General features: G+C 32.7%; 5 protein-coding genes and 1 non-coding gene across 6 annotated transcripts; 3 read left to right on the top strand and 3 right to left on the bottom strand.

Moving 5' to 3' along the window:
* Positions 1–5720: 5720 nt before the first annotated feature.
* Positions 5721–8917, bottom strand: LOC133285468 (uncharacterized). The gene is made up of 8 exons (XM_061482701.1): positions 8777–8917; positions 7604–7672; positions 7282–7397; positions 7131–7185; positions 6770–6890; positions 6243–6290; positions 5985–6079; positions 5721–5822 (listed from the first exon to the last, which is right to left on the bottom strand). The coding sequence occupies exons 1-8, from the start codon at positions 8915–8917 to the stop codon at positions 5721–5723; spliced, it is 747 nt and encodes a 248-aa protein (XP_061338685.1).
* Positions 8918–16699: 7782 nt separating this feature from the next.
* On the bottom strand, positions 16700–19753 carry LOC133285524 (probable arabinosyltransferase ARAD1). Its single transcript, XM_061482768.1, has 4 exons — positions 19256–19753; positions 17905–18201; positions 17718–17813; positions 16700–17170 (listed from the first exon to the last, which is right to left on the bottom strand). Exons 1-4 carry the CDS (start codon positions 19751–19753, stop codon positions 16748–16750), a joined length of 1314 nt encoding a protein of 437 aa, XP_061338752.1. The 3' UTR covers positions 16700–16747.
* Positions 19754–21483: 1730 nt separating this feature from the next.
* On the top strand, positions 21484–23462 carry LOC133285493 (large ribosomal subunit protein uL22y-like). The gene is made up of 7 exons (XM_061482733.1): positions 21484–21594; positions 21680–21716; positions 21883–21923; positions 22576–22806; positions 22894–22996; positions 23081–23148; positions 23242–23462. Exons 1-7 carry the CDS (start codon positions 21592–21594, stop codon positions 23305–23307), a joined length of 549 nt encoding a protein of 182 aa, XP_061338717.1. The 5' UTR covers positions 21484–21591; the 3' UTR covers positions 23308–23462.
* On the top strand, positions 22152–22281 carry LOC133285525 (small nucleolar RNA snoR74). The gene has a single exon (XR_009748015.1). It is a non-coding gene; the product is annotated as a small nucleolar RNA snoR74 (small nucleolar RNA).
* A 2641-nt stretch (positions 23463–26103) lies between the features above and the next one.
* Positions 26104–27816, top strand: LOC133285509 (signal peptidase complex subunit 1-like). The gene is made up of 2 exons (XM_061482751.1): positions 26104–26206; positions 27073–27816. The coding sequence occupies exon 2, from the start codon at positions 27073–27075 to the stop codon at positions 27352–27354; it is 282 nt and encodes a 93-aa protein (XP_061338735.1). The 5' UTR covers positions 26104–26206; the 3' UTR covers positions 27355–27816.
* A 1874-nt stretch (positions 27817–29690) lies between these two features.
* Positions 29691–33193, bottom strand: LOC133285486 (small ribosomal subunit biogenesis GTPase RsgA 1, mitochondrial). Its single transcript, XM_061482724.1, has 5 exons — positions 32382–33193; positions 31531–31752; positions 31228–31422; positions 30939–31132; positions 29691–30087 (listed from the first exon to the last, which is right to left on the bottom strand). Exons 1-5 carry the CDS (start codon positions 33012–33014, stop codon positions 29907–29909), a joined length of 1425 nt encoding a protein of 474 aa, XP_061338708.1. The 5' UTR covers positions 33015–33193; the 3' UTR covers positions 29691–29906.
* Between the last annotated feature and the right edge of the window lie 24155 nt (positions 33194–57348).

Below are 57348 nucleotides of genomic sequence, written 5' to 3'. Positions count from 1 at the left end.
AACAAGCTTTGTCCAATATAGCTGTTCTATTTAAGAGGACTTGTTTCCTACGTTATCTTTCTCAGATATATGATGCTGATCTTGATTGGGATAGATAAGTACGAAATAATTATTTTTTTGCTTTCTGTAATGAATGTTAAAGTTGATTATTTTTCTTGCAAGTTTCCAGAACTGAGAACAAATTTAGTAGGCCATCATTATCACGTGTATTGCTAGTTTTTATTTTTTATTTTTAAAGTTGTTTATTTAGGTGCAAAGACACAATATGAATTTAATTTTGAAGTTCCTATAGAAACTATTGAATAAAACGTTGCACCTTATTCCAGCAACGGAGTAAAGCTGAGCCGTGTCTTGTCAAGGACGAAAGAATATATATTGAGAATATTGCATACATGAATTTTACATTGCACCCCCAAAGAATCACCAAAATTTCAGTTATTTAGCTTTCTTTTTGTGCCAAAGCAATATGGAAGTATTATTCCACTAATATGCGAGGATGATGCACTATAATTATTATTTGTTTTCCCAAAGTTATTATTGTAAAGCCACTGGGTATGGATCCTTTTACGTGAAAAAATGATCATGTTATTTTATCATAATCATTCAATTAAAAGTTATATTTTTTTTCTCTCTTATCTCATCATCAATGAGTAGTTGTAATCAAATATCATGATTATTTTTTTACATGAGAAAATCCTTTCTCGAAAGGACAGAGATCAATTATCTCTTCTCTCAAAAATAAGGTTTAAGTAAGACTGAGTTTGCTATAACACATTGACGAGCCAATAAAAAAACCATTTTGTGTACAAATCATGATTTCATTTCTTTGCAGACATACCAATAGAAGAAAGCAACAATTCTAGAAAATTCTTGCATGCGACGGCTGTACATATAAAAATGGCCTTGATTTGTGTCACACATGTATAGAGTATAAATCTGGACAATTCTTTGCATGTACTCTGCGGTGCAAATATTTGTCGTAGAGTTTTTTATTTGGGATTTTTTTTTTTAATTCCCGGTCATAAGTAAATATGATTAGCTAAATTAAATTTCTAATTGTAATTTATTTATTTTGGGGTACTAGACAAGGATAAAACTTAAGACAGAACTCACTACCAAAGTAGCATCTAAAGGATACTCACTGTAAGTCTAAGGAGGAAAAAGAGATGAAAGAAAATAAAAAGGTGATGTTTCATAATTAAGAGATTTTAAACTTCTTACTGCAAACTTTACAAATGTCTCAAAAATAAACTAAGCTCGCGGGACCAATTGTTAAGTTAGTATATCCAACTTGCTAATCCAATTAGTAAAACAATTTTGTGAAGACCAGATTTTACGCTAGTTATGTTTGTATACTTGTACGAGTACATGCCAATTTTATACAGTACCTAATTTAGAATTAGACAAATAAAAAGGAAATGGTTCAGCGTCACAACTCACGGCATCCAAAAAGCATCGACATCTATAACCTTTTTTTTTTTTTGTTTTTTAAAGTAATAATTAAAAGATAGTTATTAATTGTGTGATTGATGTAACATCATGAGCGCTGATGAGGGCGGAGAGTGATCGTCGATGCAAAAGGACATAGATAAGGAGCGACTCCTGACAAGCTTCTAGCAGGAGTTACATGAATGAATCGAATCGACAACCGAAAGAAAGAAATTTCAAAGACTGTGCGCAGGTATGAGACTGCATAGTTGAGAATAACTTATAAGAATTAATTAGTATTATCTATACTAACGAGATGCATCTACTTTTCGGTAGCCTAGAACGGAAGAACTCCATAGAAAAATTTTTCTGGGATGGGTGACCTCCTAGGAAATTTTTCCAGGAAGTGTGCGAGTGAAAAAAAAAATACACTAAAAAATCTCGTGTTAATATATGGGGATAGTCATTGATTCTTGAAGCGACCCGAAAATGCGTGCTTTTCTAAAGTCTTTACACTTCATGTATAAACAGTACTACTAATGAGTAATGATAACGACTGAAATCTCCCATTAACTGATAGCAAAGCTAGTTTTTAGCTAACACTTTGGTACCACATTCCTCAAGTATTGGAACACAGCAATTATTAATGCCTTATTCCCTTTCTTACTGCTGATGCAAAGGTGGGAAGGGGTAACAAGCTTGTTTGCTGAGCAACATGTATTGTTTTGCCATTTCGATAGCTTGCTTCATTCTATAGCTTGTTTGCAGGGCAAAATCAATAACCCCATTTTCTAGTAAATTAGTTATCTCCTTTTTCAAATATGACTGAGAATTATCATTCATCACCTTCACTCTTGAGTGTATTTTTGGATGAATTGAGTCCAAAAATTAATACCTTTTGGGTCGTCCAGGTCCACAAATTATGTGATAACTGAACAATCATATGTTGTAGGATTGAAAACTCACTAAAAATATCTTATACCAAGGGTCAAACTTACCTTCCAATAAAGATTAATGAATCGTTACGGACGCAAATTGAGGAAAAGAGATGATGTAGCTTTTGATGAGAATTTATACAGTATGCATAATTAATACTTTTCTAAAAATGTGTATCATTTTAAAGGTTTGTGCCCGTTTGGATGGGCTTTTATTCCTAAAAAAATTATTTTTTTTTTAAAATAAAAGTCCTTTTGAGATATTTTAGATGTTTGGATAACAACTTTTTAAAAAAGCAAAATTTAAAATAAAAGTTAAAATGCTGCTTTTTTTATAGCTACTAGTTGGTTGCTTTTGAAGAAAGTAGAAATTAAAAGATAATATAAATTTATTTTTTTTGGAAATAAGATAATATAATTTTTTAAAATACAATTTTAAGCTCATCTTATCATACCTATTTTATCTCTCCTTATCCCAATATCATGCTATTTTATCTCTCCTTTATTGTAATTTTATATACAAAAAGTGCTTTTTTATTTTAACATCCAAATAACTTTTTTTTATGTAAAAGTGGTTTTCAAATCATACATCCAAACGTAAAATAACTTTATCTATAAAAAAAGTTCTTTTAAAAGAAGCAATGCATAAAAAGTCATTTTTTTAAAAGCTCATCCAAACGGGCCCAAAGTTGTGTCATTCAAAGTGAGAGAAAGAGATAGATAAAGGAGGAGAGAGAGTGGACAGAAAAATATAAAGGTGTGGGTCCCACCTCTTTATGAGAGTGAAAGGATATAAGTTATGTCATTTAAAAAAAAAACATTTTTCCCTTAATTATATATATATATAGGGTAGGAATTTTTTGACTATAATGTATGACTTAGAAATCTTACTCCTCATCTCAACTGTTGATTTCGTTCATCTAACGGTTGTTATTTATTTAAAATTAATAATTAATTAATTGGTATAACTCAATAAACTATAACCGTTAGATGAGTGAAAATCAAATGTTAAGGTGGAGAGTAAATTTTTTAAATCTTATACCAGAAAGAGATAATTTTATTTTTTACACATAAAATTATATGGGCCCATGTAAAAAGAGAGATAAAAAAAATATAGGTCACACATATTTTGTGTGTGTAGGAAATAAAATTAACCTTATATATATATATATATATATATATATATATATATATATATATATGGGGATAGTTATATTTACAATTTTTTTGTTTACAAACTCTTACAAACTACATTATGTACTCTTGGAACTGCACTATGTACTTCAAGAAGTACATAGTATAATTTCCAAAAATTTGTAAATGGATCCTTCATATATATATATGAGAAAAATATTTCTCAAGGAGCTTGAGATAAGTTTATCTCCGGCTACCCAAAACTACGTCGTTTTATTTATTTATTTCTTTATATTAATTGATTCACCTTTGAATAGTTATGATTTAGTAGCCGGAGATAAGATTATCTCAAGCAGCTTGAGAAACGATAAGCCCTATATATATATATATATATATATATATATATATATATATATATATATATAGGGTTAAGATCATTTTACAATGTAAGTTACACTCTCAATCTTGATCGTTGATCCCACTTATATCTAAGGGCTCTAATTTTTTAGTAATGGGAGTCATTGGATACAAGTGGATCAAGATTGAGTGTAAGACCTTTAACTCTTATACCGGTGTAAGAATATCTTGCTCCATATATATATATATATATATATATATATATATAGTAAACTTTGAAATTTCTTAGAAGGTGTTGTTAAAATATAAAATATTATTTATAAAAATAAGTACATTGCATTGATTGTAGCAACTGATATCTCGTATTTGGCTCGTTGAGCCCGTTCCAGGTTGAGACCCAAGAAAATAATACATGAAATTCATCACCTATTTATTTATGAGAAAATTTTGAATGTACACGCAAATGGTATATATTAACATGTTTTTCTTCGGGTGAAATTATAGGCTACATTTTCAAAGCTCCATAACACTGTTTTAAAATCTCATTCCACCTCCGATTGACCCGGGTCAACCCTGATCTCTTCCCTTTGAGGGTTAGAGTCACAAGTTGAACTCTATATGCATATCGACCCTCTGATCTCCAAAACCCGGCCGGGTTTCAGTGACTCCCGGGTCAGAGGGGTCATTGCATGTTTTTTTTAAAAAAAAAATTCACGAAACAACATCGTTTTATTAAAAAATAAAATTAAAAATGCTTGCAAACCTAAATCTAATCGTTCTCTTCACTTTTAGTGTTAGAGAATAATATAAATCGTTAAAAAGGCCCTTACTCAACACCTTAAGGTTTTGGGTTGAAGTGGTTATTTACATGGTATCAGAGCTTGAGTGACCATAAGGTCACGAGTTCGATCCTTACCGCCCCCACTTGTGGAATTAAATAAAAAGCATAAAAGGTAAACAAAAAATTGGGCTTGTGCAATATCCACGCTTCAAGCCTAAAGCCCTCTTGCGTGAGGGGATGTGTTAGAGAATAATATAAATCGTTAAAAACGCCTTCACTCAACACCTTAAGGTTTTGGGTTGAAGTGATTCTTTACACCTAGCGACCTAGACGTCTTCAATCTTTAGTGAATCTTCTAGAAAAGGTAAGAATTTTATCTATTCAATTTGTCAGGGATCTTCTCAAAAGAGGGGTCAGCATAGTGACCCAATTAGAATATGAGTTTTGTACTTTGGTATCTTGATACTTTAATTAGGTTGTGTAATATTGACTTGTGGTCGTAATTTGTGAATTATGTTAAGTATATTTTGAATTTTTGATGATGGTTGATTTGTTTTTTAATATTTTTATATAGAATATATATATTTATATTTTTTTAATATATAAAACCGGGTCAGCATAGTAATCCTGTGACCCCTCAATTAAACCTGTGACCTCATGACCCCTGACCTCGGCCGGGTCAACGCCCGGGCCGGATTTTTAAACGATGCTCCAGAATGACAAAAACGAATTAAAGAGGTACAGGGACTTGGAATACCTCGTGAGAAAGTTAACAGCAATATACAGAACTCTAGAATAGTAGCATTGCTAGACTATAAACTCGTGTAACAATTCATTCAATTAGTTGATCCACATCTTCTAGGCTTCCAATTAGTAATTAGTCAAAATTTCCAAACAAAAATCTCGCAGATGCAATGTAAAAAATACACATCAGCCCGTCAAATTGGAAATTTCTCTAGCACTAGTCAAGGAGTTCGTTTTAATTTAGAGCTATGGATTCAATAAGCAGAAAAGAGGGATCATAAACAAACTAGGCTTGGGTGGAAACTACGGTTTTGGTCATATATCTCAGCTTGAAACCCTTATCAACAAAGAAGACTATATGAAGGCATGTCTTCAATTTGTAGAACATCATCATCCATCAACAATTCTTTTTCTATCTGAACTCGTGTGGATTTCAAGACATCCTGTAAGAAAAAACAGTTACTCATTCCCTCATAAAGAAGCTCTCCAATAATGCAAAATAAAATAAAATAAATAAAATTCCATATATGTAGCAATTAGCATTTCATACGGATATTTGGCATTTTATTCATAAAAAAATTAACAAGTATACAATGGATTCTTACATTAAATTCCATATATGTAGCATTTCTCTCCTGCCACTGTTTGTCCATAACCACAAATGCCACACAATAAAGCAGGTCAAATGCCCACTCATTTTCTGCAAATGTTGGAGAATATTAGAACTTACAAGAATGGTAAAAAAACTATTAAAACATTCTGTGTATAAATTGGGACCAATGGTCAAAGCATATGCCAAAATTGGAATCAGTTCAAGCTGCCTTCCCGAAGCAAAATAAAACAAGATAGTTGCTGGTTCTAACCTGAGAGCATTTGTAGAAAAACTGCTCTTACGGAAGTCCTGGGTTTGGCTGCAAGTGAAGAAAATGCGTGGCATTAGCAATATTGTTTTTAATTAAGATGACAAATTCTATGCCCTTTTAAGATGAGCATGTTCTGTAATTTGAGTTTCCTTGGAGACTTGGGCCACAAGACTTATGTTCAATGTTTAATCAAATGTGAGAATGTGTAAAGCAACCATATCAACTAACAGCTTAAGCTTATAAGTGATGAGTCTTCAATAGTTTTTATATTATATCTTTCTAACACACACCCTCACGCAAGAGCCCTTTGAGTTTAAAGGGTGGATATTGCATATACTAGAAAGTGGGGGACGGTGTGGATCGACCTCATGACCCCGTTATCATCTTGGCTCTAATAGCATGTAAAGAACCACCTAACCTAAATGCTTATCTCTCTATCATAATATATTAACAAAATAAATCAATAACTATCTTAGGTGCAAAATGCATTGTGAGAAAAAAAAAAAAAAAAAAGGTTCATGACGTACTGGCATCGAGGTCCAGCATTTGCATAATCATGAATGTGATATTTATGCCAGCAACAGCAAAAGGATACTCCCAGACAGCTCCCTTTCCTCCTTGCTTCTTCAATAGGTGCTGGAAAGAAGTCTGCAACGACAAATAGAGAAACTTCAAAACAAAAGCAAATAAATTATTTGTAGAGTAAAGATCAGAAGAGTTTGTAGCATTATTTCTTTTGTCTATAGAATGTAACATTATACTCAGAAAAATCAATGGCCTTGTTAGTTTTTATTTAATGTCAACAACATTGGGATCTGGATATTTTTATTTTGGTGTCTAAGATAGAATTGGAACCACCGAAAGATAGTAGTTAGTTCAGAATCTTACAGAGAATGTCTTTGCAAAGAATAGGAGATTCTCCAAGGAAATGAAACCAGCTCCTCTGTTCACGAAATTGGTCCAAAGTAGAAAGAGTAAGTGAGCTATGTCAAAAGCGAAAATAACACAAAAACATAAAGGATGATGAGACAAATATAACCTGAAATCAGTGGATGGATCTCTTCCCTGCCACCCCATTTCTTTCCATTGATCAGAAATCAGGCCTTGGAGCTCCTGACCAGGGAATGAAGCAGACCACAGAGCTCTCAAAGCTTCCTGTCAATGTGAATAAATGTTAAAATATCAATACTGCTAAATTTAGTTTGAACCATCAATTTTCCATGTCAATGTGCTGGTATAAATTTAGCTGAGAATAAGATTGTAGCAAATTCCTCAACAGAAGATGCTTACTCCAATCCAAAGGAAAATAAGAAAACTCAAACATATATATATGCAGGTACCGAAAGTTAAACAACATATACCTGGTGATCAAGTTTGGAAGCATCAAAGTAAACTTCCATTCTGCGCTTTAGTCTTCTCAGTCTTTCCTCCTGCAAAAAATTTACAAAGCTGCTGGTCAACAAATTTTTTCTCGTTTTTTGTTCTTTTTTTTCCTCACTGCTACCGGTTCTCAATGAATTTATGACAAAAAAGAATGTGAAAAAAAAAAACGCAACAATTAAACCAAGTATCAGGGATAACACTGGACAGTTTGGAAACAAATTTCAAATGCATTTTCAACAATTGTTTCTGCAATTATTCTCAGAAAACAAAAAAGATTTCCAATAACATGAAAATTCTAGTTATTTTCACTATTTTCAATTAACTTCTAAGACTATTGACAGTTTGTTTCCAAAAGTTTCCAGTTATTCTCGAAAACTATCTTGAAATATATTTCACAAACTCTGCAAGCTGTCTTTGAGCTAGTTAGTTATGCATTAGTAAAATGGACCCTTTGAAAAGAGTGTGAAGGGACACTGATAAGAACCTTGAGGAGGTGCACAACCCCAAAACCTAGCTCAAAGGGTAGGAGTGCCTAAGGTCTTATAAATTCCACATTAGTTGCCCATACAATCAATGTGGGACTCCAAGTCCCATACCTTGCAAATGGGATCGTGACATCCCACCACGCTCCGCAACTCCGACGCCCACGCGGTCTGGTACCATTTGATAATACCTTTAGATGCACTACTCCGAAAGCTAGCTCGAAGGGTGAGAGTGCTCCAGGCCTTATAAACCCCACATTAGTTGCCCATACAATCAATGTGGGACTCCAAGTCCCATACCTTGTAAATGGGATCGTAACAGACAGCAATACACGAACTAGTTCAACTTCTTAAACTGATGGACAGGCATCAAATCGGTAAAAAACCAGCTTTTAACTTCAATTGTAACTTTGAATGAACGGTTATACAAGCACAACGAAAACAGTATAAACTATAAAGCAGGAAGCTGGCATTCAATTCAAGGAGGTTCAGAGTCCAAATGATTCAAGCAAATAGGAGAGTAATTTTGTACAAGAAATGCAACACATAAACCAAAATGAGCACATCTAGAAATTAAAAAGTTTAAAAACTACACAATAATTATTTAAGTAGGTAACTACAAGTAGTAGACTAAGCAAAACAGCAATGTCTAACTTGCAAATTACTGACCTGTAAAGGAGTCAAACTAATGCAAATTCGTTGAAAGTTTTCCTTACGCTTGAAGCAAACACAGGTGAGTCCTTTACCAATCCACGCAGGGGAGACACATGTTGCATGATCTGCATATAACCAATCAGGAGAGTTCCTCATTCAAGCTTTTTCCTTTTTTATTTTTATTTTTTTTCCTTTTTTCTCTTACTCATACAAAGCCAGTTACTTGGTTCTTCAAGAAAGGATTCAAAAAGATCATTTTTGTTAACTGACACGAACAAATAAAATGGGTAACCCGAACAAAACAATATCTTATCGGAGGGGACATAATCAAAGGAGTTGCGTATGGTGAAGGAGGTGGAGGAGGAAGGTGTGGAAATTTGAACAGTGTGCGTTGTCGTCTTTTGCCCCGACAAACCGAAAAAAAAAACAAAATGACAGAGACAAGCCATGAGCTGTGATGTTGGGGCTAATGGGACCACGCAGTGGCGGAGCAACATTATAGTTGGGTGTGGCCTCGGCCGAATTAAATTTTAATAAATTATATTTATTATGTATAATTATATAATTAATTATAATTTAGCCTAGTCTAAAATTGTAATTTGACCCGGGCTAAAATTTGTAATTTGATCCTATCAAAAAATTAAAATATATTTGGTGAGAGATTTGGCTAAGTTGTATTAAGTTATGTGTTCCATTTTCATTTATATAAAAAAATTAAAATATAGCGAAAACTTCAAAAAAAATCCTATAACTTTCTTCGTAATCATTTACGACCTCTCCAAAATTTTGAATCATTCACCTCCCTTACTTAAAGTTTTTTTATCATTTACCCCCTAGGTTAGGGTGGTAAATGATAAAAAAACTTTAAGTTGGGGGTAAGTGATAAAAAAAATCTAAATAAAGATGTAAATGATTCAAAAATTTGTGAGAGGTAAGTGATAATTAAGAAAACTAATAGGGATTTTTTTAAAGTTTTTCCTAAAATATATTCAACAAAATTTAAAAATATTTAATAAAATTATAATTCTTTTTTGAGTTTTATTAATCTCCTTTTACATAAAATAGGTATCTTATGTTGCAGAGAGAAACTAAGTCGGTCCCACCATTAAAAAAAAAAAAAAAAAAAGGTGTGGAAATCGAAGTGAGAGAAAATGAGATAAGTTACCTTAGATAAAATGAGAGTAATATTTTCTTTCTTTTTTTATGCTTCCTACTTAAGTGTTTTGTATTTAATATAATTTAACTATATTATAATATGAACTAACTAAAATTAAGAAAAATAAATACACATATAATCTTTTGACCGGAGCTCTGGTTGGAGCTGGCTCCGCCACAGGGACCACGTGGACACATCAAGAATCATTATACACATATGTTATCCTCTGCATGTGACATATAAAATAGGGTCTTGTATCTATAATTTAACATGACCACAACAACTTTCCTATACACACAACATTTTGTGGGACCCACAATTTTTGAAACCAAAAAATAAAATAAAATCTGGCACGCAAAACTTATCTCTATAACATAACACAATCACTTTTTCTACAACATAACTCTTATTAAACCTTATAAAATAAGTCCTTTTTTTTCATTTTTATTTTGTCTTTGGTCTTTCTTTCTGTGTTGACCAGTTAGTTTAGTTTAGTTCTTGACTTCTTTCGGTTTGGTAACTCCCCATCCCCACCACTGCCATGTTCTTGTTTGTGCTTGTTCAGTTGTTCCCTGAGACTTCATGCACTGTTACAACAACTCCATCAATAATAACACAGTCATATCCTATCCTATGTAGTAGTTATGTTTGACTAGTTTCAGTGATGCTGTCGTTCTAGTGGGACCCTCGCTCTTCGGCGTGGATTATTGACGCCACTAAACTGACAAACCGTCTGCTTCAAAACACCAAATTCGGCACTGAAATTGATTAGGCTCTGTTTTTTATGATTCTCATCCATCTTTAATTATGTTAATTAATACACCAGAAAATTTATTTCCATTTTCATTGGAATAAAAGCTCTTATATTTAAATTAGGATTTAGTTTTAAGGGTGAAGAGTTGATGATCTATTACTCTTCCCTGTTAATATTTTGCCTTCTTGGTTTGTTTTAAGCTCCAATCATTTGATGGAGCAAATTTGTTTAAACATTCATAATCTGATTGTTTAGTTGTTCTGGGATTGGTCCTTTATTTTTATCAAAAAAAAAAAAGAAAGCTCTTATATTTTGTGTACTAAAAAAAAAAAAACTCGTATATTTTAATTAAATAATCATGCCATGTAAAGGAATTCTAATCACATTTAGGAGAAACGGTAATAATTTTATAATTATATTCCCATATTTGTTTTCCTTTATCATTATTAATCCTTTGATTATAATTCCCTGATATGACTAATAATGTTAATTAACGTATGAAAGGGATTGGGTCTAGTAACATTGGATTCTCCAAATTTGAAAACATTATCTTGTTTTTTTTTTTCCCGAAACCCAGTTTTCTTTTCTTTTTTAATAAAATCCCAAAACTCAAAGTGGTCTTTAACAAATTAATGTCTCGTAAATTATATTGCGAATAACACGGGAGAAAACCCTGAAATTTAGATGAAAGAAACAGCTTTGTAAGTTCGCTAGTAAAAATTTGATCGCAATCTTAACCAGACTCTTCCGTCACGGAAAAAATGATAGCGAAAGTGCCTCGAGTTCAGTAAGCGAGAAAATGATGAATAAGACATCGCATTGATTAAAAAACATTATTTTTTAAAAAAAAAAAAAAATTGATGTTTGTCATTTTAAATGACATAAATTATGTCATTTTAGAAGAGAGATAGACACAGAAAAACGAAAATCATGGGAGAGAGAAAGTGAGTAATTTTTTTTAATTTAAAATTCAAATTTTCTGTGTCTGTATCTCTCTTAGAATGAGATAATTTTCTGTCATTTAAAATTTAAAATTTAAAATGACAAACTTTGAGGAAAAAGATTACAACAATGCAAGCGAGGCAAAGCATTGGATTGGACAAAAACAGAAAAATGAAATCATGTAAACGAAGAAATCAGAGAAGACAAAATATGTTAATATATTAAAACTCAAAATGTGTGTGTTTTTTTTTGTTTGAGAGTGAGAAATGAAGGTTACCTGAAATGGAAGAGGTGGAGGAAGAAGAAGAGGAAGAGCGGAGTGCATGCAAGAAACCATCGATCTTAACCATCTTATTGTCAGCGCTGAATTCCACTCCTTTCTTTTCTGGGATCTGCGAATTACAATAGTATGTTGTAGCACTGTCTTGTACTTAATCTAATAATTAAGAACAAAAGCGATTAGATAAGATGATAGCGAACTTACAAATTTTTACTAGCGAACTTACAAAGCTGCTGTTTCTTTCATACAAAAAAGAGAGAACAAAAGCGTTTTCGTATTTCAGTGTCGTTTCCAAAGTCCATGTTTGTTTGTCTCATCTGCCTTTCCTCACCCAATTGGTACCGAATCAGATATATATATAGACTTTCACGCTATTGACGGCTGCGGGCTGTCTCCAACTCCTTGTGTTTTTTAAACGTAAAAATTGCGATTATTAGGTTAAATTTATCATCTTTTTATAACTAAATTTTAACGGAGAAAAAAAATTAAAATACTATTATTTTAATAAATAATTACCGATACATAGTTATTTTAAAATTATTTACGAATTTATTGCACTCATTCACGCTTAAATTAGGCGTGACTATTCACGCCCAAATTAGGCATAACTCCCAATGCATTCACGCCTAAATTAGGCGTGACTCGTCTGGTATTGACACGTGGCACAAAAAATTAATAGTTTAACCGTAAAACTTTATAAGGTCATAACTTTTGACTCGGGTATCCGAATGAGGTAATTCTTTTTTTGATTCCACATAACTTTTCGAGATCTGCACAATGACATCTCATTTGATATATTTTATCTCTCACAAACACAATTCAAATTTGCAATAATGATACTATAAAGATTGCATCAAAGTGGATTAACTCATCTATAAATAAGATAGCATCAAATTTTCTATTAAATACAAAACGCAATTAGCTCCTATTAAATACAAAACGCAATCAACTCCTATAACATTAAATTCAAAATTCAAATAACCTCCAGCAAATTTATTTGAATTGGCGACAATCTGTAACCAACTCATAAAATTACAACGCAATCAGCTCCTATTAATTACAAAACATAATTAACTCCTATTAAATACAAAATGCAATCAACTTATTCGAGGTTATTTGAATTTTGAATTTTGAATTTAATATTATAATATCATTATTGGACATGAATGAGTGCAATATATTCGTAATTAGGTTCAAAATAGCAACTTATTCGTAATCATTTATTAAAAAAGCAATATTTTAATTTTTTTGCCTCTACCAAGTGTTTGAAAAATAATAGTCTACAAGGTTATTTATTTAATTATTAAAATATATAAAAATTTATATAATATTCTACCAAGTGTTTAGAATATTTATTTATTTATTTTCTTTATTAATACATATTTTTCAAATTGATTTTTGAGTTTAAATCATAAATTAAATTTTTATTTTATTTTTCTTATTAATAATAATTTTTTAATTTTTTTTGGTAATACACTATATAATACCATAATTGCAAATTTGAATTATGTTTGTGAGAGATGAAATATATCAAATGAGATGTCATTACGTAGATCTCAAAAAGTTATGTGGAATCAAAAAAAGAATTACCTCATTCGGATATCCGAGTCAAACGTTATGGCTTTCCAAAGTTTTACGGTTCGTAAGTTGACTTTTTTTGTCACGTGTCAACATCAGATGATTCACGCCTAAATTAGCCGTAAATGCCTTGGGAGTCACGCCTAATTTAGGCGTGAATAGTCACGCCGAATTTGGGCGTGAATAGTCACGCCTAATTTGGACGTGAATGAGTGCAATAGAGCCGTAGATAGTTTCGAAACAGCCATGTATTCGTAATTATTTATTAAAATAGTAATATTTTAATTTTTTGCCAAATTTTTTGCCAAATTTTAATAGTTCACTTTGTCAATTTCATGATTATAATTCATTAAGAATTAATAATTAATTAATAAATGTGATATAATAAATTATAATAGTTAGATTGAAGAAATTCAATGTCCGCCGCTTAGGAGTAGGGTCTTGACCCAGGTTAAATTTCAAAATTAGTCACATTTTTAATATGGCTAAATAACCGTGACCACAATTCTAGATAAAATTTAGTGTTAGACCCCACTTAAATTTTTGTTTGTCCTAGCTTAATGAATGGGTTGGCTCCGTCATTGATTCAATAATTAAGATTTGGTTGGAAGAGATTGTAAGCGAAAAGAGGTTATAAATGAAAAGAAATTGTAAATATAACATCAGAAAAATATTTCTACAGTTACTGCAGATAAGTTATCTGCATTTACTTCCAAACCGATGTCATTTTGGGATTGAAATATTAAAAAATTATAATTATAAAGACTATAATAATCCTGAAATAAATTAAAATTATAAAAACACTATAATTTTCGTTCAAAACGACGTCGTATTAAACTTATTGTAGATAACTTATATGCAGCAACTGCAAAAAAAAAAAAGCGAACCCATATAACATTCCTCATTTTTGAATTCTTATAGATTTTAATGGTTTATATTTAAATTGCTGTAGTTCGTTGGATTATTAATGTTATTAGGAAAGAATTATATTTACAAACTAAACTAAATTATTTACAAATTACTTACCAAAAATACTATTTACAAATTCTTATAATTAAATTTTAATTGTTGATTTCCGTCAATCTAACGGATATAATTTATTGAATCATATTTATTAATTAATTATTAATTTTTTAATAAATTATAATAACTATATTAACGGAAATCAACGATTAAAATTTAGTTGTAAGCATTTATAAATAATTTAGTTTATAAATATAATATTTTATTATTGTTATTACTATTATTATTATTATAAAGAACATTTGAGATGCCCAAATTCACAAACAGTTTTTCAGGATTTTATTGTCACTCGATTTCTTTTTAAGTTCTTAAAAATTGCAACCGAAAGTTTTATTAAAACAACAATTTGGAATTAATGTCAATTGAAGATTGACTTTTAAATCAATTAGCACGTTAAAGGCGCGCCTTTCACTTGATTGGGTCACTTGGCAGTACTACAGATGATGCATTGTCTTAGTGTTGTTACTTATTAGGCAGCATTTTTGTTATCGTATGTTTAACTCAGTATATATAAGTGTTTTAAATTCCTATGAATTTTAGTTAAACATTTTATTATTTTCATGATCATAGTTGAGAATATATAATTTCTATTTTCAATTCTAAATTTTTATGTAACCCAATTTTTATGTGTTTGACGTTATTTGGTCATGTTTTACAAATGAAAAAGTAAAATATATTAGCCAACCTAAAATATCAATTAATTGTGAGTGTGAAAAAATACAACACAAAAGTATAGTATGCAACAATGCAATATTCCACCCGAAATTGATAGTGCGTTATTATAACCAAATGTTATTTAGTTTTTCAAATTCGTTTACCAAAAAAATAATATTCAAATTCAAATACCTCTAATTACTTAGAGTTTAATTAGCAAGAGAGGAGAAAAAACGGCGTCATTAAGATAGAACAGGTAAGAGAAGGATTTGGTGGGATAGTTGTACAATCAATTTTGTTAAGAAATTTGGTATGGTGATCATAGAGTTGAATTTGAATAGGTTGACTGAGCTTTGATAGTAAAAATACACAAGTAATTTTGGATGGAATTAGCATCTTTCCTTAAATTCCTTCTTTAACTTTTGTGTCGTTGTGTTTTTTTTTCACACACACTATTAATTGGCATTTAGGGTCGTTTAATATATTTTAATTTTGAGTCTTTGAATACACCGTTATTAGAGTGCCTCTTACATGATTGGTTCTCCTGCCGTGCATGCGTTTTGATTTATTATTTTCTTAATTAAAAAGATAGACGTTGGGAGCACTTGCACTTCTCACAACAGTAAAAAAAATTCACATACACATCGATATTAATTTTTTTTTTTTAAAAAGTCATTGGTCAATGTACGATTTTTTAACGTGATCTTAAAAAAAAAAAATTAACTATTATCTTTCAATAACATGAAATGAAGTATCTACAAACTAATTGTAGTAATCCTCAGGTAGTGACATAGTCTATAAGTTTTGTAGTAATCCTCGTAAACCTCAAATAATACCATTTTCAATTGGCATATATAGAAGCCTTTGGACTTATCATAAATCCTAAAGAGCAGATCTTCTCACTTGCACAACTAGAAAGTCCATATTTAACCAAATGACCAAAAAGAGAATCAACCAGCGCATAACAACCATAGCATATTAGGAAGTGACAGAAAATCATTGAATCTCCATCAGCACAGAGAATGTAGATGAACATCATGCTCCCAATTGAGGGTGTAAAGAACCTTGGATACACCACCCCAAAAGCTAGCTCAAAGGGTGGGAGTCTACAAGGCCTTATAAACTCCATATTAGTTGCACATACAACCAATGTGGGATTATATATCCCTTTACATGGTGGTATCAGAGCCTCGCCGCCCCCCACTTTCTCTTGTGGCGTTTTTTAGCACAGGTAAGCTGGGCCTGTTGCATTGTCCACTCTTCAAGTCCAATGGGCTCTCGTGTGAGGGGGCGTGTTGAGATATATAGTCCCACATTGATTGTATGTGCAACTAATGTGGAGTTTATAAGGCCTTGGGCACTCCCACCCTTTGAGCTAGCTTTTGGGGTGGTGTATCCCAAAGTTCTTTACCGATGGAAAAATGTTACCCAAATCAGAGACCAAAGACCAAAACAAGTCCCAGACTAAAAATGCCATCAAAATCTCTATTTTAAAATTCTGATATTGAAATTATCGTATCAATGATGTTCTTCCCTTTCAGGGATTGCCACTGTAACTGAAAAATGAATGTACAAGATCAAGGAAGAGAGCTCTGAAGATCATCTTTTCTTCCACCAATCTGGGATTTTAAGCCTCCGGTTTCGATGAACAGAACGTCTGATCCATGGAAGCTTGTGCTTGACCTGTCTCCACAGCATATTAACAGCATCTTCTTTTATTGGAGGGTAGTGGAATTCATAATGATGGGAGATGTTTTTAAGCTGCCTCCACATTTCAGTCCATTTCTGCTTTGGAAACATTCGAAGCTCATTGATCATGTAGCCAAGCTCTAATGCCTCTTTGAAAGAGAAGAACACTGAGAACTGAGAGTAGTCAATCTCATCCTCGAATGGGAGTTCAATGTGATCACTCACAATAACAGGAACACAATGACTCACAATGGCATCAAAAAGGCGACAAGATGAAGGTGTATCTCCTGCTGGATGCAAACAGAATTTTGATGATCGCATCCCCTGAGATGACTGTTATAGCAGAAGCAAAGCATAAAGGAATACTACAGTTAATGTTCTTTTCATTATCAACCAAGAAAAAAGAAAAGAAAAGGACAAGAAAACAATAAACTGACTATGATTCTTCTCCCAATGCAAAGACTATCTATCTGTTTAGAGTACAATGAAAATTTCAAGATATATGCTCCCTCAAAACGGATCATGTTTGATTCAGGGTAACAATGTAACATAATATTTTCAGTAACAGGAAAAATCTATATGCTTGGACATACAAGTACTCTTTTACAAACAAAAGATTTTCTTCACAGGATTGATTGTATTCTACATCTGACCAGTTGAACACATAATACAGAAAGTACTCTATGCTTCAAAAACATTTCATTTAGTACACAGAAGCAAATATCTTTTCCTTTTTTTGGGGTTCTTCTCCTTTAACTGACAACGATGTGGAAGAAAAACACTTTAAAATTGACCATTTAACTTTAAGAGATTGTTAACCACAAACTTCCCAACAACAGATAAGTGAAAAACAGTACAAGTCATAGACTGAAATGCATACCAATTTTATGTTTTCTCCTGTAGCAACACTACGTTCATAGCGAACATCATCATAACCAGCTAATATCTTTGCTAGTTTAACACGGATTTTGCCTTCCTGCAAACATCACAGACCCCACAAAATCAAGTTGCTTGGAATTTCAAGGAAGTTTTTGATATTCTTTCAATTGAATCTCAGCCAGACATACTTTCTTACGTAATGTCTTCCCTTTGAAAAAAAGCAGAGTGGTACGAGACTCATATGGATCTTGAGGCTCATCATCTGTAAGAGAATCCACAACATGTGCATATGGGGACACTACATCTTTGTTCAAATTAGATATTCCTTTGGGGTAACGGCCAAAATCTACAACAACATGAATAGCTTCATTCACTTGATCCCGCAGGAACCTAAAGGCGTTGGGATGTGTCATAGGAAATACATGGTCTCTACCTCCAGACCTTTGCCAGTACTTGGATTGCCTTAAGATCCCCATTAAATCAATCTGAACCAACAATCCATGTTTAATTAACACCAGCAACATAAATTTGAAATATAAAAGTAGGGTAATATTACTGTATCATGAGAGAATGAGAGTAGTTCTCTCATGTTACAGAAAGAATCCAAGTAGGGCCCGTTATTTAAAAGCAAAAAAAAATTATCTCATTTATTTATGAGTAGTATTTCCCATAAAAGTATACAATAAACTTTTGAGGGTTTTGAACAAGGGGACTGAAAAAATTAAATTAAATTTAAATCAGTAGTCCCCATACCATGGCCCTATCCAATTACTGAACTTTTTAAGAGATTAGGAACTTCTCTTTTCATGTACTGAGAGAGAAAAGACACAAACAACTTCTATGCAAGACTGGTGATTCATTGTATTGAAAAAAACTATCCTTCTTTCTTTGTCATTTAGGGCCTGTTACATAAATGAAATAATTTGAAAAAAAGCTCTTACGAGAGTTTTGAAAGAATAAAAATGAAATAATTTATTAATAGGATGAATTATTAGAGTAAAGAGTAAAATTGATAATACAAATTTAAAATAAAGGTGAAATTGAAAAATAAATATGAGAACTCTAAAAAACAAGTATATATATTAAAAAAAGCTCCTTTTGAGAGCTTTTAGTTTTTTGTTTTTTAATTATAACAAAAAATTCTTTTTATAATAAGAGTTAAAAATAAAACTTCACAAACATAAGGATGACTAGTCATGCTTTAATGTTGAATCTATAAGTTTATGCAAATTATCCAAATTCCTAATCACTGGACATGAAATTGTTTAGTACTCATAGTATGAGGACTCAACAAAACATGACTCACCTAACTTGCATTTAATTCGGTCATTTTTTTTATTGTTAATTTCATATTAGATTCATTTATTTTCAAAATTTAGTAAAGGAGTATATACTAAAATAGTATTAAAAATGTACTCAATAATCCATATAGATAATAGATATTTACAAATATGAAGTACTAAACACTAGACAATCACTTAATCAGTGCATGCTAATCACTAAATACTAGATAATAGTATTATTTCATTGATCAAGTACCTGCAACTGTCGATCAACCGCCGTGGCCGAATCCTTCATATGATGGCCGTGCGTATCGAAACTCAGGGAAGAAAAAAAGGGCACAAAGAACACGTCAGCTACCTCCGGATCCCAAACCCTTATTGCTTCGCTGCGGTCACCCCCATCGTAAAGAAGCGACCCCATCATCCAGTACTCCACGCTGTGCTGCTTCATCAAACCGGATTTCTCGGGCCACGGAGGGTAATCCCCGGCGGTGACCGGAGATTCCGGTTCCGCCGTGCTCCGGCTATTGAGCATGCCGACGTTGAACCGGCGGGGGAGGTCGTACATGTAGACCTTGAGAGGAGGATCATCATCGGCGGCGGCGGCGGCGCACGGTGCAAGTGCAACAACCGCCGGCGATGTTAACATGGGTAAGGAGAAATAAGATCGAACGTCGAGTGTTCCTACTAAAATTGAGCATGAAATGAGGAATAGGAGCGGCAAAATGAAAAAAATAACCACTTTTCGAAGCATTTTTTTCCCCTGTCTATAACAATGAATGCCCCTTTGATGATGTTATCAAAAATATCAATTGTGATATTAGCATTTGCTTCCTTCGCTTTGCACTCAGCGGCATTGCCCATTACATGTGCAACCAAATATGCACTCTACCGAACGGTGCCTTTCTTGGTTTCGAGGTTAAGATTTTTCGGTTAAAGGGAAAAAAGAGTATCATTTTAAAGTATACAAATTATCTCTTTTACATGATTTACACGAAGTATGACCGGTAATATTTTATGTAAATTTGAGAAGTTATTTATGTAAATCTGAGAAGCTATTTTTTTTTTCTCGCTCTCCTCAGTCACAATCACATCGATAGGTAACATTGGAAAAAAACTTTTCAGAATTACATAGAGTATGAGTGGTCATACTATGTGTAAATTACTAAAAGGACAGGACACAATTTGTGTCCTTTTGAATGACACACACTAAATCCTTAGTTAAATGTGTCTCTCCTTTGGCTTACATGGGACAAGGGTGTAAATGGGTTAGGTCGGCCTACAGGAGCCTACGGTCCAGTCTATATTAACCTAGTAAGAAAACATGTCATAGACTTTTTAGTATATGTTGGACTTATAGCACATTCTTTATTTTAAATAAAATAAATAAAATTAATTTTAATAATTTTGAATAATAAAGTAATATTATTTTAGTGATTCTTTTAACAGAAAAATATTTCTGCAGTTAATGCAGATAAGTTATCTGCATTTACTTCCAAAACAACGTCGTTTTGAGATTAAAAAATTAGAAAATTATAATTATAAAGATTATAATAACCCTTAAATAAATTAAAATTACAAAAAAAACCATGATTTTCGCCCCAAAACGACGTCATATTGGGCTTACTGCAGATAACTTATCTGCAATAACTGCAAAAAAAACGAACTCTTCGTTTAATTGTTAAATGTTTAATAGGCTTAAACAGGGTAACAGGCCTAGGCCAAGGATTTTTTTTTTTAACATGGGTCAGACTAGATTTATAATTTGGGCCATACACAGCTAGCAGGCCAGGCCAAACTCAATATTTTTTATTATTTTTTTACACAAATCTGGCCTATTTAAGTCAAAATCTAGCCTAACCCAGCCTATTTATACCACTACATGGGACCCACATTTTACGTGTGTAAATATAATTTTCTCGCTATAACAACATAAAAGAGTTTAATGTTTATGCTTTTATTGAAAGAAATTTTTTATTTATTATCTTCACATAAAATTGAGTGAATCTTATTATAAAAAGAAGAGAGAAAAAAAATTAGTAGAATTGACTCAATTTTATTTGAGCGTAGAAGATAAAAAAATTCGACAAAACATTAAACATTTTTTGTTGCAGAAAAATTTTGTCTATTACATTCATATAAAACTAAGTCGGTCTCATTGAAAAAAAAGAAAAGAAAAAAATTAATGGGATTCACTTATTTTTTTTTTTGTGAAGGAATGGGATTCACTTAAATTCATGAGTATGAAAGATAAAATATTTATATTGCAAAGGCATAATCATTAAACCTGCAACTACAAGATACATCATACCCTTATTTTTATCAAAATTATTTTCAATTCTATAAATGTGGGCCGGCCCAATAAATATAGTAAGATTTGTGTTGGCCCAATAAGTTCTTATAGTTAATATGGGCCGAGTCTAATGACATGCCTTGATCGACCCATTTTCTGACATGCATCATATAGTAAATAGGGCATCCATTTATATAAATTGAATCCCGGGTTTTTGTACCCTAATCTGCTTCTTCCTTCAGCCGTTGGTGAGAAGAACCCTATTCTGCTTCACCCGTGCGGAAGAAGAAGAAGCTACCATGGTAACAAATCAGTGATTAGTTTTCTTCTCTCGCTACTTCATTTTTTTAGATTTCATCTAACCGATCTGTGTTTCTCTTTTCTCAGGTGAAGTACTCCAGAGAACCTGACAATCCCACCAAGTGTAGGTCTTCATAACTTGATAAAATCTTAATATGTGCTGTTTCTATTTGATTTTGTTTATTGGTTTTGCACAATCGTTTTTTCTTCACTCAAATGGATGCTAGTTTTTGAAGTGTTGATTTTAGATTAATTTAAATCTAATGCGCGATTGTTCTACGAAATTGCAGCTTGCAAGGCTAGAGGCGCTGACCTCAGAGTACATTTCAAGGTACTAATCTCTTGTAGTGATTCATCATGACATGAGATTCTTAGATTTTAGAATTGAATGTAATTTTCATGTGCATCTGTATAACGATGCCATCATTGTGTGTCTTATTTCTTGTTTTCCGTTTTTTTATTGTCTTTGGATTTTGTGTGTAAGCAACACTTGATGATGGTGCATTTTTTTTTCGGAAACTGTTTATTATTTATAGTTAAGAAATCAAGAAACCTGATGAAAAAAGCAGGGGTCAGTTGCCTATGTGAACTGGCCTCTCGTAAACTTCAGGGATATAAATCTTCATTGTTTTTGGGTGAACCTCTTTTCTTTCTTAGTGACTGAAGGTTCAGTAAATGATGGAACAAACTTTTCTCCGTTGTATTCTTGTATTCATCACGGTTAACTTGGGCATAAATCATGCTATTCTCATCAACATAAATAGTTGATCTAGTAAGTCTCATTATAAAAAACAATTGTGGGTTAGGTCCCTTCTGGGCTGAGTCACTATGGATTTTGGCTTAAAATCAGTTTATCTTTTGTTAATGAAAGTTCCATATAGTTGGTTGATAATAGGATGTACCTTAATTTATTTCATTCATTTGTTTTGGTTTCTATTATTTGCTGAGATTTGAGATTTTGTGTTTTTAATTTTCCTTTACAGAACACTAGGGAGACTGCCTTTGCCATAAGGAAATTGCCCCTGGCAAAAGCTAAAAGATACTTGGAGGATGTTTTGGCCCACAAACAGGCCATTCCTTTCCGACGCTTCTGTCGTGGTGTTGGGAGGACAGCTCAGGCTAAGAATAGGCATTCTAATGGACAAGGACGCTGGCCTGTTAAATCAGCTAAATTCATCCTAGATTTGCTTAAGAATGCTGAGAGTAATGCTGAAGTATGTCTTGTATATATATTTGATTTTCCATATGATTATTTTAAGTCAACTTTCAAACTCACTGTAGTTTTAATTGCTTCTTTGCAGGTGAAAGGTTTGGATGTCGATGCTCTTTTTGTTTCTCATGTCCAGGTTAATCAAGCACAGAAGCAAAGACGCCGCACCTACAGAGCTCATGGAAGAATCAACCGTATGTTGTGATTTTCATTCATATTCATGCCTTGATTAATGGATTATTATTACATGCTTATATTGGTGGTGGCTTTTTTGGCAGCCTACATGTCATCTCCCTGCCACATTGAGCTGATATTATCTGAGAAGGAAGAGCCTGTTAAGAAAGAGGTATTGATTGATCATCATGATATTTTCATTTTGGTTTCTCTCTTTCTTTTTCTTTTTTTTGCATTGAATGCTTATTTATTATTGTTTTGCTAGCCTGAGACCCAGTTGGCAACAAGCAAGAAGAAGGGTCAAGTTCTTCGAAGTGGAGCATCATCTTAAATTGCTTTTGGAACTAGTGGTTGGAGGTTCCTAGATTATGTCAGTTTTGTTGCTATTTTTTCTTTATATTTGTTATGAGATGTTTTTGAAGCTTGAATAGCTCTCTTTGTTTCATATACTATATTTTAAGTTATTTGACTTGGAAATTTTTATCATGGTAATCGTCTAATGGTTCGAGTTTTACTTAGTCTGGATACTTGCTGTTAGCCTTGAAAGAAGACTGTTTGAGTTGTGGATTAACGTTTCTTTTCTAGTTTGTGTTGAAAGATATCTGTTAGCCTAGTTAATTTTTCAGTGTATGAAGGAGAAAAAGACATTTTTTTATTCAGAAGATGCTTCTGTATGAGGGAAGTTTTTAGAACTGAAACATTATGTATCTAGATATCTTTTTTAGTCGTATAATTTCATGGCGTTTTTAGAATTATTATACGTGGAAAGTACCGCGAATTATTAGTGTTAAATGATTATACGAGCGATTGTGAAATTCTGTAATGCTAATTAATTTAGGTTAACTAATTGGCAAAAGCCGAAATTCGCTTGTGGTAGTATTGTTTTGTGTCATCCATTTTCCTCTTAATTATTTTACTCCTTATTTTGAAATCGGTGCCGCATCTTTTCTTACAAAATTAGTGAAATGTTATGTATCATAACCCGAATGGAAGACCAAATTAGCAAGAATTCTGAATGATGAAATAGGCTATATTGTTTAACGACGCTCGAATCGAACACGACAAATAGTAGACCAGCGCTTTGTTACTTTCTAAAATCTTCCTGTTTTATCTACACAAATTTTGAGGTTAACCAGGAAAAAATATAAACAAAATAATAAAAATAAGGTTTTATCCTATGATTAGACTATGTCTCTAACGAAATAATTTATGTTTCTAAAATCTTCCTGCCACATTTACACAGACTATTTAGTTAATCAATAATAATAATGAAAATATGAATGGATTAACAAGCCAATGTTTTAACCTTGGAGTCAAGAAGGTTGAGCCTATACTGTGCATTTTTGTTAAATATGGGCCTGTTGCATGTCAGACCAGCTCGTATGTATAGCTCTACTCATGCACCTAATAACAAAATAAGCCGAACAATTAATTATACAACATTAGAATAGGTATACAACAAAATACACCCTAAATCCCTAATAGAAATATAAAATGCATTTATTTAAAAAAAATTACAATACAATGCATTTGGTCCAAAAATTCGCTGTGGATATATAAAAGGGTGGTTCAATTTTTATATATATAAAAAAATAAGCAAACAAAATGATGGAAGAATCATAACTAAAGCAGACTCAAAAGTTGCTTTCACAGGAATTTCTGAGTGCAAGTTAGAACGATATGAATATTATAAAATTACATTTTTTAAATAAAATTTGAAAAAAAAAAATCAGATTTTAAGGTGAAGAATTTGTTTTAAACCCCATGAAGGATACGCATATTATCTATTAATGAAAGACTCCGGTTAAAATAATCTCAATACATTCGAGTTTTACCAACTGAACTAATCCTCACTGTTCATTCCCATAGAATTAATTCACACAATACAATTAAGAGTGTACTTATCCTTAAATTTTAGAGAGTCAACATCAGTATTTTAAATTAAAATAAAAATAAATACATCAGCAACTATACACTTTATAAACAATTTCATTTTAAAGGATGCTTAATGCAAATATTTATTTACTTAAATAATAATATTCAAACATTATAATACACTTACATGTAACAAGACAAATCAAAAGAAAAAAATTATCACACACGGAAAAATTGTTGAAATTATATAATTAAGTTTTGGGGTATAATATACTTATTAACACAAAAGTTTATCATCTTTATAATCGATCTAATCACCGTTGATTTTCATCAATATAACCGTTATAATTTATTGAAAATATTGAGTCACTTTTATTAATTAATTATTAATTTTTAATAAATTATAATTATTTAATTAAGAAAAATTAACGATGATTAAATTAACCATAAGCTAACAACCTTTTTTTTTTTTTTGATAACAAGCTAACAACCTTTTACTATGCCTTGTACTTTTACCCAATGAGTGAGGTTCTCACAATTTTAATGAAAAATAATCAGTAGCATATTTCTAGTACCGGTGAAATAATATTTTAACCTTTTTTTACCAAATATATATAGGGATAATTTTGTATCATTTCGAAGGACACAAAGTTGTGTCATTTTAAGTGAGAAAAACAGATAAATTATGAGAGAGAGAATGAATGAAAAAAAAATTAAATGTGTGAGTCTCACCTCTTTCTGAGAGTGAAAAGACATAAAGTGTATCTTTTTAAACGACACACCTTTTTCGCACATATATATATATATGAGTCAAGATCATCTTACACCGATATAAGAATAATAAATCTTACACCAAATCTTAACCATTGATTTCCGTGCATCCAATGGTTGAGATTTATTGGGAATTAAAAATTAATTAATGAGTGAGACCTAATAAATCTTAACCGTTAGATGTAGAAAATCAATGGTTAAGATTTGGTGTAAGATTTATTATTCTTACACCGGTGTAAGATGATCCTGACTCTATATATATATATATATATATATATATATATATATATATATATATATATATATTATATATATTTTTCTTATGTTGTAGGAAAAAAATTATCTCATGTTATAGAAATAAAAGTATAAGTGGGACCCACATGTAAGAGGAGAGAGAAAAAAAATGGTGGGACCTAACCCTTTTTTGTGTGTGTAAGAGAGATGACATAAACATAACCCGTATATTCTAATTACATTTAGCGTTGAACTCAATTTACCATTGGTCGTTGCGTGCTTCTTCTCTATCTCTGTAGGTTTTTCTGCATTCGAATCTCGCTCCTAATCGACGCTTCTATCTTCCAAAGGTAAGAGAGTTCTTCCTTCTTCTTCTTTTTCCTTTCTTTTTTAATTTCGGGTTACCCGATTACCGGAAACCCTATTTCAACAATATTTGGGGTTTTATTCGGTGTGTTGTTGAATATCGAGATACAAAAATGGAGGCCACTTTGTTGCATAATTGATCTTATATCTATATATCCAAAACTATATCAAAATTTCATTGAAATTTCTTGTTGGGTGTGCTTTTACAATGAGTGTTACTGTATTGGGGACACAGGGACTGCCAATAACATGTGTATTTTTAGAAGATTTGGTAAACTTGAACGAAAGTCTCAATCATCTCTGAGCAACCTATAGAGTATAGATTGGAGTTGTTTGCACCAAACATTGCACTGAGCAGAGATTACAGTTATATCCCACAAAACTGAAATCTAGTCCAAAGATTTTTTGTGAAACTTTTGTATCATTTTGTTGTGTTGCACAATATCACACCTTGTTGTATTTCATTGAGGCATTATCTTCATTTTAACATTTATAGTCCTAGCCAGGTCTTTAATCTCCATTGGGATTGTGATTAATTGTTAGGCTTGACGTTTGTCTAGGGCTCTGGAGAATAAACTTTACTTGAAGTTTTGGATAATTCTTTGTCTATTTTCTGATAGATAGGGTCTTTGTGTTTTGCTTGGAAGTTATTAAATGGATTATATAATAGTATGTGTCAGGACACGAGAGATTCTTGTGTTATTACTGAGAAGGATACATAATATTTACTTCTTAATGTTTTATGTAAGATCGTGTTTTATGGTTGTGCATCTTGTAGGACAGTTTTAGATCCAAGACCTTTTTTTATTGAATTTTTCGGTGTTTTTTTCTTAATTTTTTGCTTCATTAGATGGACTGGCAAGGGCAAAAGCTAGCTGAGCAGCTAATGCAGATAATGCTGCTTGCATTTGCTGTGACTGCATTTGCTACAGGATATGTCATGGCTTCTTTCCAGATGATGATCCTTGTATATGCTGGTGGTGTGATTCTCACTACATTGGTGACGGTCCCTAATTGGCCCTTTTTCAACCGCCATCCTCTTAATTGGTTGGATCCAAGTGAGGTAGAAAAGCATCCAAAGCCACAACCATCACTGAATGTAAATTCAAAGAAGAAATCCGTTAAGAAGTAGCTTTCTTTGACATGTGTTAGTACTAATATTTTGCATCTCTTTCTTATTTTCTTTCCCTCCATATACTGGATATTACAATGTAGTTTACTTTTTTGGACTACAACCATATATTTGTTTTCTTTTTAGATATGGTTTGTCTTGGTTCACTTGCCTTGCTGCCTATTTTCTACTTCTGATATCTTTTAGGCATTAATAATAATGGGCTCCTCTCAATCTTAGTGGTGTTAGTGTTTGAGTTTGATCACTCGAAATATGATAGCAAATGATTTCATACACTATTCAAAATTGGGATAGGATATTTTGCCTACCTTACAGTCTACCTACTCACTAGTCGGGTTTAATAAGGAGTGCTTTTTTTTTTTTTTACAGTCTACCTACTCCTCCAATACCGTTAGATTATAATCTCAGAAGGAGAGATAATGGTTGAAGGTTTGTTGAAATTGTAATCTAACGGCATTGGAAATAAATATGTAAAGTAAACATGAATAAAGATATTCATGATATCCCTTTAAAATATATCCTCGGTATGTAGAGTTGTAAATTAATTTTTGTTGCTTCTTCGATTTTGATGGTTAAAAGACCTAGCTAGCTACATGATCCAAGTCTGATGCAAATTGTCTTTTGCTCGCTCGCTCTCTCATGTTTTCTCTTTTCTTTCTAATACCTTCTGTTTTACAGTTGCAAAGAGAGAAACATTTTGGGTTGTAGTTGTGGTACATATGCTTGTTGTTTTGGTTGCTAATATATTTGAAAGGTTTTTCTGTCCACTGGAAGTGATTTTAGCTGTAACACCGAATGAATTGCAAAGAAAGGGGTGCGTGATTCATACACCAAGTGCATATGCGAATGGTGATTATTATGCTGGAGCGTAAGCATTGCGTAATTTTGGTCTTTTCTTTTGATAATATAATAGACTCGGGTTGAAAAAACGTCATCAGCTAATAACTTTTACAGTGCAGTGTTTATTACAATTTACAAATTGTGTCAATAATTCCGTGTTGTTGTCTTTGCACTTGGCACGGAATAATGGCTCACCCAAAAAATTTGGTGTCTGCTGGTTCATTCTGAGTTACACTTACATCTCCGCTGATGGTTTAAGTACGCCACTAACTGGCTAGCACATTAAGCCTCCTTAGTACATGAGCCGACAATATGTTTCCGAAATGTGTGTTTCGCCTAATCGTATATCTGCTGGCTGCCAGCGATCTCGGCGCCTAACATTTAGGGGTGTGCATTGACAATTTTTTCATAATTAATTTTTTTTTCAATTTTTATTTTTGGAACATAAATGGATAAGAATAGTGTTTGACAAAATTATTTTATTTATTCGTTCTGAAAATGTACCATTTTAATTTCTGTATTGAAGAACAGAAAAAAGAATAAAAAAATTTATATTTTTTTTTGTTTTCGGGCACAAAATGAGATCTACTTGTCTCTCTCAATCACCTTCTATCACTATCATAATCATCACACCCATCACCATTTCGACACGACCACTGCCCCGCCATTATCATTGTCGTCGTCCTTGTACCATCACCATCACCTCCACGCCACCATCATACTATTGCTCTTTATATTTGTGCGTATGTTATAAGTCAGTGATACCCCTATTTTTGTATCGGTAAATAGAGCTATGTATGACAATAACGAAAACTTTTATGCTAATCTTATTAATAAATAAAATATCATAGGAGAGGTTATAGTTACTATCTTTTTTTCTTACTACTTGTTACTATCAAATTTTAACTGTGGATTTTTGACAATCTAACGATTATAATTTATTAGAATTAATAATTAGTTAATAAGTGTGACCTACGAAATAAAAGTAATCTGTTTTTGGGACTTTTCCAAATGTAGAAAAAAAGTAATAATTATAACTTCCCCCCCCCCCCCCCCCCCCAAAAAAAAAAAAAACACTTCATGTTAATGTTAACAAATATTTTGTGAATTGCATAGATATTATCAAATTTGGGTAAAATATAGAATTAAAACCTAAGTTAAAGGGAAAATTTTACTTTTATTTCTTGTGGCTTACCTAGCTTGACTTTGGTTTGTTCTTTTGTAGCTTTCACATCATTTCGTGATCTCAAGCCTTTTCAGGTTGAGTTTGGTTTTTTGGAATGCTTTCTCTACTTTTAGTTTTGATGATAAAATTTTGACAAAAAGATCCAAAATAATTAGAGTAGGCTTTATGTGTATGTTCACCCTTTAGCTCAGGTTGTAAAACCCCCATACCAAGTCCCTCAAGTCAAATATTCCCTTTTGGAAACTAGCTCTATCATCTCACAAATGAAGCGTGAACGCTGCTTGTAATGCAATTATAGCGAATCAGCATGGATCAAACCTTTTGACATCATTGGAATTAAGAATGGTGTGTCCATTGGTGACATTTGCACAGACTCTTTACACGATTGAACCTACACAACAGAAGACTCAGGTCAAACAAAACAAAAAAAACTTCGGTAACGGTAACCCAGTTGATCCCGGAGATACAAGACGCTGCACAGAAGGGAACTATTTATAATGAATATACTCTGGGGATTAAGGAATCTCTAATATTTTTCATCCCTCAAAGCCCTTAAAAAGGGGTCATTCTCCTCATCAAGTAAGTTGTCGTCATCATCCATGTCATCTAAAATTGACTGGTTAATCCTCTTCCGAGATTGTCTCCGATGCTTCTTAGGTTCCAACCGTGGTTCTGCTTGCTGGACACCCATTTCTCCAATTTTGAACCTGCAAAAAAATGAATTATTAAATCAATAATATAATTATGAGGTAGTTGATTCAATAATTGCCCAGGATAAAGGACGATATTATTATAACAAATCATAATCTCGCGTGAGTACAATTGTTGAGGTAGTTGTCAGAAACCTCGTTACAAGTTTTGTATAGTTGACAAGCACTATACTGTAGGGCAGTAGAACATCATGAATTCACTCATATATTGCCTTGCTATATATTCCAGGAAGGATTCTGATGGTCAGCAGTTGTTTTTCAACCGCATACCATCTTAGCGCTTTATATAGATATATATAGGGAAGGTTATGTTTACAAATTTTTTGTTTACAAATTACACTATGTCTGATCGGTAATACACTCTTGAGTAGAATATTACGGTGAGACATAATATAGTTTGTAAGTTTGTAAAAAAAATAAAATTGTAAACTGATTCTTCACCTATCTATATATATATATATATATATATAAACAATACAAAAAGCTTTCTGGGAATATACTTCTACTCATACTTTTACAAAGTTTTCGTTTTCCCCGCAATTATTAACAACGACGTGCAAAAATTGGGGGAGGAAAGTCATTGAGATAGATGTTTTAACAAATTTAGTGGCTTCTTTTATGGGCTAAAATACAAATGCTATTATATATGATAATTGTGATACTAAAAACTTGAATTGCGTACATCCACATGTTAACATGTACAAAGATAAGAATCAGCTTCTAACAATGTATAGCACCGTCGTTTCCATGATCACAAATGAAAAAAAAAAAAACCCAAGAATTGAATTCTTTATTCAATAACTACGTGGCGTTGGTTTTCAATGACGAAGATAAATTGCTCATCATACCTTACATCACCTTCTCTTTTAGTTCCAAATGTCCTCAACTGGAACTCCTCTCTGATTCTAATTTCATCAAGAAGTTGATAATAGAATGAATATCTTTCCCAATCCCCCTTCACAATGCAGCCAGGTTCACCCAGATGCAAGCAATTGTTAAATGAACATTTTGCAGGCTCGTTGGCACTAAGCATCTTCCTGATCTGAATGAAGTGAGGGGGAAAAGATAACATCAATCTAAACAGGAAAAATTGAGTTAAAACTGAATTTAGTCAGATATAACATTAAGAGTGCTAACTTCAGGAAAAGTTTGTGCAAGAGATTGCTTCGTCACTTTCAATAAACTAGGCTGGTTAAATCCAGGGGTATCAGCAAGATAACCCCCTCCAGATAATGGAAGCAGAGAGACATGGCGAGTAGTATGCTTCCCTCTGCCGCTCCTTGTTGAAACCTCCCCAACTCGCTGATTTTCAAACCACTTGCTACCTAAAATCTGAGAAACAATATACGTACCCAAGTAGTACAAATATCAAACTCTCATACACAAAGTAGAAGATATCGAAAGACACAAACAACAAGGAAAAAAGAAACAAAAACCCACAGGTTCAAACCAATTTTCCCCTTCAGCAGCATCAGAGACACGAGAATTGCTCCTAAGGGCATTAATCAAACTAGACTTCCCAACTCCACTAGGACCCACAATCACTGTTGTTTGATCTCTCAACTTGAACGCAAGAAGATCAAGTCCATATCCAGATTCAACACTGCAAAGAATTGGCTCGTAGCCCCAACCACGTAGCCTAGCCTTCCAGGAACCTGCGGTCTAGACAATAGTCATGAAAGCAAGCAATCACTTCACAAGTTCACATCAAAAGATTATCACAGTCCAATTGCAACATAACAAACAAAAACTATAGTAATTTCAAAAAACCAAACACAACAATCAAAGGTTCAGCGAACAAGTTTCCAGTGTGCTTATTATCTAAGTAAGAAAAGCATCAAAGAAAATTCAATTAACTAACTCTGCCAATTTTTTTCTACCAAACACAAAAGGCTATAATAGTCTACGAAGCACCAATACTTCAAAAATCCTGACGTGTCGTGTCCGACACTCCAACGCGCGTTGTAGAAACTCAGAAAAAGTTCAAAGGTTACGTTGCGTTTTTAGTTCTAACTATTAGATTAGTTGGATTACTATTATCATTTTGTTAAATTTAATATAAATATTTATGATATCTTATGTATCTTTGCAAAATTAATACACTATTATAAGTTTAGCTTTATTTTTTTTAAAATTATTGAATATTAAATATAATATACGCAAAATTCGAAATCTAAGTCTCGGAGTGTTGTGTACTGTCAGGTGTCCCGTGTTGGTATTAATGCTAGGTATAATAATTAAGAACACATAATGGCATTCACAATGTAAAGTTGCAAACAGTGTGAACGAACCTCTTTATCCACAAGCTCCATCTTGTTGAGTGCTAGAGTGAGAGGGATCCCAGTGGATTCGGCTTCCACCAGAAACCGAGTTAGAATAAACGGCTCAACCTTGGGTTGTTCGAGCGAGAAGAGCACGAGCAAATGGTCCACGTTGGCAACCGGAGGGTCCAGTATCTCGCATTTTCGCTGGAACACATTCTCAATCATGCCCCTGCGATCCACCCAATCAATGGAACCTACTAGAACCTTGTCCCCAACCATCACCCTCCGTTTAATCTTCTTAAGCAGTGCCCTCACCACGCATAACAGCTCAACCTCGTGGAAGGTTCTAGAAGGTTCTTGTTGAGTGGGAGAGTGGACGATGACGCGCATGAAGTTGGCCTGAGAAGCGGCGACGACGCCGACGGCTTGGGATTCGGAGAGAGAAGGATTGTCTTCGAGGGAGAGAACGGGTGCGAGAGAGGAGAAGTTCTTCAGTGTGTGTTTCGCTTTCAGGAGGTTCTTGCTTGGGGCTTCTTGTTTGTGTTTGTTAGGGTTTTGGTGCCTGGCAGCGATTGGGACGCAACGGAAGCGCCGGAGAAGGAGAGGGGCGGCGGAAGCCACCGTGCGGTGGCGGAGGATGGAGAATGATGCAAGCGACATGTGTGTGAAGCAGAGAATGAGAGTATGATGAATTAAACGTTGTGTCAAAATTTTAAAGGTGATAAAAGTGAAGAGCTATTTCTGTTATACAACAAATTTAACTTTAGAGGTGAGGCTCCGTTTAAGTTCCATTTTCATGTAAACTGAAAGGGTGAGGCAGAGAGGAACGTCGTTTGCGTGGGCGAGGACAGTTTGTGGCTTTTTTTTATCCAAACGACGTTTTAAAAGCCATCGTCTATTACAAGGACGGGACAAATCTACCTAGGCGTTCTGGTTGCATCTTGATTTTTCACCGTGATTTGTCGTTTACACTAACTACTACATTCAGTCTCCTATTGCCACTGTGCCAGGTGTTATTGAAAGTTATTAATTTATTATTATTATCATCTACGTAATAATATTAATAATTTGAGCCTTTGAGGGAAATTATCCTTATAATTTATTTTTCTTATAACATTTTATTATTGTTGGAGTTATTGATTTAATTTTGATCCAATAATTATAAAAGTGATTGTAAGAATAAATAGGTTATAAAATATAAATATGTGGAAGGATATATTTATCACTAAAAAAATTTACAACATTTACAACTAACTTAATCACTATTGATTTCCGTCAATTTAATGAATATAATTTATTGAATTTATTGAGAATTAATAATTAATTAATAAATGCGACCTAATAATTTTCAATAAATTATAACCGTTAGATTGACGAAAATAAACGGTGATTAGGTTGATTGTAAAGATTATAAACTTTTTTGGAGGTAAGGATATCATGCCCCTTTAAATATAACATCTTTTATAACTTACTTAAAAAATTAATCAAAAGCTAAGGCTAAAAACTGAGAGTAAAAACATGTGTCTATTTGGATGTGAAACTAATGTGATAGCTAATAATTGTATCCATGTAACTAATAGAAGAGATAACTAGCAATGTAGAATTAAGTACCTCAAGCCAAGGTCCGATGAGAATATTGGCATGGCGTGTGTGTGTATTTTTTGAGGGATGAAGCGTACTATTAGAGTATTAGGTATAAAAGTGCAATGCAATGCAATGTGAGTGATTTGGTCCCTCACGGGTACTGTTGTAGCAAATATTATAAAATCGGACTGACCGGTCGGGTCAACTCGAAAATTGGTGAACCGATCATGTAACCGGTCTGTTTATCATATTGGACCGGCCATGTTATAGAATCGGTGTGACCCGATGCGATCCGGCCGGTTTTCGTAAAAATCGGTGACCCGATCGGTTCAACTGGTGACCCGGCCCGGTCTATAAAAAAAACTAATTTATTTTCATAAATTAATTTTTTTTTTACTCTTAAACACAAATGGTTTGTTTTCTTTTGAAATATTTGAGTGATTTGTAACTTATTAACTTACATAGATTATGTACCTACAACACTAATATTATCTTGATTATGTAATATGCAGAGAATTTTGATTTGATTTATAGTTAGAGATGTCGTTTACTGAACCTGAAACACTAGTATCACAAATATTATATATTTGATTGATCTTTTGTTAAATAATGATGTATAATTTATTATTTTCATATTAAACTATTAAAAATTAAAATATTTCTTTTTACAAATATTTAAGTATATATACTACAACCAATAATCGGGTCGGATTTAATAATATTGGTTGTAGTATATATAGCCCCTGGAGATAGTTATCGTGGATGAGAACGACCCTGGAGCGATTATCTTGCTGGTGGTGATCATGGGCACTGGACTAGGGGTAGGATCATGGGAGTAGACCCATGTTTTGGGTAGATGGGCTCAGGTGTTGCCATGGGAAAGCCCAAGCCGACAATAAGCCTATTAAGCGGCCTCCAGGATAATCCTCGGAATAGTGTCCAAATTTAAGTTAACGGTGAATATGAATTTTCAACCAATATTTAATTCCTTTATATGAATTGTAATTTGTTACTATAATTGATAGGGGCCGGTTTGTTAATTAGTGTTAACAACTTGTATAAATAGGTCTTGAGGTGATAAAAAAAATGAAGATTGTTTTGAATAATAAGATTGTAGTCTATAAGACAGTGTGTTATAGAATTAGCTATTCCATCTCTTTAAGTTCCTGTAATTGGTGATGTAAGCATTCACAAGTTGATTTATTTTGAAATTGGTATAAAATGAAAATCTAAATCATATCAAATTCAATTAGGTTTTTTTACTTTTAATTTCTTTTAGTTAATTCAACTAATTTCGAGTTGATTTGCTTCAGATATACAATTAAAACAAAAACTCAAATAGTTATATTTTTATTTTAAGTTTTATCCTCACCCATTTTTATTTTTTCTATCTAATATATGGATACTAAAATGGTAAATCCATAGCAACACGTACCGATACTGACTATTGGCCCAAACCCCCTGACCTAACCAACTACATAATCAGTCAAGTAGTTGGGCTTCTTACTAGCCTTCTTCCTCTCTGATCAAGTGTGGCCCATCTTAATTATGTCTACAACATCAAACATCCAACTTTAAAAGCTCGGAAATAATGATCATAAGAAAATTAATTGAATGCAAGTTGTAGATTTAGATTTTGAGTTTGAAATTCACGAACAGGAAAATTTACCAAATGCAACTTGATTTGGAGTGAGTCCAATGTGAAATGCATTAATTATCTAAACCAATTTAATTAATTTGGTTTAAATTATCAAGTTCGTGAATCAATTCGTTTCACTTAAGGCACTTCAATCACTCTCCAGTTTTAGTGGACAAGGGTGCATGTGGTAAGAAAGACGTCAAGGTATCCAAGAATGATAGAAAAGTTGCAACATCCATTTCAAAAAAATGCAGTCACAAAAAGGAAAATTTTCTAGGCTAGCTAAGGAGTATACAAATTCAAGAATCCCATGGCAAATGACAAAGAAGCTACAGCACCAAAATTACTTCAACCAATGCCTATTCGATTCTAACAGCCATTACATTCTCGACTAAAGCAGGGTCAACACCAATTAAAATGATAACGCGTGATTTTTCTATCAATTATCTATTCCATAATCATTAAATATGTAGCAGTGACATTATGTATTTTTCGCATCACTAGTTTGCTTACGTGATTTTAGGACAACAATATATATATAAAGATAAAAGAACAATGAGGTAAAAGCAAGTAATGACATGTGTTACTGAGTATTTACTAATCATGTTAGATACATATTGTTTTCTGTTGTAGCCCATTTTATGTTGACTCATACTGTGTGGTTTTGAAAAAAATTAATATACTGTCGTCGTACCTACATCTCACCAATAGGAGTATAATATATCAGTTGACATGTTTTCTAAAAAGAAAAGAAAAATTAATATTATAACTATATATTCTCTGAAATACAGAATTTGTAATTTCATTTTGAATGGGAGTCGTACCCAATATTCAGTGCGACGGTAGTACCAAAGATGTTCTTGTGGTTTCAATTTGCTTCATTTGCTTTATGGGCCAATCATATATGTTTCCATCTGCTGAGGACCAAGGTGTTGGTGTGTTTGTTAAATAGCAATATAGCTCAAAATGTTATCGCTTTGTTAGCTGTGATGGGTGATAACAAAAGACCCATTTTTTCACTTGACAAATTGGCACACTCATACTCAGTGATTTCATAAAGTTCTAGATGCTCTATTTTCTCTCTCATTGAGACCTTTCTGCTAGGGTTTTGCATCGAGTGATTGTGAGGCAAATTGAGTAAACTACATAGAGAATCTTAACTCGGTGATTCAAAAAAAGTTATTCTACTGGTTGAGGCGAACATTTTGATAGGTGCATTTTCTAGAGATTTGCTCAAACGGAGGTGAAACTCTTTTGCATGGTTATGGCAGGACCTTTGTCGCATCTCTGATACTATGAGATAGCCTTTCCTTAAGAGAAAATGGGAGGTGCGCCATTGGACGTAAACAGGTGCAATATGTTTGCTTCTCTTCTCACGGATATTAAGATGATTGACTTAGAGGGTTATGGTGCCAAGTTTACTTGGAGAAGGCCTCGTTTTATGCATCTAGAGAAAATGCACAAGAGACTCAACCATGTGTGTCGTAATGCAAAGTGGAGAACCGCGTTCAAGGATGGTCATGTCAGGGTTCTTCCAAGGTTTAATAGTGATCACATCCCACTTTTCATAACGCTCTCTCCCTTTAAGGAATATTGAAAGGAATACCCTTTATTTTTCACTCTTTTTGGCAGGATCATTGCCTTTTCAGTCAATTCGTTAAGGATAATTAGAGTGTGCATGGTACAATTTTGGAGAATCTGAAGAGGCTTACCCCTTGCATAAAAGAGTGGAACAATAAGGTGTTTGGGAGTGTTAAGAACTGGAAGAACATTACTAAACAGATTACAAGGCATCCAGAAAGCCATCTCTGAAGACATTAAGGAGTACTTAGAAAAGGTGGAAAGGAAGATTAAATCTAAGTTTGAAGAAGTACTTGTCTCTTTGGTTTGAGAAAGCCAAAACGAAGTGGATAAACCAAGGTGATAGAAAAACTTAGTTACTATCACACGAAAACAGTCATCAGAATGAAACAAGGAAAAATTACTGAGCTAAATTATGCAAATGACAATTGGGTTAGAGATGAGGTAAGTTTGGAGAATATGATTATTAACTTGTTTAAAGAAGAAGTAGCCCAACGTAATTGGGAGAGCACACCGCGATGGTTAATAAAGAATAAGTCAGACAAGCTTTTTTCACCATGAAAGGCTCAAAAGTGCCTGGTGAAGATGGCTATACAACAACGTTCTTCCAAAAAAATGAGGAGTTGTTAGGGGATCAAATGTGAAATGTTTTTCGGTCCTATATTGAAAATTCATACTCTATTGAGGATATTAATGGTACTCTGATTACGTTAATTCCCAATATCCATAAACCCTTACATGTCTCTCAGCTCAGACCTATATCATTATGCAATATCCTCTACAAGGGTATGAGCAAAGTTAGAATAGTCAGACTAAATGAGGTGATGGAAACTCTGGTATCTGTTAATCAGTCCAATTTCATACCCAACAGCAATTTGCAGGATAACATCATTGTTGCCAAAGAGGTGATCCACATGGTGTCAAGGCTTAACGGTAAGAAAGGCGTCACGCCCATTAAAATTGATCTTGAAAAGGCATACAATAAGCTTAGTTGGTTTTTCATACATAAGGTTCTTTTTGAAATCCAGCTCCCCCACCTGAATTTCATCATGGCATCCATTACTACAAGCAGATTTTGGGTGCTAATCAATGGAGGTCTAACCGGTTTTATCAGACCTGAAAGAGGCATTCGCCAAGGTGACCTCATTTCCCCATATATATTTTCGAAATTGTAGTTCTCCTGCTGCGGTGGATTATCTCAATGTCCCGCAGACCCTTCGAAAAGCGTGATTTCAATTTATTTTATGTGTAGCAAAGTTGTCACATATTATTGCACAAAGGGTGAACAGTGGATACTAAAAGTCATTAGAGTTTGTAGAGGCGGTCAATTTATTTTTCACCTCATGTTTGCAGATGATATTATCTTATTCTCTAAAGCATCGGTAGAGCAAGCCAGGATAACTATGGAGTGCCTGAATCAATTTGGCCCAACGTCAGGCCAAAGTGTTAGGAACCCAAGGTCAACAATATTCTTCTCTCCAAACACTCCTAAAGGTGTAGCAAAGTCCATTAGATAGATCACTGGTTCGAAAATTCAGTGTTTATCTTTTGTTGAAATGGTGACGCTTGCAAAATTCATGATAGGAGAAATTTCAGTTTTTCACATGCAAAATGGTTTACTTCCTGTCACCTTGTGCGATGAAGTTGAGCAACTTCAGCATGCGTTCATTAGGGGTAGCAACAATGCTCATTTGGTGCGTGGGACACCTTATATAAACCAAAAGATATAAGAGGTCTTGGGGTTATCAACCTCCGAATCCAAAACGAGGCTTATATGCATAAGCTTTCTTGGAGATTAATGACCAGGTGTGATGATATTTGGGTGAAGGTCGTGAAAGCAAAGTATGGTAGAGGGCATGACTTGAAAAGAGAAATCATTTCAAATTCTTATGACTCAAAGATTTGGTGGGACTTATGTAAATGCTGGAATCGCTTCCTAGATGGTCTAAGATGGGAGTTGGGGAATGGTGAATCCACGAGATTTTGGCAGGATAATTGGTTGGGTTTGGATGCAAACCTCTTGCCTTATGCTCACACTCTGGTTCCCTTATTAGACATGTATAAGACAATTGCAGAAGTATTCCCTCAAGGAGTGTGGGATATAAGATACATGCAATAGTTCTTAAGTGATGAGCTTGTCTCCAGGGTGCTGTGACATTCCTCCATATTAGATAATAACTCAGATGACTGATTAGTTTGGATGCAGAACCACGCTTCTCCTTCCGTGGTTAAAATAACGTATAAAAATATGATGGACTTTTATGAATCTCAAGTCGATATCCTATGGAAGAAAGTTTGATCTTGGAAATGTCTAGAGCGAATGAAAATCACGTTGCGGATGATTATCCTAGGTGGTTTTTCCCTTTAGCTTTGTTACTGCAATCCTCTAAATGCTTAACTCTAGGGTATTCTAAAAGGAGTGGAGTTGGCATAGGGGACAGGTGCAAGGAATATAGAAGTGGAAAGCGATGTTGTGAACGTCATCACCTCAATCCAAGATGGTCAGAATATCTCTAGAAATTCCCACGCTGTTACTAATATCCAAAAGTGGCTCTCTCAGGCTTAGACCGTTCGTTGCATTCATACAAAGAGGGAGCTCAACATGTGTGCTCACTGGCTTGCAAGCAAATACCATGATAGAGATAGAAACTTTGTTATTTTCAATATCCCTCTTTCTGAGCTTAGAGAGCTCTTGCAAAAGGATGTCCCATGTACAACATGTGTCTCTTGCTTTGTAGTTTTGTTTTTGTTTTGGGGCTTTGCCCCTCCTATTTTACAAAAATAGAAAAAGAAAAAAAAGAGGACTGCGACTTTGCAGTGTCAAGGGCATACTTGGTGACTTATTTCTTTGTTATTCTTTTCTGTTTGGTTTATATCTTAATTGGAAAATTTTATTTTCACCCATCGTGAATTTGTGATTTATTATTTGACCTCATGTGGGTTTAAACATATCACTTAGGGCATGTTTGATGCATAGTATAAGATAAGGCCTGACCTGATAGTATAAGGTCTGATTGTATAAGACCTGATTGAATTTTAATACTATCCATTGTTTGACACGGTATTGTATAAAAGAATATATTGTATAAGATAATATCATCTAGTATTTGGTAATGCACTCTATAATACTATATATGATAAAATAAATATTTTAATAAAAATATCCTTTAATAAAGAATTTATATAATTCTTCAAAAAATGTCATATGATATTAATTTTTATAAAAATTTATTGATCAGTGTGTCAAAAATATAAATTAATTTTTATAAAAATAAAAATATTCAATATTTTAAAAATTAACATATTGAAAAATTAATTTTTATTTTAATAGATTAATATTAAAGTAATATATTAATTTTTGAGAATTACATTGGTCAACGATGTTAATACATCAATCTCTTATCAGGTCTTATCTCTTACCCTTAGGCCAGATTAAGTTATACATTATTTTGATGTATTAAGGGATTATGCTGTATAAGCTTATACTATACGATGGTCACACCAAACAACTGCAAATATCATAACGTATAGTATAAGCTTATACTATCATGCCTTATACGTTACACCAAACATGCCCTTAGTCACATTGTGCTTAAATAATTTATTATTTAATCTCCCATAGTTTCAATTTTTCACCTAGATACCTCGTGGTCAGAAAATTCTTCACTTTAAGCACTTGTAGTTACCAAAATAATTTTTTTTAATAAATATTTAAATTAAAGTTTTCCTCTTTTTAATTTTATAACATCACCTAATGCATTCAGGGTTTAAAAAATAAAAATAATATTTTGATAATACATATTTAATTTATCTTAAATAATATTTTGTTCATTTCAAATATATTTTAAAATAAATAAAAAATTAAGATAATTTATAAATTAATTTAAGAATAAATAACTTGAAATATTTTTTAAACCCTAAATACATTACATGAAGATATAAAATAAAAAAGAGAAAAAATTTATTTTAAAAATTTATTTTTTAAACCACGAGAGCTTTAAGCGAAAATATCTGTAACCACAAGGGTTCTAAATAAAAATTTGAAATCATAAGGGATTAAATGATAAATTATTTCATCACAGTAAATCTAAATAATAAATTTAAAATCAGAGGGCATCAAATGATAAATCGTAAAATAACAATAGGTGAAAATAAAGTTTTCCCTATCTTGATCTTAATGTTGATAGTTTTTGTTAATGCCTCTGTTCTTTAGTTGGATTATGGTATATGCTATTTTTTTCTCTGTATTTCAGTTTATTGAGCATTCTTGTATTGTAGCTTCTTGTTGGCTACTGCAAACTCTATATCTTTATTATATTGAAGAAAGTGCATACCTAAGAGAGTTTGACCCTCTTAGATCACTTGGATGTTAGAAACTCACTAATCTGACTCTCTGAATCAAGTATAAAATCTTTTATGTTGCGTTATCTGTTGTTCGATTTTTGGGCTTGATTCTTGGTAATTCGATACCAATAATTGTAACCAACAAGAGAAATTTTTTAAGAGTTTTCAAAGCAAATTAAAGTTAGAGGAAATTATTAATGAAAAAAATAAGAAAAAACTCTTAATTTATATCATGAATATATTCCATTACAGCTATATTTGTCATTAATTGTCTCCCACCAACTACTACGACTTAATATTTGTGTTTTACGTTATTTAGCCTGATCATTTTATTTTTAAGCTAAAAATTACTTATTAGCTAAAACTAAAAAAAAAAGAGCTTATAAAAAAAAGCTAAAAGCTGTTTGAAAATTACATAAAAGTTGTAGCTTAAAAATTACTTAAAAACACATATTTTAAGAAAATTATCTCTCTCTCTATCTTTATCTCTCTTCATTTAAAAAAAAGCACACAATTCAAGTAAAACAGATAAGAGCTTAAAAAAAAAACTCCTCCTAAGAGCTTTTAGTTTTTAGCTTTTTCTTCATTATATAAAAAAGAGTTTTTCGTTATAAGAGCTTTTCTCAAAACCTGTTTGGCCTAGCTTATGCTTATAAGTAGCTTCTAGCTTAAAAAAGAGAGGATCCAAACAGGCACATATGATAAGAGGATAAGACTTGATAATATAAAACTTGATAGTACAAAGTCTGATTGTATAAGACATGATTAAATTTTAATACTATCCAGCATTTGGCATGATATTGTATAAGATAATATCATCAAATGTTTGGTAATACACTGTATAATACTAGATAGGATAAAAATAAATATTTTTTTATAAAAATACATTTTAATAATGAATTTATATAATTATTTCAAATATATCAAATGATATTAATTTTTATAGAAATTTGTTGATCAGTGTGTCCAAAAAATATATTAACTTTTTTAAAAATAAAAATATTCAATATTTTAAAAAAATATATATGGAAAAATTATTTTTTATTTTAATATATTAATATTAAAATAATATATTAATTCTTGATCAACCCCTTATCAGGCCTAATCCTACCCTTCTAGGCCTGATTAAATTATACATTATTTTGATGTATAAAGATATTTTGCTGTATAAACTTATACTATACGATGATCACACCAAATAACTAAAAAATGTCATAATGTATAGCATAAACTTATACTATCAGACTTTGTATATCACACCAAATTAAACAGCCACTTAGATTCTAACAATTGATTTAAAAAAATAATCAAAATTATTGTAAAATGATGATATAAAATTAGTTGTCTTTAAAAATGTTATTTGTTAAGTTAGTTTAATTATCTATTTTGAATGACTTAAAATACATGATTTTAATTCAAAGTATTGGAAAAGATACCGTACACTCAACTCTTAAACAAAACGTTTGACACAAACATTGGTGATTTTCTTTGGTACAGACACAACGTTGGTGATCATATTTTTTTTTAAAAAAAGATAATAATAAAGTTGTTGATATGATATCCTGCGATCGATAAAAAAACCTAAACGACACTAGCTACATAGTTTATCCTAACTTTAACCTAATTGGATTGATTCAATTTAAAATATTATAAATAATTGCGTTAAAAAAATCAAGGATATATATTTTGAAACAAAATATATCAATATATACATATTATCCTGTTTTATCAAAAGAATATAAAGAGTAACATTAGTAAAAAAATAAAAAAAATTAATTTAATACTTTATTTATTATGGGATTAATGTTTCTCCCCTTATAAGAGATAATTTTATTTTCTACATATACATAAAAGTGTGTGGGATTCATGGGAAGAGAAAAAAGAGAGAGAAAATTAGTAACACATACTTTTATGTAAGTGTAGGAGATAAAATTTATCTATTACAACATAAGAAAAATTAAGTTAGTGATATTAAGTTGGTTAGTGAGACTCATCCAATAATAAAAATATTAAAACTAACAAAATAATTCAGTTAATAATAAAAATTACTTTGTTAATATTTCTTGATGTATTAACTTAGGGATCAAAGTTTTATAATTTATTACTTAGAGGCTTTTTGGTTGAAGGATTCTCTTGAGAATTTTATCGAAGTGGGAAAGGAAGAAACCATCGTTTGGTTGAAAGTGTTCCTGACTTAGCTAGCTAATTCTGATTGCACTCGTTCGTATTTCCTTATCTATTTCTACTGATATTGCCGGCCAAAGTTGCCCTTTTGCAAGGTGGTATTGTTGAAAACATCCATATTTGCTCACTGTGCATACTAAGAAAAAGACCAGCGTACCCCTTGTTTGCGCACAAAAGGACAATGTCGTAGGGAGCTCTATTTGCAGACTTGTTTAGATATGTCACTTTCCAAAGACCAAGATTTTTTCAAGTTGGGTATTGTGTTCAAGTTTTGAAATTTGGGTAATAATTTTGAGGATTCAGAATCTGGGTGTTTGTGGGGTTAGTGTGATTGTAACGAAAGATGGAGTCTTGGTCATCGGGTGATGGAGTAGTGGAAGAGATAATGAGGATTCATAGATCTTTGCCAGCTAGACCAGGGATTGATGAAGTTGAAGCGGCGAAAGGTTTGATTATAAATGTTGAGAAGGAAGACCAAACGAGGCTTGAATCCATAGCGAGACAAAGCAAAGGACCTGATGTGCCTGAAGAGCTTTTCATGGTTCTTCAAGAGATGCAGAAGAACATGGTTTATTTCCAGAGCAAGGAGCAGAAGAGGGAAGCTATGAAACTGCTTGATCTTGAGAACGTTCGCTCTCTGTTTGATGAGGATTATTTTTGTAGTCAGGGTTATTTTTGTAATACCCACAGCATTTTTCCATCTATATATGTTACTTGGAGCCAAACATGGACTTTACAAAAGTTACTTAATTTTTCCTATAATTTTTTTTTCAACCAAACAACTTTTTCTTACATTTTCCTACCAATCTCATTTCTCACCCATTTCCCTATACATAACATTTTTCTATTATTCATACTATTTCTCCTCAACTAAATGCCCCAAGAGTTTTATAAAACTCTCTTGATGGAAAAAAATGTGAATGAAAGATCCCGCTGAATTGAATTGGGTCCATGAATCTAATAAAGAGTGAGAATTCTTGATCTCTCTCAATATCTCTCTCAATTCGAAAATCCAGGATTTTAATTGATGTCCTTTCATCGAATCCTCCTAAATTGCATTGATTTATCCGAAAGATTTCACTTCAATTGGAATTGTTTAAAAACTATATGGCATCAAGACAGGCTAAATCAATTTGAAATGTGACATGACTAGATGTCTTGATCCAAACAAAAAATAAACAGGTCCAATAATTAAAATATAAATTTAGGGGTTTTTGACAAAAAAAAAAACAAATTTTAAAAAAATTCACCTGTTTAGTTCGTTGACCAAACGTTTTACCGGACTAATGCAGGAAGACGCGTTTCAAGTGATTACGTGTTTAGTTACGCACCTGACACATGCGCATTTCTGACAAATCTGAACACGTCTGTACCAGGTACGTGTCTGAACACGTATGTACCAGGTGCGTGTTTCTGACAATTCTGACGAGCACATGCACGCATTCTGTGGCATAGTCGCATCACAGTCAGAAATGCACACCTGGTACAGACGTGTTTAGACACGTACCTGGTACATACGTGTTCAGATTTACCAGAAACACGCATGTGTCAGATGCGCGACTAAACGCGTAACCACCTGAAACGCATCTTCCTGCATTAGTCCGATAAAACGTTTGGTCAACGAACTAAACAGGTAGATTTATTTAAAATTTGCATTTCTTAGGTCAAAACCCCTAAATTTAGCTGAATTAATTCTTAGTTGGAAATAATTATTGAGATGAGATGAATCTTAAACAACTTTTGTTGCTGGAAGAAAAATAATGAAATTCTTTAGCCATCCATTTTTTTCTTCAACTGAAGAGGCAGCCAAACACGAATTAAATAAAATTTAAAGTTGACTCTACAATAACAAATAGATTTCAGTGCGTACAACAAACTGACACAAATAAACAACTAGGTTTTATAATGTAGAAAAAGTGACTGTATAATGTTATTGAGGTTTCTTTTGCGTGCCGTAATTTTTTTTTTTTGCTTTAAAAAATATGGACCTCACAAAAAATTGTGTGTGTTGAAATTTTTTTCTGGTAATATTGAAGGACAAACTAAAACCACTATAACTATATTCTCCATCTTGAGTTGTTTTGAACGATATTTCCAAGATTTTAAGGGTCGTTTGGTACACAAATTTTTCTCGGATTTCTGAGAAATTAAAATTTTTAAAATTTTAAATTTTCAGATATTATCGTAAACTGAATGTAAAAATTATATTTTTAAAAATCGAGATTCCCGAACAAATAAAAAAATTTCCTATACCAAACGCCCCAACGTAAATGAGAAAAAAATAAGGTACAGAATCATCATATGGAAATGGAGTTTTTTTTCCTTAAAATCACTTATTGCTACGGCTAAAAAAAGTTTCTAGATAAATGTATGTATTTAATTTTCATAATGAGATAAATATATTTATCATGGTGTATAAAATAATTTTATCTCATGCATATATAATTAAAAAGTAGATGAAATTAATTTTTTTCCCTCTTTTGTTAATGAGTCTCATCCAATTTTTTATAATATTTCATAACACCATATATAATATGAGAAATATATTCCCTTGCTGAATCTTCTATCATTTATTATTTACTTGTACATATAGATTATGAAACAAACTGTTATAGCAAGTCTCTTCGTTTTTTTTTTCTTTATTATTAAAATTGTGGCATCGTAAATCAAACAGAAAACAACAAAACATGGTGATGGCGGCCATGCTATTGCTATCTAGTATTATCTAGGTGAAGAGGCTAGATTTGAAAATGAGCTTGATTGGGTTTAAATACGTCAAGTTGGTGCACAATATTCTAAACCTAGTCTGGCCTATTATATTGATTAAATTATAGGCCTCAATTAGTCTTTATATAAAGATCAAAAAGCTTGCGACTATCAAAAGAATATTTGATAAATTGTGAGTAAATATAATTTTTACTCTCTTTATCTATATAGCTCTTAATCTAAAAAAAAAAAACAATTCAAAAAAAATAATAAGAGTTAAAAAAAAAAAAGAAACTCTTCCTTAGGGCTTCTGGTTTTTAATTTTTTTTTTTTTTTGTAAATAATTTTTTCTTCATTATAAAAAAAGATATTTTTATTATAAGAATTTTTTTCTCAAAATTTATTTGGCCTAACTTCTTCTTATAAATAACTTATAACTTAAAAAATAGAAGATTCAAACAGGCACTAAGTTTTCAAGAATTTAAAAAATAGTAAAAATAATATTACTCTAATATTATTTAAAATTATTTCAGTGAAATTTTATTAATTTTATTTAAAATAAATAATATGATATAAAACCACCGTAAATTTATAAATTATATCTTGTAAATTAAAGCATATGTATCAATTTTTAAATAGACATTTTATAAGGTCTGAGTTTGTTCTTATATATATTAGAGTAGGTCTCACCTAATATAGATAGTCTTTGAATGCCACAACTATCATCAGTGTTAATTAATGTACATATAACACATAATCTTAAATTAATTTTGTAAAAAAGCATATCTATATTTATTTATCAATGCGTAGAGGGCAATCACTTTTTACCTAGGAGTAGCCCAACATAATAGGCCCAAGGTCTGGGATGCTTCCTGTTGCAGCGATATATCTGTGGATTTAAGCGCTGTCCTCCATCACCGTCTCGCGTCGATTAGGCAAGAAAATTATATAAGGGTTTAATGAATATAAATAAACAAACTTTCTTACATTCACAATAAAAACGATAGAAAGCAGAATAATGAAAAGAAAAGAAAAAAAACATGTGAACTCCAATTTTAATTATGTGTGTAGAAAAATTTTCTTTGATCATATAATACTATACTCATAAAACCCATTATATAAACAAGGAGTATCTATTCCACGTTTTCAAGTGCATTCTAAAAAGTTTTGATTCAATTATTGTGATACATTATGCCATATTAATTCTTAGAGTAAATATTCCTTTTGGTCATCAACAAATTTCACGATATCCATTTTAGTCTCTAGCAAATAAAAAAGTTATTCGTGGTCCTCACAAATTCAAAAAGACCCACATTAGTCCCTCAAAAAGACTAAAATTGATCCACTTTGAATTTTTTAGAAATTAAAAATAATTTTTTATTTGCTAGACACTAAAACAGACATCATAAAATTTGCTGAGGACATAAAATTATATTTACTCTAATTTTTAATCTAATTGACGGAGTTATTTTATTATATATTTTCATGAAAACGTATTTGCAAGTTGCAACTTGACTTAATCACAATTTTATTTATACCGACTTCAATTATTTTTTTTAGTATATGTATATCTTGTTTATGTTTTAAAATTTTGTTATTATAAGCTAAAAATTATAAAGTGATATCCTTTGTTCCAATAAGAAACTAGCTACTAGCTTTAGGACCGTCCTTTGAGGACAAGGCTATTCAAAAAAAATTGAGTAGCCTTCAGCTTAGGCAAAAAAATCTTTCTAACACTTTTGTATAAAAAAATTATTCAGTTAAAGTTAATTGAATAAGTTTTTTCAAACTAATGCAGTCAAACACTTCATTAGTACTGACAAAATTAGTCTTATCAATGATCTTGATGGGATTGATGTCACGTCAGCGCCATGTAGGCAGTCTGGTTATCATAAAATTTCGTAAGACCATAACTTTTGACTCAGGTATTCATTTGACTTCACATAACTTTTTGATATTTACGCAATGACATCTCATTTGATATATTTTATTTTCCACAAACATAGTTCGGATTTGTAACAATGGTACTACAATCACAAGAACATTTAAATCCATAAGCTCTTGAGTTCTTTCCAAACCAATACCATGAGCTACAACACATACCATCGATTGACACATTTTATCTATGTGAACGTTGTTATTTAATTCATTTTCTCACTTTTCAACTATCTAACAATAACAAATAATAACAGTGATTTCCTCTCCATCAACGCTCACATGCAACAATGGATGACAAGGTTTTTTCTTACGGAAAGCCTAAAAGTATTTATCTTTTTGCTAAAAAAACATTGGCTCAGAGGCTAACAGTGGGAAAACTAGGCCAAGAGATCGATGTCACGTGCAGCAACTCATGGTATTGGTTTGGAAAGAACTTAGGAGCTTATGCGTTTAAACGCTCTTGTGGAACTATTGTTGCAAATTCAAATTATGTTTTTGGGAGATCAAAAATAGCAAGTGAGGTGTCATTGTGTAGATCTCGAAAAGTTATGTGAAATAAAAAAAAGCTATATGATTTGGTTATCGAGTCAAAAGTTATAGCCTTTTAAATTTTACGGTAACGACACTACCGACGTGGCATCAATCCTGTCAGAATCATTGACGTGACTAGTCCCATTAATACAAGTGACTAGGGTCGACAAAACGGACTCGACTCGACGGGCCGACCCATCCCGATTGTCAAATGGGGTAAAGGTGCGAGTTCATATTTTGGCGTGTTATGACGGAAAGAGGCAGACCGAGGTAGGTGAGTGTAAAACAAGTTCGGGCTGGCGGGACTGACTGAGGTTTTTAGCCCACTTTCAAAAGTAGTGCAGGGCGGGCTGACTCGTTTTTTAACGAGCTGAATGCAGGGCAGGCCAGGCCACCCCTTTGCCACCTCTACCAGTGATGTATTTGACTGCATTAATTTAAAAAAAATTATTCAATCAATTTTAACTAAATAATTTTTTTACGCAAAAGTCCTTTAGCCCTTTAGCTTATCTTTAAAAATTATATATAAAGTATGCCAGTTAAATAAAAAATGAAAATAATAATAATAATATTATTATTATAACGAGGTAGGATCTTTTGATATCGGTGTCAAATTTTAAATTTGACACTTCATCTTATTACCATATCAGAAAAATGCTGAAGACACGTCAGCACAATAAAGGATGAAGACAAGTCACCTTTATTTAACTTATCAGTAGATTAGTTAATCAGTTTAGCAGTTAGTTAGAAGTTAGTTACTGCAGAGTTAGTTATTTCTTTGCTTTGCACGTTCCTTTACCAGTTTCTGAATCTGATGTATATATACAGATTTGTAACTTCATTTCAGTTTAGTTTTTCATAATGAAAGTTCTATTCAAGATTCATAAGATGGTATCAGAGCTCACCTGAGAGCTCTGGTTCATCCACCTTCCGCCAAAAACCTTTCTTTCTTTCCTGAATTCTATTTTCTTCCTTTCTTGAATCCATGGCTGAACATAACCAACTTGCAGATCCCTATTACATGCATCCAAATGAATCTCCATCTTTGGTTCTTGTTTCACCATTGTTGAACGGCAAAAACTATCATGCATGGTCACGAGCCATGACTGTGGCTTTAAAGTCCAAGAACAAAATGTCCTTTGTGAATGGCACTATCTTGGCACCTGCAGAAGAAGATCCGAGATTTGCATCTTGGGAGAGGTGCAACACAATGATTTTATCATGGCTTCATTATTCCATTGATGACTCTATCGTTCAATCGATTCTTTGGATTGACAAGGCCAATGAAGTTTGGACTGACCTAAAAGATCGATTCTCACAATCTGATATATTTCGAATATCAGATCTGATGGAGGATATGTATCAGTTGAATCAAGGAGAAAAATCCATATCAGATTATTTCACAAGTCTGAAGACACTATGGGATGAGTTTCACAAACTCAGGCCATTACCAGCTTGCACATGTGGAACGCTTGCTCAGTCACGCGAACATAGAGAAGCAGATCAAGTCATCAGATTCTTGAAGGGACTTAATGAACAGTTCAGCCATGTTCGTTCCCAAATTATGATGATGAATCCTCTACCAAATATCAGCAAGACTTTTTCGCTAGTTTTACAGCAAGAAAGACAGTTCATGACAGAAATACGCAGTAATGATGTAACAGAAGCAAAAATCTTTGCGAGTTCATCAGAAGGCTATCGTGGACGCAACAACATGACTAGAGGGAGAGGTCGTTCAAATGCTGGCAGAGGATATAATTCAGTAAACAAGTATTGCACACACTGTAAAAAGACCAATCATACCATTGATTCTTGCTATTTCAAGCACGGTTTCCCTCAAGGATATCGCTCAAGGAGCTCACAGCAAGAACATTCTGCCAACAATGCAATTCAAGAATGCAATTCAATTCAAGAACATTCTGCCAACAATACCATTGATTCCAGGAATGCACCAGAATTACAAGTTTCAGTTCCCAGGGAGAAATATGAAGAATTCATGAACTATATGCAGCAATCCAAGATCACACACACTACCAATATGGCTCAAGCCATTCACTTGGATGGAAAACCTTCGATTTTTGCAGGTAACACTTCTGTTCATTGGTTCTTGGATACGGGAGCAACAAACCACATCACACATCTCCATTCTGTTTTTCAATCCATTCACAAGATTAAGCCTATTCTCATTAGTATGCCAAATGGTTCTTCAGTTACTGCTTCCTATTCTGGCGTAGTTAATGTCACTTCAACTCTCAGCTTAAAGAATGTATTACTTGTACCTGAATTCAGAGTTAATCTAATCTCTGTGACAAAATTATTAGATGATTCAGACTGTTCTCTAACTTTTTATGCCTCACAATGTTTGATCAAACAGAGAACTACATCGAGGATGATTGGTACAGCTGAAAGAGTTGGTGATTTGTTCATCCTCAATAATGCAGAGAGTTCAGCTTTGCAATTCAAAAGTTTTAATTCTGCTTTTCAATGTAATAAGAATGATGCCTTGTTGTGGCATCTTCGATTAGGACACACTTCAGAGAGTGTCTTGAAACATTTATGCACTCAGTTTTCCTTTATTCCCAGTACTCATGTCAAGCCTTGTGATATATGCCATTTTGCTAGACAAAAGAGATTACCTTTTCCTTCAAGTAATTCTCAATCTACCAAAATTTTTGAATTGCTGCACGTGGATATTTGGGGGCCATTTGCAGTTCCTTCCATTCAAGGATATAAATACTTCTTAACAATGGTTGATGACTTCTCTAGGTTCACTTGGGTAAAGTTTATGTCACACAAAAGTGAAACCAGAAAGTCACTGCAGAGTTTTATAGCTTATATTCATAACCAATTTGACACTTCCTTGAAATGCATTCGTTCAGATAATGGAAAGGAATTTATGATGTCAGATTTTTACTCTCAACATGGCATTATCCATCAAACCAGTTGTGTTGAGACTCCACAACAAAATGGTTTGGTGGAACGGAAACACCAACATATACTGAATGTCACACGTGCCATTGCTTTTCAAGCAAATTTACCTCATTCTCTCTGGAGCTTTGCTGTATCTCATGCCACTTTACTGATCAACAATTTGCCTACTCCTCTGCTGAATCACAGTTCACCTTATGAGTGTCTATATCAAAAGCCACCAATACTCAACAACTTGCGTGTCTTTGGTTGTCTCTCATATGCATCCACCTTGATTTCTCAAAGACACAAACTGTCTCCAAGAGCCTGCAAATGCATCCATCTTGGTCAACCTGTATTCACAAAAGGTTACATTCTTTTTGACTTAACATCTAAAGAAATTTTCATTTCCCGAAATACAATTTTCTATGAGTCTAATTTTCCTTTCATTAACCAAACATCTTTTTATGATTCAAATCCCAAACCCTTTTCTATTTTTCCTTCTTCAACACCACTTCCTGTTGATGAACCACCCACTAATCCAGAACACCCAAATAATGCTGAAGACACAGAACACCCAAATAATCCAGAACCACCAAATAATCTAGAACCACCAAATAATCCAGAACCAACCAACTTATCACGTCGTTCTTCCCGAAACAGAAACCCACCTCACTACCTTAGAGACTTTCACTGTAATTCAGTTCAAACCACATCCATCAAACATCCTCTTCAAAAGGTCCTTACCTATGACTCATGTTCTCACAAATTTCGAAAGTTTTGCTATAACACTATCATGCAGGTTGATCCTACAACATATAATCAAGCAGTGAAATTCCACTGCTGGCAGGAAGCTATGAATGCTGAATTAGCTGCTCTTGCCTTAAACAAAACATGGGAACTGGTAGATTTACCCCATGGAAAGAATCCCATTGGTTGCAAATGGGTATACAAAACAAAGCACAAGGCTGATGGTTCAATCGAGAGGCATAAAGCCCGGCTGGTTGCCAAAGGATATAACCAAGTAGAAGGCATAGACTATTTTGATACTTTCTCCCCAGTAGCAAAACTCACATCAGTTCGTACGGTTCTTGCTCTTGCAGCTGCACACAATTGGTTTCTAGAACAATTGGACGTCAACAACGCCTTCTTGCATGGTGATCTTAATGAAGAAGTCTATATGACTCTTCCCCCTGGTGTTACTACTGACAAACCCAACCAGGTCTGCAAATTAACCAAGTCCCTCTATGGATTGAAACAGGCTAGCAGGCAATGGCATCATAAACTCACAACTGCTCTAAAATCCTTGAATTACATCCAATCTTCAGCTGACCATTCTTTGTTCACCATTAAAACAGCATCCTCCTTTACTGCTCTCCTTGTTTATGTAGACGACATCGTTCTAGCTGGGGATGATATGGGAGAAATACAACGTGTCAAAACATTCCTTGATCGAAGTTTCAGAATTAAAGATCTTGGATCACTTCGCTTCTTTTTGGGGCTTGAAATATCTCGTTCGAAGAAAGGTATCACTCTGAATCAACGCAAATATGCGTTAGAGCTCTTATCTGACAGTGGGTTGCTTGGTGCAAAACCTGCCACAACTCCCATGGATGCTTCTTCCAAACTCTGTCGATCCACAGGTGAACCTTTGGCTGATCCTTCTCCTTATAGAAGACTTGTGGGACGACTTCTATACTTGACTACAACTAGACCAGATATTACATTCTCGATTCAACAATTAAGTCAATATGTTTCTGCTCCTACTGACTTTCATCACAAGGCAGCACTACGTGTGCTTCGTTATATCAAAAATTCTCCCAGCAATGGCTTGTTCTTTCCTTCAAATAACTCATTGAAGCTTTCTGGATATTCTGATTCCGATTGGGCATGCTGCTTGGATACCAGACGCTCTATTACAGGCCATTGCGTCTTCCTTAGATCTTCTCTCATTTCATGGAAAACAAAAAAGCAGACAACCGTTTCTCGTTCTTCTTGTGAAGCAGAATACAGGGCATTGGCCAGCTTAGCTTGTGAGTTGCAATGGTTGGATTTTCTTCTCAAGGATCTTCATATTCCTTCGCCCAATCCTGTTCCAGTTTATTGTGACAATGTTTCTGCTATCTATCTCACTCATAACCCCACATTCCATGAACGCACAAAACACGTGGAATTAGATTGCCATGTTGTTCGAGAGAAAGTCACCTCTGGCCTCATTCATCTTCTGCCTGTATCTTCTTCTCAACAGGTTGCAGATGTCTTTACTAAGCCACTCTTCCCTTCTACCTTTACTACTGCTATATCCAAGTTGGGACTCATCGATATTCTAAGTCCAACTTGTGGGGGGATATTACCATATCAGAAAAATGCTGAAGACACGTCAGCACAATAAAGGATGAAGACAAGTCACCTTTATTTAACTTATCAGTAGATTAGTTAATCAGTTTAGCAGTTAGTTAGAAGTTAGTTACTGCAGAGTTAGTTATTTCTTTGCTTTGCACGTTCCTTTACCAGTTTCTGAATCTGATGTATATATACAGATTTGTAACTTCATTTCAGTTTAGTTTTTCATAATGAAAGTTCTATTCAAGATTCATAAGACATCTGAAAGTCGTTAGATTAAAAAAGATCAACGATTCTGATTTATAAACATGTGACACCATTGATCTTTTTTGATCTAACGGCTATCAAATGAGATATCAAATTTAAAATTTAACACTGATATCAAAGGATACTACCTCTATTATAAAATCTCGTGTCTTTCGCAATTTGCCATTCCACCTACCAGAACCGCGTATCTAAAAATCCAAGGTACAATTGGCCACTCCCTCGCTTTGGAATTTCGAGGTGTGTTGTGAATTGACTGACTCATACGTCGTGACCTAACATCCACACGTTTCTGGCATCAATCAAACAACCCTTTATCCTCGCAAATAAAATGCAGCCATATTTAAATGAAATTACTTCAATGCCACCTTAGCTGGATTTCACTCCACTATTCTATATTAGATCTGAGATACAACTCCAATTTCAACCTTTCTTTGTCGTGTTCTGAATTTAAATTTTTTTAAAGATAATTCGACTTACTTTTCTGTTCATTTTAAAATTTAAAGTTTTGTTTAATTTAAAACGAGTCCCCAATTTTTTAAGTAAGCATCCTCGTTTACTAAATTTATATTTTTACGTTAATTTTTATACTATGTTAATTAACTCTGAAGTAACAGATATGGCAATTCACAATGTTTCAATCACCAAGTTTACGGATCAAGTCAACCCAACTTACAGAAGGGATGGGATATGTGAGAGCTCTAGGAATAAATCTTTGGTATTATTGTTTAACTAAAGATTCATTACATTTCATCAAAGAAAATATTACATGTCAGTTAAAATATATTTTTTTCTGTTAAAATTTTTCTTTCTCCTCTAATATGTAATACTCTCATTGATAAGATGTACTGAATCTAGGTACAGCAGTAGCACTAAAGATTTATTCCTTATTTAAAGTAAGTGGCTTATGATATTTCTAAAATGAGAAACATATTTTAGAGAAAAAATATATTTACTTTTTTTTAAATGATACAATATGTATTATTTTATTCTCATAAAGAAGTGAAACTCATATTTTTTTTTTGTTCACTTTCTCTTTCTTTTTTTATCTATCTTTTTCTCTCATTTAAAATAATATAACTTTATATCCTTTAAAATAATACACATTTTTTTTTGTAACTAAATGATACACATTTTTTTCTCTAGGTAGTATTTGGTTCAGGAGATATTTTTGTTTACTAAGGAAATGTAATTACAAGAAAAAGTGTAGGAAAGTGAATTTAGTAGGAAAGTTTAAAAAAAGTTGTTTGGTACCGCAAAATATTACTGGAAATATTGGGTTAAAATCCTATTGTGTGTTTGGTTTAAAATAAGATTTAGATGAGGATGTTCCAACTTGTCACCATTTTCTTCCCCAAATTTTTTTTATCCGGTTTATGAACAAAAACACCACATTCTTAGATGGATTCATCAACGGTGTATTATCTCCTTTTTTACATGCAATCCAATTTAGCAAGACAACTTAGTTTGATAGATAAAATTGAAGACTTCTTTCTACCAAACATGGAGAAATCACAATAATGACACATGCACTTTCCTAAGACAATTTTAAGAACTCCCCAGCCAAACACTACCTAGAGAAAATCGTCTAGAATTATAATAATTTTATAATATGTGATACATATATATATATATATGCATGCACTCCTTTTAATTTAGTGGCCCAGATATTAATAATTTGATAATATGTGATTGATGAATGATGATACTTCAATTCATAATTATAACTTCAATTATCAACTCAAGTTCGAATCTCGGTGATAGGCATAGCTTGTCCGGATTTCTCACACCTTGGCCTGGGAAACATGGAAGATAATTTGGATTCTTAGAGTGACTGGTTTATATTTAGTGGCACGTCTTAATATCAAGAGAGACAATAATCTAATATTCTTTTTTTTCTGTTAGTTGTATAACATAATATATATAATCAGACAGAACATGTTGTTTGTCGGGACTGATAAATAAAAAAAGAAAAGGAATTTTTATTAGTTTTGGAAAGTTTTATGCTAAATTTGTAACCGCGTAAGCCAACAAAACGAATGATGCCAGAAGGGGTATGGCTGAGTTGTAATAGTGATCCAAATCCGATTTCTTGTGTTCTTGTATCAACCATTTATTTATCCAAATCAAATATGAGTTTGGTGTTTGTCATTTTAAATGACATAAGTTATGTCATTTTAAGATAGAGATAAACACAGAAAAATAGAAATCATGGGAGAGAGAAAGTGAGTGATTTTTTTTTAATTTAAAATTCAAATTTTCTGTGTCTGTATCTCTATTAAAATAACATAACTTTATGTCATTTAAAATGACAAACACTTTTCCCATCAACTATTACCCAAAACAAACGTCCGTTTTGTGTCTAAACTTCAAATGCTAAGTTCATATTAATTAGCTATATTGGTTTTAATATTTTATTCAATCATATCCCGAATACATGATTGATTAATTAAAACAAAATACATAAATGAATTACGTTAACCACAAAACCAAAATGCCAAAAAAGGCGAAATAACAAGGCAACAAGATAAAAGAAATGGGATAATGTGTAGTCACTCCAATGTTTAAATATATGACTCTGATCTAGCATATCATCTGTTATATTATAATTATCTGCATGTGGTTTAATTTATTTATAAAAAATAAAAATTTGATTTAGCATGTTAAAAAAAAGGAAAAAGTGTTTGTCATTTTAAATGACATAAAATTATGTCATTTTAAGAGAGAGATAGACACAAAATAAATTTTTTATTTAAAATTTAAATTAAAAAAAATCACTCACTTTCTCTCTCCTATGATTTCTATTCTTTGTGTATATCTCTCTTCTAAAATGACAAACATCAAACCCTAAAAAAAAATTAAGACAATAAAAATTTATCCAAACAGAATATATAATCAACAACCCTAATAATTTCAATAAGATTCGTAAACTCAATGTATATACAAACAACAAACAATATAATAACAAAATCA

This window comes from Gastrolobium bilobum, unplaced genomic scaffold (genome assembly GCF_033153095.1).
Source record: "Gastrolobium bilobum isolate Gb01-03AN ecotype WA unplaced genomic scaffold, APGP_CSIRO_Gbil_v1 utg32472, whole genome shotgun sequence".
Classification (NCBI taxonomy): Eukaryota; Viridiplantae; Streptophyta; class Magnoliopsida; order Fabales; family Fabaceae; genus Gastrolobium; species Gastrolobium bilobum.
This window is presented reverse-complemented; position numbering and strand designations above follow the sequence as displayed.

Excerpts from the sequence above, each read along its gene's own strand:
- LOC133285468 (XM_061482701.1), bottom strand. The coding sequence starts at position 8,917 with ATGAGGAACTCTCCTGATTGGTTATATGCAGATCATGCAACATGTGTC. Across the intron at positions 7,398-7,603 it reads CTTCCAAACTTGATCACCAG|GAAGCTTTGAGAGCTCTGTG; the intron begins GTATATGTTGTT and ends TCACATTGACAG. Across the intron at positions 6,891-7,130 it reads TCTTTGCAAAGACATTCTCT|ACTTCTTTCCAGCACCTATT; the intron begins GTAAGATTCTGA and ends TTGTCGTTGCAG.
- LOC133285524 (XM_061482768.1), bottom strand. The coding sequence starts at position 19,753 with ATGCTTCGAAAAGTGGTTATTTTTTTCATTTTGCCGCTCCTATTCCTC. Across the intron at positions 18,202-19,255 it reads CGGTTGATCGACAGTTGCAG|ATTGATTTAATGGGGATCTT; the intron begins GTACTTGATCAA and ends TTGTTGGTTCAG. Across the intron at positions 17,171-17,717 it reads CAGGAGAAAACATAAAATTG|TCATCTCAGGGGATGCGATC; the intron begins GTATGCATTTCA and ends CTGCTATAACAG.
- LOC133285493 (XM_061482733.1), top strand. Across the intron at positions 21,924-22,575 it reads ACCTCAGAGTACATTTCAAG|AACACTAGGGAGACTGCCTT; the intron begins GTACTAATCTCT and ends TTTCCTTTACAG. Across the intron at positions 22,807-22,893 it reads ATGCTGAGAGTAATGCTGAA|GTGAAAGGTTTGGATGTCGA; the intron begins GTATGTCTTGTA and ends GCTTCTTTGCAG.
- LOC133285509 (XM_061482751.1), top strand. The coding sequence starts at position 27,073 with ATGGACTGGCAAGGGCAAAAGCTAGCTGAGCAGCTAATGCAGATAATG.
- LOC133285486 (XM_061482724.1), bottom strand. The coding sequence starts at position 33,014 with ATGTCGCTTGCATCATTCTCCATCCTCCGCCACCGCACGGTGGCTTCC. Across the intron at positions 31,753-32,381 it reads TGGAGCTTGTGGATAAAGAG|ACCGCAGGTTCCTGGAAGGC; the intron begins GTTCGTTCACAC and ends ACTATTGTCTAG. Across the intron at positions 31,423-31,530 it reads GGGAAAATTGGTTTGAACCT|ATTTTAGGTAGCAAGTGGTT; the intron begins GTGGGTTTTTGT and ends ATTGTTTCTCAG.